The following is a 60,948-nucleotide window of genomic DNA, read 5'->3' on the forward strand; positions in this document are numbered from 1 at the left end:
ATTCATTCCTCCTTGTAGCATACTTTCCATCAGCAACATCTGAGAATTCCTATTTTGCTGCACCTTCTACTACACCAGAAATCATCATTGTTGAAAATGTTGCCAGTTTCTTAAGTAAAATCTGTTATTTTAGCATTTCTTCAATTTCCATTCATTTTATTAATGAGATTGAATATATTTTTATCAGTTTATTTGACTTTTTCTTATCAGTTTCTTAGTCATTTCCTCTGATAATAACTCAAATAATTAGGCATATTTTCCTTCCAACTCTCCCAGTTTTCCTTTCTTTCTTCCCTCTTTCTCCTTTGTCATTTTATTCCTCACTTATATTTCCTTTAAACATTGGCTTTATAAAAAAGCGTAAGTGCAGAACAAGTAGTCATGGAGAGAAAATCTACACCAGGAATAAGAAAAGGGAACCTTTCTTCCCCTAAGCTTTCCCTTCAGAAGACACTCATAGTTTTGCCAAGTCCCAAGAATGGATCACTCACCCCTATTAAGAAGGACTTTTCAAGAATCATTCTGGGAGACTTCAGAAAACAATGAGGAATGACTATAATTCTATCTGGGCAGATGATTCACTTGACTTGTTGAAATGTTCTTCCTGAATTCTAGAGCTGAGTGCTTTAGAATCTCAGACTGCACTAGTATATATGCAGAAAAGAACAAAGGGAACAGTTATTCAATTTTTCAATAAAAATTCACAGAAAGAGGCATGACAGCAATGGTTCTCAAAGTATGGATGCCTGGACCAGCAGCAGCAGCATGACCTGAGAAATTAGAACTGCAAATCCTCTGGCCGTGCCGCAGAGCTAGGGAATCAGAAGCTCTGTAGTAGGGCCTGAAATCTGTAGTTAACTAGTCCTCCAGGTGATTCTGAAGCACACTCCACTTTCAGGACTATTCATCTTGGGAACCATGTGCCCACCTACATAAACAAATAAATGACATCTCATTTCCAGGTTGTTCCGATTTGTCTTGTTCTTCCATGTTCGCCATCATTATATGACACTTAATGTAAAGCTTCCCAGAATGTGAGTAATCTGAAGTTACCATTTAAAAGAGAAATACTTATACTCCTGCTTGGAAGCTCAATTAATTTTTAAGATTCTTACTGGGCTTCCTAAGCCTGCCCAGAGATTGGAACTTTAAAAGAAGGGCAATCTTTTTTTTTTTAACTTACAGATCATTATCTGAGGTCTCTCACAGGGAGATTCTCAAAGACTATTCATTCATTCATTCATTCATTCATTCATTCACTCATTCATTTTTTTCATGCTTGTACTATGTGCCAAGGCATGAGTCTGCTATTGGGATATGGAAAGTAGCCAACAGATATGGAGCATTCCCTCACAGCAATTAGTCTAGACAGGATGATTGGTGTGCATTATAAAGTCATACATTCTAAACTATGATAAGTGTCATTACGAAGAGTATGAGAAGCTGTGCAAGGGAATAAAATTCAGGGAAACTTTCCACAAGCGAGTAACAAGCATAGGGGAACACCCAGACTGTCCTCTGGATGTTTGTCCATCTCCTCAAAGAATAACAGAACACTCTTATTGGGTGAGGGGTGGTGAGGCAAAAAAATATATTTTCTATCTTTTACTGTGGGATAAAGTAAACATACAAAAAAAAAAAAGTGCCTATCACAATATGTATTTCTTTTACCTATCCTGATTATTTTCAGGATTATTATTATGTAAAAGGTGTCACCCTATATGTTTTGAATTAAAAGGTGAGTATGTGTGATATCAACCTCCATTTGATGGGAATGTAAATTGGTGCAGCCACTATGGAAAACAGTATGGAGTCTCCTCAAAAAATTAAAAGTAGAACCCCCTTGGGACCCAGCAATTCCACTCCTGGATACTCATCCAAAGAAATCCAAAACACTAATTTGAAAAGATATACGCACCCCTATGTTTACTGCAGTATTATTCACAATAGCCAAGATATAGAAACAACTAAAAATGCCCATCAATAGACAATTGGATAAAGAAATAGTGGTACACATATATACAATGCAGTATTACTCGGCCATAAAAAAGAATGCAATCTTAACATTTTCAATGATATGGATGGACCTAGAGGGTCAGCAGAAAGGTGTTCTGGAGCTCGACAGCAGCAGAGGCTCAAGGGGCAGCTCTCTGTCTTTTGGCTGCATGGGACGTGCTTAGGAGCTCTGAGGGTGCCCACTATGCCCACTGCCCAAAATCTTAGAGAAGGAGGGTTGAGGGTCGGGAACATATGCAGACATGGGTTTATTTTTCACACACACAAAAAAAGATGAAAGTGTAAACTGGGTTTTTAACTAAGTAGAGGTGGGGTACCTCTTATCTAAAAAGATGATATGCACCTTTGTTTTCACCTAGTAAAACTGGGTCTTCCCATCAAAGCTAAGTTCAAATGATTGAGCACATTCCAGAAACCAAGTAGTCAAGACCAAACTTTGTCACTACATCCATGGAACTGGAAAAAAAAAGAAGGAACCCTGGGTTAAGAGCCAGAGACAGCAGCAAGCAGCAAAGGCGGTTGGCACTGATGAAGTCCAACATGGCAGTTAAAAGAAAAGGAGCCCCAAAATATCCGATAGCAAGAAAATAGAACAAAATCACATTTGGTACTCAGTTCCCATAGTCATTTGTGGTGGAAAAACGAGGCATGCCTAGAGTGGTTAGAAATATCAAAATGTCCATACAGAAAGCTCAGCATGAAAACAAAAAGTCTTCTCATCAAAATAACAGCATTATTATGTCTACAAAGGAAAGGCTCTTCTGTGACCAGAGCTACAAGAGTGGCCTCCCTCTTCTGCAAAAAATGTAGACATAAAGTAAGGATAATCGGAAGAGCAGGCAAAATAGAGTGCAACCTCTGCAGGAGATATGTTTTTATCTATTCTATGACCACAATTTTATTACATTTTCTTACTTCTTATGTTTGCATTTAATCTTTAAATATCTAGTGCATTTTATATGGCCCCCCAAAATATAAAAAATTTATGGTAGGGAAATGTCTCCCTCTCACCGCTGTCCTCGGTTTGGCTAGCACTCCTTCCCCTACCGTCCTCGCCAGGTATCAAAATTATTACTTTGTTGTTCATCCTTCCAAAATTTCTTCAAGCATATAAAATTTAAAAACATATATATTTTTCTACCATTTTTACTTCAGGTCAACATGCTATAGCACACTCTGTGTCTGGGACTTTTCACTCAACAATGTATCTAAATAATCTTTCCATGATACTAAAGACAGCTTCTTATATTTTGCAGGTGCACGTCATTGTATTATATTGCAAACTATAATTTATATCTAGTATCCTATTATTGCACATTTAGGTTGCTTCTAATCTTTTCCAACTACAAATAATTATCCAATTAATAGCCTTGTCTATGAATCATATTTTAGGTGTACAAGTATATCAGAGCAATATATTCCCAGAAGTCAAATGGGTGAGTCAAATTTTATTTGTCTTTGTAATTTTGGTAGGTATTAGCATATTGCCACCCATAGCAATTATACCAATTTATACTCCCACCGAGAGATGTATAAAAGAGCCTGTGCCCAATTTTCAGTTTTTGCTTATTTGACAAGTGAAAAATAGACATTCAACAAGCTTCTATGATGAGTGAGGCTAAGAATCTTCTCATATGTTAAAAAGCCAATTGCATTATTTTGTGAACTGTTTATATTATTTGTCCTTTTCTCTGTCAAGGTATTAGAAAGTTTGATGTTAAAAACTTTAACAATCAATATGGCATGGTCACCAGACAATAGTAAATGGTGCCAGCCAACTTGAATGGATGCCAGCTATAAATACCTGCAATGCCTGTGGCATCACATTCCAGTGAAAATTAGCTCTGACCCTTGGTCTTTTTCTAGGTGCTTTCAGTATAGAAGAAGAGTTGAAAATAACTTTTTCTATATCATTTATCTTCTGCATTTTTTATGTTATTTTTTGGAGGGTAATCCAAATGTTTTTCATTTTAGATCATTCAATATCCAAACCCTTGTTCTATGCCATCTACTTTTTCAATTAGTTTTGTAATCCCAAAACTTGAGAAAATTATTTTATTTTTGGAGTACATGTGACTTCAAATTTTCACACTTAAACTTTTAAAAGATTTGGTTGATATCCTAGTACATATTGTGAGATGTAAACATAAATCTTTCCTTATTTTTTCTGGATACTTACTTGTTGTCTAACTCGACTTATTGATTAGTCCATCTTTTATCCCCATTGACATAAAAGCAGCCTTACCCATATACTAAATTACCATATGAATCTGGGCTTATTTGTATACTTTCTATTCTACTTCATTGATCTGTATAAATCTTCACATGCTACCTCATTTCCTCGAAAATAAGACCTAACCAAAAAATAAGCCCTAGCATGATTTTTCAGGATAACATCCACTGAACATAAGCCCTAACGCGTCATTTGGAGCAAAAATTAATATAAGACCTGGTCTTATTTTTGGGAAAACACGGTAGTACCACATTGTTTTAATTAGTAAATCTTTATAATATACTTTAAACCATTTTAAGTCTTTTCTACCCACATTGTTCTTCTTTTTCAAATTTATTTTGTTTATTTCTGTTTATTTTCCCACATTAGATATAAATTTGGTTCCCCTCTGCTTCAAAAAAGATGTTGATGCCACATGTATACACCGCTGGTGGGGACAAAAATACACTAAAATCTCATGTGCATTTTCCCTTTGAAAAGCAATCCTAATTCTAGTGATCTAGCCCAAAGAATCATTAGCAAAAAAAGGAAAAAAAGATATAGGCACAAAAGAATTCATCAATGCATTATTTGTAATAGCAAAAAACAAACAAACAAAGAAAAAAACATTCGGGAATCCTAAATTATTAACAAGAAGAAGCTAGTTGAATAAAATATGTATATGTATACAATGGAGTAATGTGCAGCTATAACAAGGAATAAGGACCATCAATATCTACTACTATAGAGTGAGCTGAGTAAAGTAATGTCTAATGAGTGTTTTAAACTTCCTTTCTTTGCTGGGTTTTTACCTCTTATCATTACTTTATGGTGCATTTCCTCTTTCTTCAGTAGGATAGATAGTAATTTATCTAATTATTGTTTTTCAAAGAGCTAGCTTTGGTATTTATAAATGCCATACTTTTTGTGTTTTCTAACACATTTTGTTGTTCCTTTTATAACCTCTAGGTTCAGATACTCGATTACTTATTTTCAATTTTCTCTTTTGTTTATACCACTGATTTTTGCATTCAGAAAATTCCTTTCTGTGTTGTGAAATACTTCCATATGTGAACATGTTTTACCACATGTAAATTGAAATTATCTTAGGGAAATGAAATGTCCTTAAAAATCCTGCAGGCACATAGTTGTCCACACTGTTCAAAGAGGGTAGACCTCATTAAAAGTTTGTTTATGGTTATTAGCTCCTAAGTATAAATTGCCTTTTCAGTTAACTGGTTTTAGTACCTTGAGGAAACGAACAAGAGCTAGAGGAAGAACAATTTTGAAAGAAACCTTAATGGAGAGATTTAGGGTGAGCAGAAAGCTCATGAGTACCTATAAGCAGAGAGGAGGCAGAAAGATAAAGAGGAGCAAAAATTTAATTAAGAAATTTCATAGATAAAAAAAGAATGGTAGAAGAGGGATGACGATTTACTTTGTTTAATTCACATTTTTACTGAGGTAATCCCCTTCTCCAAAGTCTAAGCTATAGCATGCCTGATCAATCTGTGAACTTAAGACATTTTTTCCCTAACATCTTATGAAAATCTTCAAATATGCAGCGAAGTTGAAAGAATTTTAATATAAAACTAGTATATTCACTCGCTAGATTCTTCCATTAACATTTACTTATGTTTGTCAACCACATATCTACTCATTTACTTGTCCATCAATGTCTCAGTTTTTGATGCATTTTAAAGTAAATTGCGGAATCTGTACACTTCCACGTAAGTGCTCCAGAATGCATATTTTACATTAGAGTTCGATATTTTTATAGTTTGTTTTCTTTAAATGCAAAATTTATGGTGTAAGATACCATTAACTGACAGCTAACGGGGCAACTCTGATCTTATTTCCAGAAATGCCTAGAGGTCTGGTACCAAGAAAACACAAAGGAGATTAACTAAAGACTCATAATGTGTTGTTTAAATCTCAAACTTTAAACTTTATACCCAGGACCAACTTGTTTAGTAATCCCTTATACCTGGTGAACCACCCTAACTTGGCTATGTGACTAGTGGGGCATAAATGACTCTGTGGGAAGTTTGTCTTCATCATCTCCTGAAACTAAGATTCCTTACTCACATATCCCTGGCTCCTAATGCACAAACTCAGGGCTTTCTAGAAAACTGAAACAGACCCCCGGAAGCAGAGCCTCGGAATCTCTCTGGCTCCCATGCTTGCCTACATTCGAAATATGCTATGCCATTATTTTTGCTTTGATAAAACCTTAGATGAGCATGTTCTGTGAAATACTGAAAGTCTTGTCATTTATCTAATCCTGTGAAATTGTTTCATTAATATAAAATGAAATACATATAATTTAAGTGATATTTACTGGGTTTTAAGAAATGGATACAGCTGTGTAACCCAAACCCCTGTCATGATACAGAATATTATTATTTATCCCGGAATGTTTCCTCATGCCCTTACGCAGTCAGTCCCTAGCCCACCCACAGGGATACCTGTTGTTCTGTTTGCTTTTTCCCACTATAGACTAGATTTGCCTGTTGCAAAACTTCATGTATATATGGAACCATACAATATGTGCTTTTATGTTTGCCTTCTTTACTTAGCATTATTAGCTGAGTTAATATTCCATTGTATGAATGAATATACCACAGATTGTTTATCTAGTCTTATATTGATGTGCACCTAGTTTTTGTTCGTTTGTTTGTTTTTCTAGTTTGGAGAAATTTGGAATAGAGTAGCATGAGTACAATTGTAAGAGTCTTTTTTTTTTTTTTTCATAACTTTTGGGTAAATACCAAAGGGGTCACAGGATAAGTGTATATTTTGTTTTATAGGAAAGTGCCAGTACTTTCCCAAAGTGGCTGTTGCATTTTACATTCCCATCTGTAATGTATGGGAGTTTTACTTACTCCACATCCTTGCCAACATTTGATATTATTGGTCTTTTTAATTTTAGTCACTTGAGTGGAGGTATAATACTATCTAATTATAGTTTTAATATGTATGTTCCTGGTGACTAATGATATTGAGTAGTTTTACATATACTTAATGAACATTTGTATGTTTTCGTTTGTGAACTGTCTGTAAAATATTTTGCCCATTTTTTAATTGGATTGTTCGTCTTTTCATTGTTGAATTGTGGGATTTTTTATTATATATTCTAGGTACTAGTCTTTTTGCAGTTTTGTATCCTGGAAATATCATCAAGGCTGTGATTTGCTTATTCATTTCTCTTCTTAATGATGTCTTTTGATGAACAGAGGTGTTCATCTGACGAACAGAGGAGAGCACTTAACTATGTATGTCTTGTGCACCCCCTAAAAAATACTGGACAGGTATAAAACTGAACATATTTACTAGAACAAATATGGATCGAGACTTTCTGATATATTCCCCCATCCATGCACTAATACTAAAGAACAGAAATCCTTCATGCATTATGCAAAGATTACACGGAAGCTCTTAAAATCTTCCAAGAAGGGAGCTCCATTTTAAAATGTTGATTAGTACTTTTTTCAAGTTCTGGCTCTTAGTAATTTGCTTGACATAACCAACAACACCTTTTCAATGTGAAACATCAGTTGACTAAAATTATGTGGGCCAAAAAAAAAATTGAGACTCGAGTTATATAATTATGGTTGTACTAGCTATAATATAAAACAATCGATTATAAATATTATAAGAGTGTCTTTTCTCATACACACCAGGGGATAATACTTAATGATATGATAGACTCTTATGGAAGGTACTAACTAATGTCAATGAGGACTGTGATTTTTTTTCCTAAAAAGACAGTTACAAATTATAAAGCTGTCTTTGACTCATTTTTATTTTAATACGAAGAGATTAACATAAAAACCATTCTGTACATGAATGATATTCTTTTTTAAGTTCCATGCCTTCTAGAAAAAAAGAAATAAAAAATCTTAAGAACAGAACGACAATATGAATTTTGGGGACAAAATGAAAAGGTTTAATAATGTCTTTGCAAAATTCAAAATCACAAAAAACTATAGTCTAATTGTGAAATGATCGTATTATCATGAAGATAAGTTTTTAAACAGTATTCCCTTATTTAGGCTCTATTGGGTCATTTGAGACTTGCCTTTTTCTCTTGAAAAAGTAAGCTAAGATCCACGTCTATCCATTCATTCCACAAGTATTCAGTAGATACCAACTATATGCCATGTATTGTTGTAAGCTCTGAAAATACAACAATAACCATAATGAAACATTCACTACCCCCAAGGAGCACACTTTACAATAGGAATGAATAATGAGTAAATAAATAAATGATATATCTAGAGGTGATAGGGATCAAGAGAAAAATAAAACAGGGTAAGGGGTTAGTAAGTGCTTAGAGAAAGGAGCCCTATTTTCCGTAGGATGGCCTGGGAAAGATCTATGTAACCGATGATGCTTAAGGAGATAAAGGGTGTGAGAAAGCAACTCATTTAGCTTGCCTGAGGGATCATGGTCTAAGAAAAGGAAAAGAAAGGGCAAAGATCTTGGCCGTACATTGCATCCATCTTCCAGGAATTCAATGAGGCTGGAGCAGAGTGACAATAGGGAGCTATAGCTGGGGTCAAATCAGCTAATGTCGTTTAGGCTACAGTAGACGTGTGCTTTTCCTCTGACTGAAGAGAAATGCCTTTAGATGATTTTGAGCAGATGAATCTGCCTTGGACCAGGAGGGGTAACATCAGAAATGACCCATAGGTGGTTGGATAAGCAAGTCAGGAATTCCGCGGGGACTCCTGGGGAAGACTGGATTGGAGACATACATATGAAGGACTGTACCGTAGAAATGATATTTCAAGCCTCAAAATGGATGAGATCATTTTGATGAAATAGAGTGAAGTATAATCATAATAGATTTTTTTAACTAGCTCATCAATACTCGCAGCAATACATTTGAACGATTCATTTCTTTCTCCTGATACATCAGAATTTATTTATTATGCATTACATTATAGGAGCTGGTTCCATGATAGTATTCTACTCCATTGACCTGTCAGTCTAGCTTTCACCCACTAATCATATAGTTTAATTATTTAAGTTACATATTTAATTATTGTTGTCTTATAGTAAGTTTTATTATCTTGTAAAACTAGTTCCTACATTCTTTCTGTTCAAAAGTTTTGACATGTCTCACATTTGCTTGTTTTTTAAGATAAGAATGAAGTACCTGTTTTTGCTGCAGTTTTGTACAGTGCCTTAAGAGCACTGATTCTAAATCCAGTTTGCATAGGTTCAAAATCCCAGCCCAATCACATATTAGCTCTATAACCGTGAATATGAACATTCTGTGAACATTCTATGCCTCAATTTTACATCTGTAACATGGGTGTAATTGAAGACCTCATAGAATTGTTATGATGATAGAGTGAATGATTAAGTTATATGTAAAATGCTGAGAATAATATGTGGCAACATAATATAGAATATTATACAGAAGTATTTCCTATTATTATTTAGTGACAACCTCTTTGCTAAGCTTTATGTGCATTTTATCATTGAATCCCTGCTTGGGCCTACCTCTCAGGAGTCTCTGTCTGACTTAATGACCTTGTGAAAACTAACCAAGTTAAAATAATTCCACGTTTGATTGTGAGCAAACAGTCTCACAGGGGAAAAAAGAAAACCCAAGACTTATATTTCCATTTCTTTTGAAATTATTTTCATAGGTATTATCTCACTTGAGGTTACTGATTTTCTTGACTTTCCAATCCACACGATGGGAAAAAATAAGACAAATGCTAGTGTACATATGTTTGTTTAAAATAATTCTTAATTCATTTTTATTGAAACATTGCATTATTGTGTGCTTTCTGTTATGATTTTATTCAATCTATATAGCTTATAGTTTGTCCTAACTACATACATGTACATAATATGATCTTAGTTGGTTCTTTATGATGCAGGCCCAATAGCTTGGGCTTTCAGTTGGAGAGAGAGAGAGACAAAGAGAGACAGAGAGAGAGAGATTTACCAATAGCACATATTAAAATCGAAGATTCCAGAGATTCTGACTTAATAAATTTTCACATTTAGCAAGCCCACCACCCCCACCACCCCCACCCCACACCACCCAGTGATTCCAAAGAGCAGATTTTGAGAAGTATTAACCAGAAGAGGGACACAAGAAGAAGCATCTGGCAATATAATATTGCCTATAATTGTGGCTGGTTCCTTATGAAAAAGAAGACAAACTTCTCAGATTAAAAGAGATGTTATCAGTTTACAGTGAAGTGGAATGAGTTCAGAGTGAAAAAAAAAAAAAAAAAAAGATATAGACACACCTAGATATGCTGCTGGTGTTGCAACAACAGCTGCTGAAAATCAACAGCTACATTGATTGTCAAGCAGGGTCTGGAGATCAGTTTTCTTTCCCCCAAATGTAGAAAGAATCCCTTCCTCAGTGCAACTTCTCTGGTTTAAAAGAAAAGAGAACAAAAAAAAAAAATACCAAGACAGTAGCCTGGCAAGAAAAGTTAAGAAAGGGTCTCAACACATCCCCTGTTTGAATTGCGTCTTTCCATAATGACTTCAAAATTCAGGATGTAGCTTCTCTTGTTCCCACCTCTGATGGCTGACTCCTCATTTAAGTATGGTCAGTTAGAAGAAGGAGGGGAAATTGCTAAACCTTTCTATGTTTTAACATAAATATGTGGCATAAGAATGTCTCTTTCAAAATGCCTCCAACGCATATCTAGGATCGCATTCAATGATTCTATACTAATTGAGATTTTAACTCTATAATGATCCTCACCGATATGTTATCAACGTAAATTAAACTGTCCACTTTTCCAGCAGAGATGTCTTCTCTTACATATGTTACCTCCCTCTCTCCGGTCACTTCTCCTACCATCAGCACTTTATTGTAATGAATTCCACATGTCAGTGAGATCCATGGTATTTTGAGAACCATTCTAGGGATTAATGTTTCAGAAAGTTCATAAAAAGTGCAAAATTTCATAAGAACTATGAGAGAAATGGGTTCCCAGAGAAGTATTAGTCATGTATAACTTGCAACAAGCTAATATTTCCATGGTCTAACATGCTTCAAGTGTATGATAAACTTTTATAGACAGAAAATTAGGCCAGGTTTCTTTTTCCAAAAATTGGTTATTAGTCACTGAGTTTCTTTTATGGTTTAATATTTGCTTAGATTTTTACAGACCATTCATTGGGTTCTGTTAGAAATATTCATCTTTAAATGATGCTTAAGGATGGTAGTTTGTAATGCAGTCAGTTATCTGGGCAGTGATAAAATAGTCTTAGGTAATAACATCCATCATCTTCAACTCACTGCAGGCAGGTGGTTTTAGTGAATAAGTTGTACATTTCACTGACCAATTTTCTTCACTTAGGAAACCACGTCGGTAGTAACATAAAAGCCATGAAGCAAAACTTCAAAGAAATACTGAATGGGCAAAAAGAATGACATGAAAAGACAATGAATCAATATCTAAGAACCAAAAAAAAAGTGGGACTCAATGAACATTAACAATCTGAGGTGTGAAAATAATTGACTCCCAATAAGAATGAAACAGAAACAGACTGTCTTTTTCTTAGGCAATTTTTAAGACATTAAGATATTAACTATACCTGAGAATAACTTCCACCATATCAAGTAAGCAATTAGGAACCAACAATAGAGAACATTTTAAGGTTACTGGAGTACCACCATGGGAGTATAATGTGACATTTGATTTCCCTGAAGACTGTTTTTATAAGCAGGAGCCTTCCTTCTGACAGTTGTAGCTGAATCAGTCAGATGTATAATAATCTTTTGGTCTCTGTGATGATGATGTTCCTCACCCCATCCTCATGTCACAGACTGGTTTAATGCCAATGGGATACCATGAAACTGCAGGGCCAATCTTAGAATTCCAGTGGAACTTTAGAGCTGAAACAGAAAGCCGTTAGCCCAGGGACACCACTTTGTGACAAGGCCACCTTCCAGGTGGCTAAGGCACAGTGAGAATGACTCCAGACTTGCGGTCAGAAGGCCCAGGTTCAAACTCAGGTTCCTCTGCTTCCTATCTGTGTAATCTTCAGCAAATCACACCACCCTCTCAGGCTGTTTCCTCACTGTGAAGCAGTTACACCTAAATCATAGGATTAAATGTGGCAACGTATGCAAAATGGTCTTGCCCAGCCCTTGACTATAAGCAAGTATTCAGAATTACAGTTGAACCTAAATCTAAGTGTTGAGGTGATTCCAGAACCCCTCAATTTAATTTCTACTCTCTCAAACCTGAGAGTTTCTGTCACACCAACTTGGAGAGCACTTCTCCAGTGCACACAAAGTGTCAGTAATTGTCCTCTTTGTTACACATCGGGGGTCTGCAGGACCCTGGCACATATTTCATGTATAGTCCACTTAGTGGCAGGAGAAGTAATTTAATAAATGTTACTGACTTGAATAAAAATAATAGCAAACATAATGTGTCAGGCTCTATCCTAAGTGCATTACCTGTATTAACTTATTTAACCTATACAATAAGCTAACGAAGATAAGAGTTCATTTATTTTTGTGAACCTAAAGAGAACAGAATCCCTTGTGTCTTAGAAATGCTGCTACATAATGAGAAGCCTGATTTTGTGCAGCTGTTCTCCTTTGCATCCCCTTAGCTCCAGTGTGTTTTAAAAATACAGGGAGTCACTCCAAATCCAAGATGCAGGATTCCATAGAAACGGTCCAGGTGGCTGGCTGGTTAAGAGAGGTGCATAAAAGCTAGGACTATAAGCTGTTGGAGCTAAAGACAAGGAAAGGTCAACCTAATTCAATCACAATACCATTAATCAAAACAAATTTTTCATAAATCACTGAGGATTATAAAGGATAAAGGGAAATTTTCTTCCTTTCACTTTTTACTCTTTCTTGATTTTTTTTTGTATGCTCCAAATCAAGAACGTTTTATTTTTTCACATTGATGGCTGGTATAGTCTTTTCTCAGATGCTATCAGATGGTTGGAAGTATTAAAAAGATCCCATTTTAAGATGTCAAAGAAAGAGACACAATAAAGACAAGCTCATGTTGACAGCATATAGTGGCATTTGGTCACATTGTCACCTTTTATATAGTTATGTTTCTTATTGTTCTTTTTCCCCACTAAACTTGCAGCTATTCTGTAAATGTTTGCTGGGATTCAAAAAATTTTGCTTTAAAGTACATATTTTAGAAATTATTGAATCATCTTCTAGCAATAATCAAGATTGTGTTTGTACATTTTGAAACATAATGAAGCAAGTGCTTTAAAACAGACATAAGAAATTCAAAGACATTCACCAGAATGTACAATGATTTTAGAAATCAACAAATTTTGAGAGGCTGTATATGTTAAATTTTCCAATATAATAAGGAGACAATGTTTCTTTCTCCCTTATAACAGCTCTTTCTCTCCATATCAAATTCTTCCATATATGATTATTCTATTTTCAAAAAGTACAGTGCTCATTTTTAATGTTTTCTTTTTCATTGCAGTGCCTTAATGCAATGTCAAAAACTATGTTACTATGTTGCCAAGGCTGTGTTTCCACATAAATTGGATTCTCTTTCATTATATAATTAATTTTTTAAAAGGGAAATCATGTTCATGCAACTCTAACTTTATCTATTATTACTAAGGGTACTTGGAAGCCATATAGTTTTAAAACTTTTTTTTAGTGAGATATTATTTTGATGTTAAGAATAAAGTGATTTTCAATTGCCTAAATTATTCTATATCGACATGATATATAAGGCTATAGTTACAATTTGAAATATACAATTAAGAATTTCAGGATTGTGCTAAATGAAAAAAAACGGTGGTCATATTCCACCTTACTACATTTGGACATGCAATTGTCTTCAAAATCCTGAATTATAAAAATCATTAAGCATTTCTCTGACGGTGAAATGGGGAACATTGAAGGTTGAAAGAAAAATGTTCAAATAGGAAAAGACAAAGCAGAGGGAGAAAAACCCAACCACTGACACCTGCAAAGGACCAATTACTAAAGAGAGCTTGATGGAAGAAAACGACTCCAAATAGAGGAACTCCGAGTATTTTTATATTGCTGAAGCAAAGGATTCAAGTTGCAGAGAGACGAAAGAAAGGTCAGGGGAGAGGTAAGTCAGAACAGGCTTTTAGAGACTCTATAACCGTTCAAGGACTTTGAATGTCATCCTAAGTCAGCAGTTCCAGGGTGAACTGGAAACATCTGGAGACCGTGTTCAAACAGAGCCTGGATCCCAAATCCAGAGTTTCTGTTATAGTAGGTCTGGGATGGAGCCTGAGAATTTGCATTTTTAGCAAGTTCCCTGGAATTTTTGATGCCTGTGATCTACAATCACAGTTTGAGAACCTCTGTTTTGAGTAAAACCTCTGAAGGACTTTCAATAGGGGAGAGACCTGCTCTTTAGAAAATTCACTTTTACTATGGAGTGAAAATGGATTCGAGAGAAGGAAGTGTGGAGGATATCAAGAAGCAGTTACTATGGTACAGGCAAGGCAGCAGAGAAGGAAAATAGTAATCAAGAAATATGCAGAGGTAGATGTCACACAATTTTTCTCAAGGTTCTCGCTTGAACACCTGGGTGAATGGCTGTGATATTATCTTTAATAATGCTAATAAAAGGATCACTTTTAGGGAGAGGGCAGTGCTGGGCATGTGAAGGATGAGGGACTGTGTTGTTCTGGTAATTGTTTAACATCTGTTCTTCTGGGATGTGTGTCAGGGGGAAGCCTGGTTTTCAGGGCTCCCTAGTTCACACTGGGTAAATACTCCCATCATGATGTCACAGAATAAGGAAGAGATATACTGTAGCACCCATTATGTATCATTTCCACTTATAGGTACAAAGCCAAATTCTGGACCCAGGGGTGCTGCATAGGAATTGTGGACAACACTTGGGGGCATATTAAGTTGCAACTACAACCGTAAGTTTCCATGAGACTAACAAAACACAGGCAAGGATCTATCTGTGACACTGGATCACGGTCTGGCTGAGCCCATGGGTGACCAAGGCAGTAAAGGCATGGGTCCCAAGAGATGTGGGAGGAGAGATTTGGAAGGGAGGAGGGTAGTCCTGGAAGAACAGGCAGAGTCACAATGGGGATGGATACAATGGGGGTTAACCAGCAGACAGCAGGCCAGTTGCAATAACCCAGTTGTGGCTCAAGACTGGGGTTCTCATCTCCCCAGAAGAGCAGTAGGTAAAGTAAGGCAGTGACTTAGTATTAAGGAGCAGGGATATTAGATTACCTAAACAAGGGCTGTGGTATGATTCAGTCCAAGTTATACATGAGGGGCACTCAATGGGAGTAGATTTCATAGAATGTTAAAAACAAACAAACAAACAAAAACCTGATTATCCAGACTGCTGGCCAAAGTCAGAGGCAAACGACGAATCAGGTACAAAAATGCTGAGCTGTACAATGGTGGGGTCAATCCTGTCCTTGGATCATGATAAACTATAAAATCTAAGACATTTAGGGGAGGTTTAGCCCATGTGAGGTTAAAGGAGGGTTTTAGAGACTGGGAATCAATCAGAGTGTAAAAGTTATACAACTTATTTGCACTAATTCCTCTTGATTATCTTGTAGAGCATATATTCCTTATGAAGTATCACTGTCCATGGGTAACAGGTGACAATTGTTAGGATTGCCGTGATTGATATGATACAATCACACTATTTACTCCCAAGATAGAGAAGAAAGACACTTTCTTAAAATGTAGCTTTTATATGTTTTGCTTATGGTCACTTGTTAATAGATTCCATGTGAAATGAAAATGTAATAAAACATGAGCCCCATCAAAACTTAAATATAAAGAGACAGCTTGAGTGCTCCAATGTTGAATGTGTTAATTGGAGTAGTCAGAAACTATCATTGCACCTTGTAGATCATATAGTAAATAAATGCAATAAAAGCAATTGCAAAATTATCTGAGCTAATAACATCTTGAGGAGGAGGAAAATTTTGTTTTCTAAAACAGGAAAATTTTGTTTTCTAAAGCTAGCACTGTATTTCTGTATTGAGGTTCCCTATACTCAATTGAAAAGCATGACAAGTACACTGATCTATTTCTTGCAGTGAAATGAATCATTTCAGCTTCCTACCCCTATATTTATTGCACTTATAACAACAGAAATTAAGTTAATTTTTTCACAGCAGTAGACGATGTCAAAAGCCAACTTGAACATATTCCTATTAAAAAAAAGAAGAAGAAAATATGTCTCCAAAAGAACTTTTAAGGGCCTATGGATTTTCGTAATGCTATAAGGGGAAATATTTAAGTGTTTTTTTCTTTCCTAACACTTTTTTTTTCTAGTGCTATACTCTGTTATTTTCACCAGATTTTTGAGATTGTTTCTTTAAAAAATTGGTCATTCCACTTGGTTTCTATAGTAACAAAAACTAATTTCTGGGTTTCTTCATGAGCTATGATCGTGTTGAAACCAAAGAGGACTCATGGGTCTTACAAACTTCGTAAAGCTCTGAACAAATAGAACTGCCATCTTCTGTCATTTGTCTGAAATGACAGTTAATTGTATCAGTTCAGCATCCTAACCATAAGCCCCTTCCGCCCATATATCCTCCTGTTATTTCTAACACAGTATAATGATGGGACACATGATCAGACAGTTCTTGGGCGACCACGTCCAGTTGCAGATAAGCCTTTTGTCCTAAAGTGAACATGAAGTGAGGATATCTTAATGCAAACATTTGTTCCAGAAACTTAAAAGATGAATATACTGGGAACTAAAAGAACCAGAATCTTCCCACTTTTTTCAAGAGATTATTTAATTGTTTCAGATTGAAAAAATCTTCAAGCATAAGCCATGCAGTTCAAAGGGAATTTCTACCAGTGATTACTATGACAGATTTTTTTCTCTCCAAGGAAAGAGTGGAAGGAGGATGAATGAGAGGGCACTTCCTCCCGCCCTTTATAGCTGACAGCAGTGAGTTATGAGGTGTTACAGAGTAAAACAGAGTTACCGTAAGAGCTGTCCAAATAACTTATGGCAATGAATCACAACACCATCTTTGGAAGATAATTCATGTCACCAGTGAACACTCAGTAATATGGATTTTCTCCAAAACACCATATTTAACAGGCAACACCACGGAGAGGTGAATTTAATGGCAAAGTGAATTATTTAATAGAATTGAACTATACTCCAACATGGAACAAGAGCTGATTAAAATGTATGCATAGTTGATAAAATCATTTAAACTAAATACTGGTTGTTGGTATCAAATAATAATCAGTCCAAAATGTTGAGATGCCAGCCAAATCAAAGATTAAAGAGAGTAAAGAGTAATCTGATTAGGATTTATATGTATTTCAACACAGACTTTTTGTTATTACAGATATAACAGTAAATAAATTTTAAATGCATATTCTGCCAGAATAGTTTATTGTTGCAATAGCTGTTCTTTACAATATTAGGCACAACAAGTAACTACTTGAATAAATGATTTATTTATTCTAATATTGATATTACCATTACTAAAAGAAAATATTCCTCCATCATTAAGTCCAGTGCAGTTGTGGAATTTCATATTTACAATGTAAAAATTGTTCCATGAAACCTTTCATTTATGAATTGAAAAATTATATGTAAGCTGTCCCAAATGTGAGCTAGAGTCTGCTCATCAATAATAGATTAATTGAGATAACTATGGAATATTATAATATGCAATGGAAGTAATAAAATGGTATTGATTCCATTTGAACAATATCACTACTACTTGCCTCAAGTAAAACTGGCTCAAACAGACTGAAATGGAACTTTAAAGAATTTCCCACTAAAGATCACGCCACTATGAAAAGAGTTGAAATATTATAGTTAGTCATTGGTTTTGTCTCCATGATCAGTGTGACATTCTGTTCCAGTATGAATTCCCAACTCTGATCCACTTCTAATTGTATCTGGTTAGTTTACCCAGCATGGCTACAGACATTTCTCTGCACTGTGTAGACTTTAAAATGGAATCTCAGAGGGCCCTTGCTCTCTTTCCAGATCAAGAAATTTTCCACTTCACAGGTTCCCTCAATAATAGAGATAGTTGGGGAGATCCAAGATCGTAAAGTAGATAAATACTGGGCTTGCATCCTTCTGTGAACACATTAAAATTACAACTAAATTATAGAACAATCAAACTAGAGAACCATCTGAAGTCTAGCTGAACAGAAGTCCTGTAACTGAAAATATAAAGTAGAAGCCACATTGAAAATGATAGGAAGGGATGGGACGCAAAACAGGTCCCAAATCTCTGTGACAGTTGAGAATCAGGAGAGATATCTCAGCCACAAAGGTTCCCCCCAGAGGAGTGAGGGACCCCAGCCCCACATCAAGCTCCTGAGCCCAGAATACTAGTCCTGGGAAGAGGAGCCCCACAATATCTGGCTGTGAAAATCAGGAGGGATTCTGACCCTCCAGGTGGGATGAAAAGCTCTGGGAAACCCAGGCGTCCATCCTCTTAAACGGCACACACACAGACTGACTCACTGAAAGGCACTCACCCTGGGCTCTGGTGAAGAGATGGTGACTCGAGATGTCGAAGGCACATGAGGGGCAGACTGAGGTGTGTGGCTACAAAGCAAGAGCTGGAGGACAGTTGCCATTGTCTCTGTGAGAGGTTTATTTTGCCCCATGCAACCGGCAGGCAGACGCCATCTTTCCTGTGTTGAGCCCTCCCCCACAGGCCAAATCTGAATCTGATTGGTCTGGTGAGCTCCGCTGGGACCCTGCCCCATTTAACACCAGAAGCACTTTCTCCAGGAGCAGCCAGCCCCACTCACACTGCATTCTTTCTTGGAAGCTATCAGAGTTCGGCTAGCCCCAGACATGGACAGCAACTGGCTTCATTGTGCTTTGAGACTTTATTGAGTCCCCCCAGGCTCAGCACTGACACCAAACCAGAATTTACATTAACCTAGTGACCACAACTCTTCCCACTCTCGTGACCCCCCTGAGACCCTGTCTCATCCAACTTGTGTATGGTGGTAGGCTCTATCAGTGGCTGAACTTTAAGGGATCCCATAGGTGGCAGCATTCCTCAGGGTGTCCTGGCTTTTGTGCAGCTACCCCAGGCTGTACAGGCGGTGGACGTCCTCAGTTCACAGCATGGCCTCTCCCATGCACCTGCAGTTTTAGCACAGGCAGCAAACAACTGTGGATTTCTTTGTAGCTCCTACCAAGTAGCCCTTGGATAGTCACAAGCATTGGGTGACCTGGGCCTGCACTGGAGATCCCCTCAGGAAGTTTCAGAACCAACATAGTTGAAGGTTGTATTCAGACCACAGCAGAGTACTGCCCATTTAGCCCCACAAGCTACAAAGGGCAGTCTCAACAGGCACCAGAGCCCACTGGGGAAAATCCCACTCACGTATAAAACAAATAAGGCATGGGGATGTAAGGTACAGCTTAGGGAATATAGTCAAAACCATTGTGATAATGTGGTACAGTGTCAGATGGTTGCTGGACTTACCATGGTGATCACTTCATTAGGTATGTAAATGTTGAGTAACTATAAATGTTGAGTAACACCTGAAACTAATATAATATTGTATGTTAGCTCTATATTTGATAAAGGACTTAAAAAATAAAAAAAAAATAGAGTTAGTTGTACCAGTCAGAAGTCTTATAAACAGGCAATTATTAAAGTAAAGAATATGTACCTACCACAACTCTATATACCCTATTGAATACCCTGTGGGCTCAATTTATCTTTAAATTATCTTTGGCACTCACCATCTTCTTTCTATTCTCACTTCCAACACCTTAGTTCAGGTCATCACAGTTTGTTTTATGTGCACTACTCTGAGCAATAATCTCCACTTGTTTCCTAACAGTCTCTACCCACTGCAAACCATTCATTCTACTTTCATATTAGTCACCTGAAGGCACAATTTTGATTAAGACATCCCTTTGCTCAAAATCAGCTATTGCCCTTAACTTGCAACACAGAATCCTGTTGTGGCATGTCTTTCAAACCGTTCACAGCCTGACACCAATTTACCTTCTTAACTCTTGCTTCTACAGTTCCATCTGTGAAGTTTATTCTCACAAGTACTTAGCAGGATTTTAGTTTTAACTATAAAATTATATAATTACCTTAATCTAAAATTATACTTACAGTGATGTTTAGATTTTAAATGATTTAAGGAAATGCTAGGAAAGGAAAGAGTATAATTATGAGATAATTTAAGTAGAAATTTCTCTGCTTCACACCAAAATAGTGTTCTAAGAAAACTGTAGAACTTGACTCTAGAGCTTTGTGATTTTTGTCACATATGTAACTTTTCTACTCTGATTTTATTAATTAAAAAGAAGCCAATGTGGTGTTCTAAAACTGTGGTCAATATAAAATAAAGGACTAAAAAGCATTAAAAGTGTTCAAACATTTATCTTTATTTTCTATTTTTTTTTTAAATTTCATTCACTAATAATAAATACTCCTAGAGAAATGTATCCTCCTGCCCTTTACAGTGAGATATGCCAGATCATTTTATTCAAACAATGATATACTTCACTAATATGTTCCTTGGCAAAATGCCTAAAGAGGAGAAACAAGTTCTAATTTTTAAATACTCAGCTTATTGTAGCTTAGGCTGAAATGCAAAATTAATGCAGGCATCAAGCACACCTGAAATTCAACATGCACTTTTATATGGTCCACGTGGATTCCAAGAGATTGATTTGATTAAACACATAAGCAGAAATAACAGTACTCTTGTTAATTTGCTATTTGGATAAATTTGTGTTTTTAAAATAACTTAGGAGTGTACACTAAACTCAATTGCCCATTGAGTTTTATTATTTGCAAGATACCATATAGTCATTTGATCAAAATCTTCCTGCTTTTCCATGAAAAAACTTTATTCATTGGAAACCAGAAACTTAGGATTAGCAAGTCCAACGGAAACAACAGGGTCATATTAAAATAATTTGTGGATTTTTCTTTTCTCCTACTTCTGTGCTCTCATAGGACAATCTTTACATACTCTTTCTTTTAGACATGCACATAAATAAACATACAAAATGGTAAAAGATGGATCATACTACTGAGGGCTTACACTTTTTGGTTTGAAGAATGCAGCAGAATACCACATATTAAAAGTAAATGGACACATTTCTAACATTCAGCAGAAAATTATAAGTTTTAATTAATATACTCATGCTTCCCAAATAAATTTTTGCAACATATGCAACAATTTCAACATTCAAGTATTTGATTTTCAGATTTAATTAACTACAATGCTAAAATACCTCAAATGATTACAGGTTTCCATTTCAAATAGTTCTGTTAAGTACCATAAAATATCTTAAAAATAAATTTTAGGTCCCTGAGTGGATTAAATTTATATTATTCTTCTGCTATGAGGAATAATTATTATCTGTTTATTGCCCAAGAGGAGAGTTAGTTCCTAGAAATAACATGTTAGTTAAATTTTGTTCTATGCTATTTCAAACAAAAATTACCCACCATACATTAAGACTTGGGTCTGTATGTAAGAAAATTTCTTGTTTGAGATTTTGGTAAGACACAACACGTGGAAAAAATAGAGCTCTTGGAATAACTTTGTAAAGTAACTTAGAAAATAAAATGGTGTAAAATGCTGTAACCACAATACACAAGTAACGTTTCCTCCAATAATCATTAAAGATGCAGTTATACCAGACTTTCTTTAGCCCTCTTTTTTTCATTCTTTCATAACTTGGAAAAATGGCTTCCTCACCAAAACTGACCATATTTACTCACACATTGCCCCCTTGTTATGAAAAAATCTAAAGAAAATATGCACACATGTTAATTTATTTGAAGTTGAAATACATATGCTTGCTCTATTTTAAGAGAAGCATGATGGTTGAAACATTTCATTTCTCAGAAACTTAATGGAAATATTTCCTAAATGTACAGTGAAGCCAGTAATAAAATATTAGTAAATGGAAAAATTATACTTGTTCAAAATCCATTAACTATTTTACAGCTCTATAGAATCGTATAAAAATTTAAGTCATCTTCTAACAAGCAAATAGTCAAATAAAATATGTGTTTTGGTATCAAAAATGTTCCATTAACTTTTATTATTCTCTTTAACCTTTTTTTATATAATATGCACAAAATGGAGGAACAAACTCAGGGGCAGAAATTATGGTTATAAAGGTATTCACCTGGGTGACTCAGAATTTAAGCTAGTATTCTTACCCTAAGAATGATAAAAGTAAACTCAGAGAAACATTCTTTTTTGTCCTCCATCATCAGATAACTTCTACCTTTCAGGGAGGAAAATGTTGACATGTTTATTTCCATCTTCCAATGAATTATATGAATTCCAGATTCCTGGAAATATTGACTATAGATAGAATATACGAATTTAAATTCAGATAGACAAGAGTTCAACAATAAGTTCTTCCATCCTTACACTGTCTGCTTATTACCTCCAGTTTCCTCATTCATAGAATGTGAATCAGAATAATGCTGGTCTTGTAAACTGACATGAAGCATTCCTGTAAAGGATATAATACAGCATCTGACAAATCTTATAGTGCGTGTTTAATAAACTCCATTACTATTTTACTACATGTAGAAAGATAACTTTAAAACACAATGATAAAATCTACTTTTACTGGAAGCTTACTAACATGCCAGGCACCACATGAGTATTTTACATGCATTATCTAATTTAACCCTTATGATGTTTTTAACCCATTTTACAGACAAGATAACTAAAGGGGAGCATTCTCTTCTCCAAGCATTCCAACGACACTAACATTTTGTAGTTCTTTTGAACTGCTGGTTTAAAGAGAAGACTGACATGAAAGGACATGTCTTATACTTACCCTAAAAATAATAATTTGGTGATATTTCCCTCCACTTAGGCAGATGTTACCATATTAGAATAGTTTTCTCCTAACATTTCTTGAATTAAGATATCATTAGATGAAATTATATAAATCAGGAAATTGATACCTTTTTAAAGGTCTGTTTCACTCTATGTTTATTTTACCAGATTTGGAGTTTGGCATTTTGTTCTACTCTGCCTAATATGAATAATCGGTTTGATTTGCTTTTGTGTAGGTTGACGTTATAGATAAATTTGGGGTTTATTTCTTTTAACTTTATTCTTTAATGATAAGAACAATAAAATCTTCAAATGAAATGCCCAGAAATAAATATAATTATTTCAAAAATAAATACATAAAACATGTATAAGTAAACATAAAATTCAATCAATGCCAAAGTTTCAGCTCTAATTGTGATATGAACCCATTCTCATACGCGAGTGAGTGTATGTTTATATGTGTATGGTATGAAGTTTTGTTTGACTTGGAAGTATGCGATAAAGGCAAATATTAAATATTTGCCTTCATCGTACTAAATATAGAATATGTGCTAATATATTACCTCTCAGGACGCTATTTCTAATAAAGGGAATAGTTGAGAAAATGGTGCAATTCACAGGACTTTTGAAAAGGAGAAATCATAACAGTGAGTGAATTGGGATTATATCCCAGCAGTGAAGTGCAACAGCCAGATTCAAAAATGTTTACACAATCCTCAACCTGCTTAATTTATGAACAGAGCTATAAGTATTGACTGAGTCTCCCAAACCAGGGCTCAGCCTCAAGAGAAAATCTGACTTTCAATATTAATATTGACCACAAAGAAAAATTTTAAATGCAGCCAAAAGTTTGACAATATCGGTAATATTATATAATCATATATGTGGCTATTGTTAAATTATTTTTTTAAAAGAAAAACTGAAAGTTTTGGTGTCATTTTTAATGCATTAGTGCCATTTGAAAAAAAGATTTTTAACAAGACATTTGTAAACAAAATGTTTCTAAAATATTTAATCAATAAATGTTTTTTATTCCTGAAAAATACATCCAATAACAGGTTATATAACAGTATTTTTCTCTTAAACTTTACATTATCAAGACATTATACTTAACATGTACATGTATATGCCCCTCAGCTTCATATATATACATATATTTAAAAATTTATATGGATATAAAGCAATATGTCTGTATATATATGAAATTAAAAGGAGCTTTCGAAATGTATATATCTTGCAATCCTCTCATGTGTACTTCTACCATCATCTTACAACCAGCAAGGATAAATTTTGCATTGACCAAGGATTACCCTTGGTTCCTTAGATTTTAATGAATGAGTCTTAAAAGATTTATAAAATACCCAGTGTCAGTATAAAATCTGTGTGAAATATTTTGCACCTTTCTAATGAATGGAACTAAACTTTCCCAAAGGTTGAAAACAACTATCCAAGACAAAAGGAAAAAAAAAAAAAAGAAAAGCCACAACTGAGTGGTGGTAGAATAGTGAGGGCAACACCGTGGTGTGGTATCTATCCAGCTTTAAATCCCACCCTTCCCATGGTTGTGTAATCCTCTTTAGGTTTCTTCATATCTCTGAGACTCAGTTTCCCAATTTGTAAAATAAAGATAATAACGAGACATGTTTCAGAGGTAGAATTACCATGAAGTGAACAAAGCTTAAGTTCAGGGCCCTGGCAATGTGTTCACATAATCAGGTATTTTTGTAAAATTTGCAGCATTGTGTATTTTTTTAATAGAGACAACCCCCATTGTAACTTCATACATATTCTACTTTTCTTTTTCACTTCATGGTTTATATATTGAGGATTAAGTTAGATAGTACATGTAATGCTTTAGGTTTATACCTAGAACATGGAAAATATTTGATTAATGTTCATTATCATTATTATTATCAACTATCATAGGCAATTTTCTTGTGTTTATTCTTCCCACTGCTACATACAATTGATAGTTTCATATCTTCAGTAGTATAGGTTAGGGATATTTAAGAAAGAGCTCAGTATACTAACAGAGTTTTCTTTCCACTCAGCAAATATGGAAAGAGAAAATAGTATGAAATATATTAATCCAAATGTTAGATTTATAGATACATACTTAAGAAGGGGTAGCTTTTAGAATTTAATCAATACCATCTTTATATATTGGTGAAAAAACCCAAGACATTTATTCAGAGAGAATTGTGATAGCACGCAGAGTAAACTTACCTTGTCAGCTGGCTGTTGCAAGAAATGATGATTTCATGGTTGAACTCACCAGAATTACACAAATCTTATCAGAGCTATAACAGAATCATCCAAATATTCAGGGATTTAGGAAAGTACAGAAAGGTGACCATGCCAATTTCTGAGTCACAGTTTCATCATTTGGAACACATGATATCTATTTTATATTCATCATGGAAATCATATTCAGTTGATATATTTTACCATTTATAGTAGTAATGCCCTCAGACCTTCTAATCACATACCTAGAAGTTACAGGTATATTTGTACAAATTATGATTAATCACACAAAGAATTACAATAAGTGTTATTGACTTGTTATTAAGTTTCACGTTTTGAATTTTTAATTATTTTATTCAAACAAAGGAGATATATACATGCCCTAGGAAGGAGTAAAATTCACTCAGAAAATATGACTTGTATTTCAATTAGGAGTTTCAGTATTACCCTCATTGAATCATTGAGTCAATACAGGAACTTATTTCCTGCTTCAAGATAAAACAAATTTAAGATAAATACGCTAAAGTTGACTCTAGCAACAGTTTAAATCCTGAAGCATTATTGATCTATACACATAGAATTGCTTTTTGAATCACTTTTAATGTAATACATATTTTTAAATGTAACTTGCCTTGCCTTTTCTAAGTCAATCATGAAATTATCTAATGAATTAGCTGAGAACTAGCAAGAAAGAGAAAATTGCTTCCTTTTGCTCTACTCAATAGAAACAGAAAAGTAAGTTCTTTCCAGGTAGTGAGTTGAATGGTGAAACTCACAGTGCCATTTCCTGCTTCATGCTATGCCCATTTAGTAAAACAGAATTGGTCACTGCCTTCTTAGCGTTGTTTTTCAGAGATGTCATACGCACTGCAGAAGAGCTGACTAAGTAGCTGGTTGATCTCTCCGCATAGGACTTCCTCCCACAAAAGAGTTGGCTATTGAAATGCCTCCTGAAGCTTTCGCTGAGTAGGTAAAGAGCAAATGGATTGACACAAGAATTGCAAAAGCTCAGAACCCGAGCAACTAAAGTGACAATCATATGGCCTAGAGATGGGTCAATCTGGTTGTAGTTGAAAGACCTATACATGTAGAGGATGTGATTTGGAAACCAACAGAAGACAAAGCAGCCCACAAAAACCAGCACAATTTTTGCCAGGCGTTTCCGTGTTTCCATCTGCAAATACAAAGAAATATTCTCATTGGTTAAAATGCATGTTAAAAAAAAAAAAAAAAAAGCCTTCCAAGACGTTCTAATGGTCCCAGGCCCAAATGGCAGAGAAGCTGGACCTCAGTGAGCCATAACAGAGCTAGGATATGGCCACACATTAGAGACCCCCCAGTGCTCCTTCTAGTTCAGGCCAGTACATGGCCCTCTGACTTTTACAATCCTTCCTAGTAGTGACAGCCCATGAAATAGAACACAAAATAGCAGTTACTGCAGCTGACCCCGCATCCCCAACACGCGCACGCACACACGCATGCACAGGCTTACCTGCTTTTTGGTATGTTCATTGTATTCTCCAGGAAGATTATGTACACTTTTAATTAATGTCTTTGCAATATGATAATAATAAACACTAATAATAGCAAGGGGTATGAGGAAATAGACCAAGAAGACGAGCACTGAATGAATCTTTGGATGTAATTCATCAGTCTGAGGGTAGGGTACGCACGCTGTGAAGCTGCCATTATCCAAGTTATCAATGCGCACCACCTCTGAAAACACTGCTTCAGGAACAGCCAGCAGCACAGAAACTACCCAGATGCCGAGGGCCTTCACACAGGTCCACAGCACCGCCCCTGACATCTGGATGTCCATGGGATTTACAATGGCTCTGTACCTGGGAAGACAATACATCACAAATTACTCTTAAGAACGAAGAAAAGAAAGGGGAGGGGAGAGGAGGGGACAGGAGGAGAGAAGGGGGGAGGAGAGTGGAGGGGAGGGGAGGGGAGGGGAGGGGAAGGAAAGGGAGGGGGAGGGGAGGGGAGAGGAAAGACAGGAAAGAGAAATCTTTCTAAGAGAGAGGTGCCAGCACTCCATTATTCCCTAGCTGTTCTGTAGTGTATGGAATATCTAAGATCCCTGATGCCTCCGTCTGAAAGTCATTCCACTGCTTATTAGCACAGAAGACAGGAAGACAGAGGAAAATATCTGAAGTTGTCATTTCCCAAATTGTAGTAATTTGTTTAGTACTTACACAGTTTTGTGGTGCTTTTTTTTCCCAAAATCCACACATACTACAAGTATCCTCATTTATTAAATGTTATTCTTTAAATACTTGTATTTTTAAAAAATCTCTCACTACTGTAATTGCTATAATATGCATTAACCACAAAATATAAAACGTCCACAAAATAATATCATCAAATTCTACCTTGATACTCTTCTTGAGTTTCTGAGCCTGAGTTCCACACTTTTTTTCTAAGGACATGAGTAAATCTGACAGACTAATCCAAACTGGGTGTTTCTCCATAATTCAATCATAAGAACTGAAAGCAATGGAATAATATTCTATCTTTATACTTCAAATTTATTTAATGTCAGGACCTCATGACATCCTCTCTTCTCCCACCTGACACCATCATAGAGGTAAAGAAACCACACTTCAGAACCCAATGGCCTAAACTATCCAAACCTACAATTAACTCAATCAATAATAATGCAAACAAAGCAAAAAATTGTATGTAAACCTCAAATTATTTATATTTGCCTTTGAAAATATTTCAGGTTAAGGTATACCTAGGAGGTTAACAATATACAGTAAAACGTGACTTTAGTCAAACAAATCTGAGGTGTTTTCTCTGATATCTGTTGAAAATTCACTGAAGGTCTTTTTCTTCCTCTGTAAATTGGGGATAAAAACACTTCCCTCAAACTTTCGTGATTAGAAAAAAAATGTATAGAGCACCTGCTACAGTGAGGTGCCTGGCAATGAGCAGATACACACTATACCATAACCCTGTATTTACACTTGATTTAGCCTAATGTTCTAAAATTTCAAAATATCTCAAGCTACATAACAAGCGGTTAAGGTCTCTTTCTGAGGTTCTGTAAAGATGCTACCCATTCCCCACAGGACATAAGAGCTCCCAGCCTCAAACCAGCTCTCTGGATCCTGTCTCTGTCCTGACTTTCATCAAAGTGTCATCCCCAGACCTTCAGTAAGAGAAAAGCCATTTGCATTTTGATCTGAAGGACCTTCCCACGTGAAACAGGAAATGTATAGAAATTAAAGTGGAGGAATAGCAAGGGGCTTCAACACCAAATTAAATAGCGTGCCATCATGCATTTTACCCAGATTTTACACATGGCAGAACTCACTCAGCTTGTGTTCCCTTCTCCTATTGTTTCATTTCACATTCTTAAGAAATTTAAGGGAGAGTTACAATCAGTAACTAGAAGGAGCTATTTTTGCTGCTTTATTTTTTAATCAGATTAATACATTCACAGAGGTTTGTTTGTTTGTTTTATGAATCAGAGAGCATTAAAAGTCCTATAAAGAAAATATAGACGTCCCTTGTTATATCTCAAGTCCCACTCCTGAGTTAAAACAAATTTCACATCATTTCCTCCATATATCTAAAAAGTGCTTCTGTCACTAACTCTTGAATCAAATATTATAACCCTTAGTTCTTGACATCCTGTTATGGTAGTTGAAGATTTTCTCTCTACTACATCTATTTCCCTCATTCCCAATTTCCTGATTTAGTAAGATATATTATGTGTTTATAATATAGTCAATACATAACTATTATGACTAAAAAATAGCACTCACTGCAGAATTAAGTAGTATATTATGAGGACGTTCTCTTACTTACACATGGCTCTGATTTTCCTAGAGTTACTATGTGGTAATTTTTTTTCATTTACATAATTTTCCATTTACTTGAATTTAATCCTTTTCTAAAGGATTAAACCACCTCTCTGAATAATTGAAGCCCCAGTGCTTGAATCTCAGTTCTTCTTTCTTAATTTCTGACTTTATCAAACTGATTTCTACCTTCTTTTTGGTTTTATTTTCTAAGATAATTTATTAACTTTAGTTTACATCCTTTCTTCTGAATTATCATTATTTTTAAATTCTAGAAGATCTTTCTAGTTTTCAAGTTAGCATATATCTATGGATCTAATAGAGAAAATGCTTAGTTTTTTTCTCCTTCTAGAATAGTGCCCAGTTTTGTTTGTTTGTTTGGTCTGTTTATGCTGGGACCATATTCCCCTTAAATATCCACAAATAACAAAAGAAAGAAGAAGATCTACATTGGAAGTTGAAAAAATATTCTTATTGAAAAGCTGATTATGAAAGAAATTAAAATTAATAACAAATAGATGAATCAAGGGAGGTGTTAGGAAGAAGTGAAGGTTTAGCATTTATTCTTGCTCCCCATGAAGACCTTTGAAAAACAGGAAATAGAAGATATTGCCAAGAACCTCAATTAATTAGCAGTGTTCACGAAGGATGGGCTGTGGACCTAATAATATTTAATATTTTGCATCAATAATTAAAACAATAAGTTAAGCGATAGCTCATTAAGTTTGAAGCTAGCAAAATCAGGCTGGATCATCACTTTGGAACATGAAAATGAAAATAACCTTGGTCATGTGGAAACAAATGAGACTAAAAGAACAAAAACAGAAAATACAGGATAAAAAATAAATGGAAGTTTGATGAAGACATGTGTTCTATATAGAAAAACCAATGAACATTCAAAATACCAGGTTGTCAGTACATTTAGGGTGTGTCTGAGGTTCTCCAACGAGCTGAAGAAAATCTATGAACAATAATAAATAATCTAATAAACAATAACAAAATATTGTCCAAAACCTATATAAGACCTAGGAAATTGTCAACCCTCCTGGGAGATCTGCAATTGCAAGGACCAAGGTAAATCGTTATTTTGGGGGTTGAAACACACAAATAGGAACTGTACTACTGGTGACAACTACCAATAAGTAAGTGTTGAAATTTACTGTCTGATCTTATGGCTCAGCCAGAATGGATGGCTCCCTATTTATTGTATCACTAGGGGCAAAAGTCTGACCAGTACATCTTAGAAGGTCTTTATTTCCACCTAGAAGTGGACAAAGAGAAGCAGCATAAATAATTAAGTAAGAGACTTGTCTGAGATGTCGTAACATGGTATAGCGCAATAGGCAGCGTGCTGGAACACCGAACCAAGCATCTAGTTGCCTCCCTAATTACCAAGAGTACCTTCTCTTTGAGTCACTCTTTGCTCAATACTCAGAGAGGGAGGTAGTAGTATACCATTTTAGGACCCTCAACTGTACAGTTGAAAATAGCACTCTTATTTTAAAAATGAGGAAAATAGTGCCTTATGGGCATGCTGTTTGTGCTATTTTATCATTTTGTCCAACTTGAACATTTGACCGTAACAGGTGCAGGACTAGTAGCTAGATTCCAGAAGCCCCAGCCTGGTTTATTCTCTTCTAATTTATAGTGTGTCCCAAAGGTTCCAGGTCAAGGTGGATGAATAATCTTCAAAGCCTATAAAGTAACACATAAATTATGGCAATAGTGTGAATATTGTAAGGGTTGTATAGCACCTAATTCAATGTGAGAATTAGAAGGGGAAAGGAAGTAAGCTAGAATTATTTGAGACTAATGAATAAAAGCTATCTGATTTATTGGAGTCAAATATAACAACCTTTATTTATATATGGAAGAGCCATATAAATTCAAATTAAAAAGTAATAAATTAAGTGCAGATTGCAATTCATCTTGTGTCTACAGCTATGTAAAAATAACAACTGAACACTTGTTATGCAAAACAAATTGTCCTTTTGAATTAGCAGGTAGAAAGCTCTCAAACAAATACAAGACTCACATTTCCTGAAAGTATGGGTCACTTTTATTTTCCCTATACCCGGTTTTCCTCCCTTTTTTATTCCCTGTATGTTATATGTATCTTTATCTTTAAGCTGCCTCAAATTCTTTTGGAAGAAGGTGAAAATGAATGCCATCACTTGGAAACATGGGTTATCTGTAGGGTGAGTGTGGATTCTTTTCTTAGGTATCTATAGCCAGCCTGAACTCTTCAGAAGAGCTTAGAAAAGCACGCTGAGTGCTGATCTCAGCACCTACTGAGAGAAGTAGGAGCTTCTCAGCGTACTGCCCAGGGCTGTGGACCAAAGAAGAAAGCATTTCCAGTCAGGTCTAGCTGGTTAATCAGTACCAAGCTTCTGTCAAGAATTTTGGTAAGAAACCACCAAACAGATAACGGCCCTCCCGCTCAGCACTGGACAAAGACTAATGAAAAAGCTTCCTAAAACCTTGGGAGTGTTAGACCTAAGGGCCACAGTTGATCTGTTTCAATATTTTAACAAATAGTTATGCTGAAGAAATTATCTGTTTGCTTTGGTATGATATGAATGATTCAAGGTTCATACCTAAGAGAACTAGCTCAGTTACGGCACAAAATCTGTTTATCCTAAGTAGCAAACAAAAGCTTGAGATTATTAATACATAGGCACTTTAGTCAGATTAGGTGCAATATTATTTTTCCCTTCAATCCAACATTGGCTATTTTGTATCAGAAAAAAAAACAACATAACCTGGTACATTCCATTGATATTAATTTCATTTTTATTGTTTTATAGATTTTTAAATTTTAATTTGTAAATGCATTTTAGTTAACATTTAAATAAAAAAAACAGAGTATGGAAATGATATCTAGTTTTACACTTGTAAGTACATAAAAGGATAACATTTATAGTTTAGCACTAGGAATCTGTGGGAATTTTTGCTATAAAGGAAAAAGGAGAACCCATTCTTAAAAGTTACTTTGCATTTTAATTATGGGTTTTTAGAGGCCAAAAGATTTTCAAGAATGAAAGAAATAGTATTCTAAGTTTGGAACCACAGCTACCATAGTAGATAATGAAGAAGATATCTATAATACAAACCACAATCAAAATGTGATCGATGGAATTCCGCCTACCCAGTATCACAGTACACATGTCCCAACACTGGGGGTGGGAAAGTGTTTGTGTAAAACTGGTAGTAAATAGAAAGAATACAACACAGAATATGCAAATACTTTTTACCAGCTATTTAATGTGAGCAAGCAAAAGAAGTACATTTTTAAAACAGTAATCAAAAAATCCAGCAAGATAAAAGTAAAAAAATAAACTGAGAGCACTACGGTCACCACTGCAGATCATGTACTGTCTCTCCTCCCATTGTGGTTATGAAATGCTTTTGAAGCACAGCCACAGTGGACACAAATGAACGTAATCTTAAGGATGGATCAGCTGAAGCTACTCATAAGAATTTGGAAAGTCAAGGGTTAATAATCACAAGTAACAAAAGTATCACCCATACCACCCATGTGAAACTAGGTGATTTACACATGATGGAAGGTAGATTCATAAATATTGTATTTCTTATTTCAGTTTCTGCTATCTAGTGATGCTGTCATCAATGACATATAACATCAACTTTCCATTTTACATTGCTACATGCTTTCCAAAATCTAATTATCTTCCTGTTTCTTTTTCTGTACTACTGTGATCTCTATTTCTAAACTCTCTACCTTTATTTTCTTAGGGAGACAGTTCAGCCATTTCATGAAGGTAGAATATTTGGTTTGGTTTAGCAAACTATTGAATTTGTTGTTTAAAAACTATCATAAAAACTCTTTTATTTTTCAATTATCCTCTTGTTACGATCATTACTTCATTTTGAACTCAAGGTGTTTCTTTTATTTTGCAATTACGTTTATGACATTCTTTCATTCTATTGAATCTAATGAATCAACTTTTGCCATCTTTTTTTATTATTCTTGGGTGCTTTGTTTTAATGTTTTAGTCTTCCATTAAACAGGAAAAAAATAGTAATTTCTTTTTACTAAGTAATAATGTGGCTTAATGGTAAAGACTGCAAGCTTGGAACTGGTTTCAAATGCTGGCTCCTTCACTGTGAGATCATGAAAATGTTGCTTAATTTCAAGCCTTAATTTTCTTCAGTTTAAAATGGTAATTTAGTACCTACCTCATAGCATTTAAGGATAATAAACTCACGCAAAAAAAACTTAGCACAGTACTAAGTGAAATTAGTCTTACACTTGTTTCCAAATCCACAAGAATAAAAATATTTGGTGAGATAAAGTATGAGGAGATCAAGTACAAATAGACACTTAGATTACTATGTTCTGGAAGAACAACAGAAGTATAGACAAATATAACAAAATATTTTCAAACCATTTCAGTTAATGTTTGGGATGTATTGTGTTATTTCATCACCAGTTATTTCAGTTCCTTAATTTATATTTCCAAAATACATATTGATAGGCCAGAGTAGTTTCTGCACCACGTAGAAAAGGCAACCCACCTTTCTTTATCATTATTATTAAAGTATCCATGCTTTAATTTACAAAGTACATAATACACATAAGAAACTGGAAAAGTCAGTAAATATGTGAGGAATAGCATTTTCTCTAACCTTTGTCAGAGCCAATTTACCTGTCTCCATGACAATAGAGAAAAGAAGTGTGAAATATACTTGAGTCCTAGGTCTTGCTAATAACATTGCCTTTAAAAATGAAAGCATAATGATAGTAGTTTTAAATGTTATAGTGCTAGCTATTCGTTAAGTTTTATTTAATAACTAAGTAGAATTTTTAAAAACTTTGCATTTAAAATAGGTCCTCTAAGGAAGGGCAGTTAAATTACAAAGTCACATTTTAATTATGAATTTAAAGAAAACTTGTTTAAAAGATAATAGAAATTGTGTCATAAAGTAAGGTGTGTAATTTATCCAACGGCACCCATTTTTATAGGAATGTGGTTTTAGAAAAAATATTACACAGACAAGAAACAATCAATAGTATTGGGTTTAAAAAGACAGTGGCTGTTCACTGCATATTGTCTTCTTTCAATGAAGATGAACTTTTCAATGCCAAAGTGATGTAAGGGTATTATTGTATGTGTCAGGAAATTTAGATGGACTCATTTTTCATTACTAACAATATGTAAAATTAAAGAGGAGAGTGAACACCACCTTAATCATCCGACTTCAATTATTTATACCCCTGAGGGAATTAGAGTACAGCTCCATGCAATGATGCCCAACTGGACATTTTGCTCCCACCTCCATCCAGACATCCCTCCTGCTTAAATGTGTGAAACCGTTTGGAATGTAGAGAGCCTGCAGCAGTGGCACTGGATTCTCTCAGCTCTGCCAGGGGAACTTACATTCCCTGGGCCTCAATAGCCTCACTTGGAAAATGACGCAGTTAAACTAGTTGATTTACAAGGTAGAATACTGGACACTTCCCACCTTTAAAAATATGTGAAAAGTAGGTTTGACATCAAAGATGTATTTTTACAACACTGTTTTAAGATACAAAATTTTGGTACCTACCTATTTGTGGGAGAAAAAATATATATATGTAATATATTTATAAATTTATATATATATATTTATAAATATATATATAACACTTGACTTGAGTAATTAAAACAAAAAGTATGTGTAAAGTCATCTGTCATTTACCATTCTAGTTGTTTTTGCTTCAAATAGATAGCAGAAATTAGTTAATAAGTATAGGTGATGTTTCCTCTTATTTGGAAAAAAATCAGAATCAAGCATTTCCCTAATATTAAGGCAGACACTCTTACCTATCAGGTTGTTAAACTACCGAATAAGGAAAGTGAACGTCTCAGATTTAAGGCACACACAGAAAGCTTACACAAGATAGAAGCTCTGTTGCTCATTTATTCTATAGCCTTTTAATGATATAGGTAATAAGATTCCCAAGGTATGTGGAGGGGAGGAGGAAGACTATTACATGCAATTTTAAAACTAATTTCAAAATAATGCAATTTTAGTTATCTAAAAAGTAATAATTTTTGTATGCTTTTCAAGCTTCATATCTCAGTCCATTTTAACTTTTTTTTTTTACTAATTCTCAGACACTCCCTCTCCCATCTCCTCTTCCTCCTCCCAGCTATTCCTTTCTCCTCCTCTCCCAGGTGCACTTCCTAGCACTTTCCTAGGCCATCCCACCAGTACCTGTGCCCTTACCTGTCGGCGCTGAGGGCAGTGAGAGTAAATACAGACACCCCCACGGAGGTGAGCTGGATGACAGGAATCAGTTTGCAGCCCACCTTCCCGAACATCCACTCGTCGAAGAAGTAGCGCGAGGCATCCACTGGGACACAGGTGAGCAGCAGCAGCATGTCCCCAGCCGCCAAGTTGGAGATGAAGATGTTGGGGACGCTCCTCATGGCGCTGTTGGTGATGAAGATCTTCACCAGCATGATATTGCCCAGCAAGCCCACCGTGATGATGAGCAGGTAGAGGGACGGGATCACACAGCGGATCACAAACTCGGCGGTGGTCCCGTCGGGGGCGGGCAGGAAATCCCTGTCCGACACCCCGGGAGAGACACCGCTCTGATTCGCGCCGGCGGTCTGGGAGAGGTTGCAAAGAGACTGGGGGGGCATGGTCTCCTCTCCAGCAGAGTCCGCCGGAGTTTCCGTGCGCCCAGGTACCCTGAAAAGTGGAACGCGCACGACTCAGGCTTAATGGATTTCCCTCTCGCCAGGACAAGTGTACTGCCTGCGGGGAATGCGTCACACCGCGCGTCCCAGGGACCACAGGGCCGGTGAGAGGGATGTCCGCACGCTTCAGTGCTTCACTTCTGGAAGGCGCACGTTGGCTCCTTCTGGCTCCGAATTTTAAAAAATAAATACCAATTTAAAAGGCAAAGCAGTTGCTTCTTCGTTCCAATCTTCACGGATTTATTCTCGCTTATAGCTGGCAGAGAATAGCCCTTTTGTGAACAAAGATTTATCCCTCTGGGATTAATAATAGTACCTGCCCGACTGTTCTTTGGGAAGGGAGGAAGTCGTCCTGTCGCTGTCCAGAGAACCGGAGCTGAAACGCTGGGAACTAGCATGAGGCAGCTGGCACTTGGCTGCTCCTACAGCTTGGCTCTTGTTTCTGTTATATTGTGTGGGACTGGAGGGGATCTGAGACCTCTCTCTCACACTGAGTCCCTCCATCCCTACCCGCCTCCGAGCGGGAGGAGCCCCAGACAAGAAGTTTGTGAACCTCTGAGGATTTGGAGGCTGAACTGACAAGTCGCTGATGTAACACTAAATTTAGGAAAGAGAATGAGTGACAAAGGCTGAAGTAAATGAGTGCAATTCCCTCCCCAGTATTCTTCCATGATCCACTTTTCTCACCCCATATGGAAACTCTTTCCTACAGCTGGTATATTATGTTAAAATTTATGAGTTATTGAAGTACAACATGCAGAACAGACACAATTCTTTAACGTACAGTTCAATCTAACCACCATTCAGAACCTACAATCTAACCATGATCCTTTAAGGTAACCACATTCATTCTGCCTTTTATCATCTAAGAGTAGTTGGCCTGCTCTTGAGCATAATATAAATGGGATTATAAAGCATGTAATCTTGCGTCCAGCTTCTTTCACTCAACAATACATTTGTGAGATCCACCCATGCTGTTATGTATAGAATTTGTCATTGCTCTAAAGTATTCCAGTATAAATCACATGCATGTGTAGGTTGATTGGTATTTGGATTCTTTATAGTTTTAGCTAATTTGAATAGTGTTTGTGTCCTGTCTTCTGATGCACGTTTGAATCCCAGATGTAGATTTGCGAGGTCACAATGATTATGTTCAATGTTAGCTGAAACTGACAATTTTTCAAAGTGAATTCCGACTTTTTATTTTCTTTTGATGACTTGCTGGACAATATCTTTTAAGGCTACATATGTACATGCCTATGACTGAGAAATGCCAGCCCTAAATATATACTCAATATATATCTGATGCAGTATTTCATCTTTTTCTGATACACTATTTTAAATATGATATCCCTCAGAACAAAATAACTTCCTAAATTAACTACCTGAGTCTAATATAATATAAACTGCCCAGAAATGGCACAGTTTTGAAGTTAGCCAAATAACATTCTATTCATTAGGGGCAAAAAACATTTGATTGGTTCTTGGTTGTTAAAGAATAAAACTGGAACGACAAGGAAATTAGTCAAGGACTACCTGCAATGATCTAGCCATAAGCTGATGAAATATGTTAATTTGTAATATCTAAGCAAATTTTTCAGGTATTGTTGACCAAGAACAACACTTAATTATCATAGTTGAGTTAGACAAGGTAAATAATTGCATATTAATCAATTTTATGTTTTCTAACTCAATCTACTTTTCTTGGATACTCTTCTCAATATACTCTTCTTGGACTCCATCACTTACAATAATCTGTTAAGTTAAAGTTGGCTACATAAAATGTTTGTATACATATATTTGAGTATATATGAACATACTACATATATTTATATATCATGTATATATAAAGCTGAGAATATATCCAGGTATTTTATTTTCAAAGTTATTTAAGTTATTTTCTTTTAACTTCCAATCTTATCGTGCAAAGTAAATTACCAAAGCAATTTTCTAAATTATGAAATCTCTCAAACTTTCAAACTGCAATTATCTCCTTTTAATGTTTTATATGAAAACATATTGCAGTCTAAATTGCTGCATAGCTATCTATGCTATATCTATGTCTGTATGATGCTAATTGTTTAGCTTAGATGAGAAAAAATGTTTACTATAAAAACTAGATTTAAAAACATCCAGTTGCCTGGCATTGTAGAAAAAAGGCATCTGAATTACATTGAATTTTTCCCATTTCAAGTGAATCCACATGTATTTACTTAAAGCCTTTGATTAATGGGAGTGGAGAATATAATGAATGTTTTAATAATGATGGCTTTACTAATACCATATTAAAATATGTTATAAAGTCATTATAATTTGCACTGTTTAGATGTATCACTAAATTATGTATAAGTACATGGGTATCATCTCAACTGTATAGAATCAATTCACATCATAAACATCTAGTGAAGACACAAACTTTCTTTTATTATAATCAATGTTCCATGGACCATGTTATGTTCATATAAAAGTATAACACATACAATTATGTACCGTGCAGAATACTTGATAATGATAATAAATGAGTATGTCACTGGTTTATGTATTTACTATACTCTAATTTTTATTATTATTTTAGAGTGTACTCTTTTCACTTATAAAAAAATGTTTTCTGTAAAACATTTTGCCATGAGATGCTGGATCAGCAGCAGCTTCATCTATCTCCTGTTTACCTCGTTTCTTGGTTGCATAATTCTCTTGTGCTTGATTTAATCTTATGTTGTTTTGTTCATCATTGCATACAAAATCCATTCCTAATGTTGCCAGTAAGAGGTCATATTGAGTGATAGACCTGGAAATGCAACTCAAAGTGATTAAGGACAAGGAAAGTGGAAAACCAGTGTTGGTTATTGCTCACCAGTCAGACAAGTCTCATTCCACCATAGCTACAATCTTGAAGAGCAAGAACAAAATAATGGAAGTTGTTCAAGGATCTGCTTCACTGAAGGCAATGAGACTAACAAAAATTTTATAAGGTCCTCTATCACACTTTGAGAAACTTCTAATGAACTGTGCTGGATTGAAGACCAGACACAGAAGCATATCCATAGCACCATAACAATCATGGCTGAAGCAAAAAGTCTGTTTGCAATGTTGAAAGAAAAAGCTGGATCTGACTATAATGTTGATTTTACTGCTAGCTGTGGGTGGTTTAAATGACTCAAGAATCATTATCATTACATAACATGAAAGCGAGTGGTGAGTCTGACAATGCTGATGTGAAGGCAACTGAAGAATTTTTGGAAACTCTAGATAAGCTGATTGCAGAGAAAAATTACTTGCCATAGCAAATATGCAGTATGGATGAAACCTCCCTATTCTGGAAATGGATGTCTAAATAGACTTTCGTCAATAAGGAGGCAACATTAAAGCCAGGTTTCAAGGCTTTTGAGGACACAATAATGGTCTTGCTTAAGGACAATGTTACATGCTACAATTTGAAACCCTTTGTGATCTGGCACAGTGAGAACCCCAGGTCCTTCAAGCATATCAATAAGCACATATTGCCAAGGTATCGCAGGTGCAATAAGAAGGCATGGATGACCAGCTCTTTTTCCAAAATGCCTTCCTGAATTACTATGCCAGTGTAATAGAGAACTACTCTTTGGAGAATAACATACATTTCAAGATTTTGCTTATTGTTGATAATGCTCCCAGAGATCATCTTTTTATTGGTGATTTCCATCCAATATCAAAGTGGTATTATTCCCTTGAAACACCACCTCTTTGATCCAACAAATGGGTTAAGGAATTATAACAACTTTTAAGGCCTACTGCTTGGGGAGAACCTTTGCCCAGGCTATTGCTGCAACTAAGGAAGACAAGGAGAAGGTCCTGATGCCTTCCTCAAAGGATTAAAATATCTATGACTGCATCAAGAACTTTGCTTGGGCTTGGGATGTTGTCGTCAAGGAATGTATAAATGGCACCTGGAAGAAGATATGCAAGAAGTTAGTTCATGACTTCAAAGGATTTGCCAAGAATGACAAAGCTGCAAAAGTCAACATGGCTGTTATTGAGAAGGCAAATAACTTTAACCTGGGTGTGAATGAGGATGACATTAGGGAGCTCCTAGAGGTGGTTTCTGAGGAAATGACTAATGAGCAGTTGTTGGAACTGGAACAGGAGCACAGAGCTGAAGAAGAGGCAAGGGAAAAGGAAACTGCAGAAGAAGAAAAAGAATTCCCAAGAAAACTCACAGTGAAGGGTATAGCAGAAGCTTGTTCAGACCTCTATGAGGTCCTTAAAAAGTTTGAAAGCATGGACGTCAACACTGAAGGATTTTTATTACTAAAGAGGAACATTCATGGTGCATTATCTGCTTACAAGCAAATCTATGATGAAAAAAGAAACAAACCAAACAAACCACCATGGACATATTTCTGAAAAGAGTGACACATCCTCAAGAAAAGCCTCAGGTGGGTCCTTCAGGAGGTGTTCCAGAAGAAGGCATTGTTGTCATGAGAGATGATAGCCCCACACCTGTTCCTGACCTTAAGATTTTCCAGTGGGACAAGATGTGGAGGTGGAGACAGTGGTGGAGATAATTCTGACCCTGTGTAGGCCTAGACCAGCTAATGTGGGTGTTTCTGTCTTAGTTTTTAACAACAAACTTTAAAAAATTAAAACTTAAAAGTGGAAAACAGCTTATAGAATAAAGATATAAAGAAAGAAAATATTTTTGTGCAGCTATACAATGGGTTTGTGCTTTAAGCTAAGTCTTATTATAGTAGTCTAAAAGTTAAAAATATATATATGGTTATAAATTTTAAAAGTTACAGTAAGCTAAGGTTAATTTATTGACAAAGAAAGAAAAAATGTAAATACATTTAGTGTAGCCTAAGTGTACAGTGTTTACAACATCTACAGTAGTATATGTAATGTCTTAGGTCTTCACATTTACTCACCACTCACTCACTGACTCACCCACAGCAACTGCCAGTCCTGCAAGCTCCATTCATGGTAAGTGCCCTGTGCACCATTTTTATTTTACTGCTGTATTTTTACTATACCTTTTCTATGTTTAGCTATAAATACTTATATGTTTATACATAAATACTTATCATGATGTTACAATTACCTACAGTATTCAGTAGAGTAACATGCTGAACAGGTTTTTAGTTTAGGAGCAATAGTCTATACCACATAGCCTAGGTGTGTAGTAGACTACATCACCACCTAGGTTTGTGTAAGTGCACTCTATGATATTCACACAATGACAAAATCCTTAATGACGCATATCTCGGAACGTATCCCTTTCAGTAAGTGTTGCATGACTGCACAATACCAAAGGCACAGTCCATGAAGGAAAGAATGAGCTCATTGAGCTAATCAAAATTAAATACTTCGGTTCTGCAAGGGATCTTGTCAAGAGAATGAGAAGACAAGTCACAGACGGGGAGAAAAAAATATACCAAAAACAGTCAAAACTCAACAATATGAGAACAAACAAACTAATTTAAAAATAGGCAGAAGATCTGAACAGACACCTTACCAAAGAACATGGACAGATGGCAAGTAAGCATACACAAAGCTGCTCAACGTCATGTGTGATTAGGAATTTGCAAATTAAAACAACAATGAGATACAACCACACACCTATTAGAATGACCAAAATCCAAAACACTGATGATAACAAATGCTGTTGAGGATGTGAAACAAAAGAAACTCTAGTGTATTGCTGGTATTGATGCAAAATGTTACAGATGTTTTGGAAGACAGTTTGGGAGTTTCTTACAAAACTAAACATACTATTACCATACAATCCGGCAATTGTGCTCCTTGATATTTACCCAAATGAGTTGGAAACTAATGTCCACACATAGTCCTGCAGATGCATGTTTATAAGAGTTTAATTCATAATTGCCAAAATGCTAAAGTAACCAAAATGTCCTTCAGCGGGTAAATGAATGAACTATGGTGTATACAGACAATGGAATATTATTCATCTTTAAAAAATGATATAACAAACCCTGAAAAGACGTGGAGGAAATGTAAATGTATTTCACTAAGTGAAAGAAGCCAATCTGAAAAGGTTACTTACTGTACAATTCCAACTATATGACATTCTTGAAAAAAACAAAACTATGGAGAGAGTAAAGGGAACAGTAGTGGCCAGGGCTTACCCTAGGGAGGATGGAGAAAGGAAGAGGAATGCACAGAAGATTTTTAGGGTAGTGAAAGTACTCTGTATGATATCATAATGGTGGATGCACGTTATTATACATTTGTCAAAACCCATAGAATGTACAATACCAAAACCCATAGAATGAACCCTAATGGTAATTCTGGGTAATAATGATAGGTCCATTAATTATAACAACTTACCACTCTGTGCAGGATGTTGATAATGAGGGACACTGTACATGTGTGAGAAAAGAAGGTATATGGGAAATCTCTGTACTTTCACTCAGTTTTATTTTTTCTGTGACACTATTGTAAAATTGCCTTTAAAATTGCTCTAAAAAATAAACTCTAGTTTTTAAAAAAGATAAATATGATAAAAGTCATATTTATCTAATAAGATGCTGCATTTTACATATATATATAAAATGTAGCATCTATATATATATATATATCTTATATATATAATATATATATGCAGCATCATATATATATATATATATATATATATATATATATATGTCTATGAAAACTACTTGATAGGATTATCTGCTTTATATTTTAATGTTAAAAAAAGTCTTATTTGTTTTTTTAAGTAACTCCACCCATGCCTAAAAAAAAATTGTACCAAAGTACATCATAAGCAAATCACAATGACAAAGAGAAAATTATTAATATCAGCCAGTAATATAAGTAAAATAATAAACAAACAGACATGTATAGGGACACAAATAAAACAACAAGAGACATTTTACTGGAAACATTGCAAGCCCAAAGACAGTGGAGCAGTAAGTTTAAAATCCTAAAAGAAAAGAAAATATCACTTAAAAATTTATACTCAAGAAAATAACTTTCAAAAACAAAGGTTAGATACATAATTTTTCAGACATACAAAAGATCAAAGACTTATCACTAGCAGACCCTGCACTACAGGGGTAAAAGTAGTTCTTTACACAGATGTAAAATGATTCTATCTACCTGTAAAAATGAATAAAAGCATGTAAATCTTAAATATATAAATTAATTCCTTATTATTTAAATCTTTTAAAAAGATAATTGAGAAGGCAAATATATATTGTGTGAATTATAACATACATGGAAGTAAAATATGATAATAATGGCACAAAGAAATGGAGAGGAGAAATGCAAATACACTCCTGTAAGTTTCTTATCTATATGTGAAGTGGTATAATATTACTTGAACACTGACTGGAACAAGTTGACTCAGATAATTAGGTTAGGTAGGTTGATAGTAATACCCACTTGTTCTAATTAGCATTTATAAAATACTTCACCAAACAACAGCAGTATATACATTCTTTTCTACTGCATACAGAACATTTACAATGATAAAATGTATTCTGGGTCATTTAAAAAAAAAAGTCTCAATAAATATAAAAGGATTCAAAACATAAAAACATATTGACTGACCGTAGAAGAATTAAATCAGAACTCAATAATGGGAGGTAACTTGGAAAATCCCCAAATCTATGTAAATAGCACACTTCTAAATGACTTATTTTTAAGAATAAATCAAAAGGCAAATTAGAAAGTAATTTGAAGTAAATAAAAACAAAATCACAATCTATGTAAATTTGTGCTATACAGATAAAGCAATGATTGGAGGGAAATTTATAGCACTAAGTGCCTGTAATAAAGAAGCATCAATGACTTCAGCTTATATCTTAAAACTCAAGAACAAGAATAGCAAATTAAACCCAAAGTAGGCAGAAGAAAGGATATAAATTAAAAGATAATTCAATAAAACATAAAACAAATGAAATAAAATAGAAAACATAAGAACGTAGAAAAATCAATTAAATCAAAAGCTAATTATTTGAGAGCAATAAAATTGATATGCCTCTGCTGAGCTAGACTTATCAGAAAACAGAAAGAAGATACAAATGATGATACCAGTAATGAAGATAAGAATGAAGTGAATACATTCTATAGATATTTTTAGTATATATGCAACATAATGAAGAATTTTATGACAATAAATTCAACAACTGACATGAAATGGGCACATTTCTTTTGGAAAAAGCAAGCTACTAAAGCTACCATAAGAAGAAATCAATAACCTAAACTGTCTTATATTAAATAGTTTATTAAATTTGAAAACCTCCCCACAAAGAAAATCCTAGGTCCAGATGGCTTCATGGATTAATTCTAACAAATATTTATGACAGAAATAATGCTTAAACAATTTTAAACAAAGATAATACAAGCAAGTAAAGAAACAAAATACTGCTATAAGAAAATAAATCAGGACAAGGGAATCTGATGAAGTAGTTCTATTTTAAACAAAATCTTTTATTAAATGGAAGAAGAGGGAATATTTCCTAACTCACTCAATCAGGCTGGCATTACTTTGATACTAAAATCAGACAGACATTACTAGGGGGAAAAATAAACTATAGACCAGAATCTCTCATGAACATAGATATGAAATTCTTAAGAAAATTTTAGCAAATCAAATCCAAACACATGTCTTTAAGAAAAGCATCCTATGTTATGACCAAGTAGAGTTTATCACTGGATTGCAACATTGGTGTATCACTTACAAATCAGTGTAATTCACTATACTGAAAGACTGAAAAAGAAAAACCATATTAACATCTCAATAGATGCAGAAAAAAACATTGGAAAAAATCCAAAATCCATTCACAAAAAAAGTTCTCAGCAAACAAGAAATAGAAGAAACTTTGTTGACATGATTTTTAAAATCCACAAAAAATCTGCGGTGGGAACTACACATAATGGTGAAAGATTGAATGCCTTTCTCCTGAGATAAGGAGCAAGATAAGATGTCTGCTCTGACAACATCTACTCAATATTGTTACAGAAGTTCTAGCCAGTACATTAAGGCAAGAAAATCAATGAAAATACATACAGATTTGTTACCCCATTTGTTTGGAAATGTATAGGGCTTGGATGCATAGCAAGAATGGTAATTTAGTTGCCAAATTAAACTTACCCGTTAAACTGGACCTATGTTGGGATGAAATGTTTGGGTAAGAAATGATAAAAATTAATGAAAGAAAATGAAATAATATTTGAAGAAGAAAGGAGCTAACAGATGAATTATTCAAAAGGGAAAAGAAATAGAACATTGGTGCCTTGCACAATACTTTGAGGAAGATAAGAATTTTGTCTCTTGACTTCATATTCCTATAATGGCGAATCACTTTGTTGGTTGAAACCTCTGCCATTATTTCAACAATATTCTATGGCCTGAAGGACAGCAAACCTGTGAACTATTGTTACTAGAGTGACTTGTTTCATATGTATTTGATGAAAGCACAGAAACTCTTATGCTGGCTAAGTGGAAGGATACTAATGTGGTTACCTGTTGGCTCTCATTTCACAGGTTACACCAGTGACTCTTTTGGGGCATCTGTGAGAATCTCTTCTCCCTGATCAACCTTTAAGGACCCTTTTTAATAGAACTGAAGATCATTATGTAACTCTAAATTTGATGATGAACTATTAAGGAATATACCAAGTTATAGTGGCAGGAAGTTGTCTGCCACTTACTCAGCATGTAATAAATGTTATGTGTCAAAACAGTTTTTACATTGCTTTAAAAAAAAAAGAATATAACATGAACATTGTTGAAACAGACAGATCCATGGAGAACATCAGTGGGTTCACATACTGGAGACCACAGAACCTGTAATCCAGGTGACTTATGGGAGATTCTCAGGCACACACAGATCAAGGTATACTTAGGAATAACCACTCCCACATGAGTTTGTCTTAGGAAACACAAAAATTTTACATGTAAATATCATTTCCTGATTTCACTCAGGCAGTTAGCATACAATTAGGATACAATATTGTAGGGAAGATGTTAAAGAAAATTTGTCTTCAATGGTTGATGTGAACTTTTGTCTATTAGCTTTTGTCTGTTCCTGTATGTGAGGTGATTTCTGTGCTGTGATCAGGGGTTGAGTAAGTTCCCGCTTTGGTCTCATTCTCCCGAGCAGGGGAGACATGAGATGAGGTTTTCTGTTTGGTCTCATTCTCTCCAGTAAGGGGAGATATGAGATGATGTTTGTTGTTCTGTCCATGTTGTGAGGTGATGGTTAGTTCAAGGTTAAAGAAATTCTTGATCAGGGATTGAGAGAATTCCCTTTTTGTTCTGTATGTTTTGCCCACATCAACAGATGAAGTGAAGAAGTAACTGAGTTATATCAGGATGACGTGACAGACACGTTGCCAGGCTTTGGAAGAACTTGGGCAGATGGTTCCAAGCAAGAACAGTAGACCTTGCTTATCTGGATAAATTGGCACTTTGGCCGGATGGGCAACATTCATATCAGTAACTGCTGGACCCTCCCAGAACTGGCCATTCCCGGAGGGGGAGGCAGAAACAAGAAACTTGGCCCTAAGGTACATCTGAGAAAATATATAAGACAGACCTCAGTTGCCAGTATTAATAAATTATTGTTTCATCATTTGATCATTTGTCATTGGTGCTTCCTCCTCATTCTAACATTTTGAAGACTTCCAGCAACATGCAGCTTATAACACCAGGTGAAGTCTGCAAACCTGGTGAAGTCTGGCTGGTTCCCAGCCTACTCAGTGTGGTTCCCCACGGTTAGCCTTCTTGAGAACTTGTTAGCATCTAGAAAACTTATATGCAACTTGCAGCTTACAACATAAGAAGACGCCATGACTTCTAAGAACAACAACAATGTCAACAACAACAGCATTCTTGGGAACTAGCAAGCAGCGGTGTGGGAGATGCCTGAGGTTCTCTAAGCTACAGACCTGGCAAGGGTTTGATTTATGACTTTTTCAGTAGTGTTCTCCCCCAGTTTGGTGAGCTTTTGACATCTACTGTAATAGTTACTATCCTGTAGAGCTTATTACTGCTTTTGGATACTCCTTACTGATGTTATTTGTGTATTTAGCCAAGTGATTTTTGATCAATAGTCAACATATGTTGGGATCATTTAAAGTTATGTGTATTCCTTTGATGTGACATTGGTATCAATGTATATACTTTAGTCTTAACCACCTTTACTTTCTGTCATTAGCACATTCTATTAATTGCCTTTGTCTTTTACTATTGCATATTGCTAAATAAATTGATTAGATATTGCTAAATAAATTCATTAGCCCCATTCTAGCCTGTGTCCCTCCTCCTTCTTTTCCCCCACTTGTCATTACAAATATATATGGTAGGATATAACATATATGGTAGATAAAAGTTGACCACCAGATCAAAGAGAGTTTTAGGGAAAACAGGACTAGGCATAGGAAAATCAGCACTAATGGAATTTGCCATTAACGTGAAGAGACATTCAAAGGATGTCTCTTACAAGAATATGATGTCCCATGGTTATCCTATTCCAGGGAGCAGGTAAATGGGAACATGTGTCTTAGTCTGGTAAAGAAGCTGTAACTAAATTACTTCCAAATGGAGGAAATGTTAAGAAAGCATGACTGAACAAAATAGTGGGAGAAGCTTATACTTTGAATCAAGCAAGGATTTAGCTATACCCTTACAAATAGAAGCAGAAGCAGCCCAGAATGGGAGGACAATTTCTGAAATGGCAGCATAAAGAGTTCCACAGATACTCTTCCCAAGGAAAAATCCAGAACTGGTTAAAATTATAAATAAACATAAACAACCATGTACTGTCTCTAGAAACTGTCTAATGTGCATAAAACAAATAAAAAATATATATATATATATATATATATATATATATATATATATATATATATATATATATATTATTCAATGATATCTACTAAATCTCAGTAAAAACCTTCCAAAGTCTGGCATTTGAGACATTTATCCCCCCACATTGCCAACTCGGCATGACAGAAATTCCTTTTCATGTGGGTGTAGCCAAGAACACAGGACTCCCTCCCCACCCAGCTCCCAACCAGGTGCTATGGTATCCCTCCAAAAGGGGCCGACTACTACCAATTCCATCTTCCTCAGTTTCATGCTCTGTCCTAGGCAAAAGCAGCTGAATGGTCTGAACCTATCTTACCACTCAGCCCTTACCTGTAGGGCAGAAATTCTATCCCAGGTGCAGCAGGTTATGAGTACTGGTGCCCAAGTTGCCCTCATCTCACAGAGATTGCAGTGGGGAGGTTCTGTGCTGGAAGAAGCATGCCAAGGAGAGCAGAGGCAAGCACTCTCACCCATTGCCCTGCTAATAAATCAGAGGTATAACTCAGAGGAAAAAAGTCACTGTCCCTGACTTCAGACCTGGAACAACAGCAGATGTTTTGCACAATGGGGAGACAGCCCCTAAGGGGGCTGATTTTATTGGGAACAGACTGTGGGTAAATTCAAGGTGAGGGACACTCCTGTATGGAAATTATAGTGTCAAGAAATTAAGAGGAGGCTGGTAGCCCTATGAGAGCAACATACTAAATTGTAACCCAGGTACAAGTTTACAAGAAAGAACTGGAGAAAGATGACTGAGAAGAACTCTTTTGGGGTTGTGTCATGCAGGGTCTCTAGTCCGCTCCCCACACAAGAACACAGGATATGATGAGGCCAAAAAGGAACACCAACGAGCCACAGATAGGGGAGTCATACCACCATATTCTCGATGGTGGCTGGTCGAGACACAAAAGCAAACATCTGCCAGTACCCCAACGAGGGGTCTTCCTGCACCGCAGTCTCGCTGGCAGCCGGGTGAGACACAGGAAGCAGGATCAATACGATCCACAATCTGCTGTCCGCTTCTGTGCCAACCAACCAATCCCCTTGCTAGTATAGCCACTGCTGGTATATTAGTGGCTAATGGCTAACCAGTAACAACTGATAGCCCCCCAGCCACAGCAGATGGCCATCTAATTGCAGCTGATGGCCATCTAATAACCAAGCCAACACCTTTCCACGTTGGGCCCAGAACCCGGAAACTGCTCTCTGGGACTCTGTCCCCACAGGTTGGAACAAACATAAAAGACTGGTCTTAAAGAGTACTCTTGCAAAGGGGCCTAAATTTAATTGGTGCGTACTATGAAGCAATTTATGCCTCCAAGGCATTATTAAACACAATACAGCAATCAGCCAGCAATTTGTGGAAGCTAATAGCTGAATGTTATACCTAGAGGCAGAGAGCTTAACAGAAGGATCAGGGAAAGAGAAAGTCAGAGAGCACCACAGCTAGAACCACTTCATCCCAGAGTGAATGTATACGAGGTCAGACAATTAAGTTCGTGAACTCATCTGTGGGGACAGAGCCAGGAGTGCAGTTTCCAGGCTCTCGCCCTCACGTGGAAAGGTGCTCACTTGGGTAGTAAATAGCCATCAACTGTGATTGGATGACTATCAGCTGTGGCTAGTTGTCCATTGAGCCATTGGCCACTAATATAACTGCTGTGGCTACGCTAGCAGAAAGTGGGGGGCTAGCAAGAAAATGGTGGCTGAGCTAGCAAGAGCGGTTTGCAGTTATCACGGCGGATTGCAGCTAGCGAGTGAGGTTGGTTGGCAGAGAGAAGTGGATGGCAGGTTGCAGATAGTGTGGGTCCTGCTTCCTGTGTCTCCAACCCAGCCACCAGCGAGAATATAGTTGTATGACTCCCATATCTATGGCTCCGTGGGTGTTCCTTTTTGGACTCACCATGTCCTGCGTTCTTATGTGGGGAGCAAGACCAGAGACCCCACATGACACACTGCATAACATCATCCTAGAAAAAGTGCTACATACCTCATTGCTGAATATCGCTATGGTTGCCTTCAAAGGACTCCCCTTGGGAAGCTATGCACTGATGCCAGCACCTAGTCCACCCTTCAAAGCAATTTTGGAACTCTTTCTGGAATGGCCATCAGAGCCTTCATCGTACTACCCTTGATGATCTGAATGCCATCAAAATGTCTTCCTTTCAATATTTCCTTTATCTTCAGGTAAATAAAGAAGTCATTGGGGGCCAGATCATATGAGTAGAGAGGGTGTTCCAATACAGTAATTTTTTACTGGCTAAAAACTCTCTCACAGACAGTGCCATGTAAGCTGGTACATTGTCGTGATGCAAGAGCCATGAATTGTTGGCTAAAAGTTCAGGTCATCTAACTTTTTCACACAGCCTTTTCAGCACTTCCAAGCAGTAAACTTGCTTAACTGTGCAGTTGGTACAAATTCATAATGAATAATCCCTCTGATATCAAAAAAAGTTAGCAACAGCTTTACAAGTTCGCAAACCTCGTACACACCCAAGGCTGTGCCTTCTGAGCTGTTACATCAGATGCTGCACAATATAGGGTAAATAGACAGCACTGAAGTAATCCAAACTAGACACTAAACAAATAAATAAGCAAACAGTAACAATAAGTGTGGCGAAGGGTCAGTACAAAGTTGCTACAATATATTATCTAAAATGTCCAATTTTCAACAAAAAATTATGACATGTAAAAAACAAAAGGAAAGTGTGGCTCATGCAAGGAAAAAGCAGACAACAAAACTACCTTTGAGAATTGTTCAGACTTAGCAGACAGAGACTTCAAAGCAACTATTATAAATATGTTTAAAGAATCAAAGAACACCATAGTTTAGGAAGTGAAGGAAGGTATAATGATAAGTTCTTATTCAAATAGAGAATATCAATAAAGAAACAAAAAATACATATTTTTAAAAGAACCAGATGGAAAATCTGGAGTTGAGAAGTACAATAATTGGAATGATAGTCACTAGAGGGTTCAAAAAGAAATTTGAACCAGCCAAAGAGTCATTGAAATTGAAAATCAATTGACAGAGATTATGCAATCTGAAGAACAAAGAGTGAAAAAAGAAAAATGAACAGACTCAGAGAAATATGGAACATCATTAAATATACTATAATATGCATAATAAGAGTACCACAAGTACAAGACAGAATATGGATCATAAAAATACTCAAAGAAATAATTGTTAAAGACTTTCCAAAGTTGATGAAAAACAGTATGATGAAAAACACATCCAAAAAACTCAGTGCATTCCAAAAAAACACAAAGAGACCTACACCTAGACATATTAAAGTAAAAATGTTTAAAGACAAAGATCAAATCTTGAACGTACCAAAGATAAAACAGTCAACCAAGAATCTTACATGCAGTCAGACTTACATTTAAAAATGAAGACAAAAAACATACCCGGATAAACAAAAACTGGGAGAATTTGTGTTAATAGAACCATCTTATAGGAAATACTAAAGCAAATTCTTCATGCAGAAAGCTAATGACCTGGACAGTAGTTCAAATTCACATAAAAAAACAAATAATGTAGACAAGTATAATTACAAAGGCAATATATACATATTTCTTTCCTTTTCTTTAATTATTTACAAAAGAAATTGTATAAAAATATGTGTATAATTGTATTGCTGGGCCTATAATATGTAGAAATATAATAATATCTAACAACAAATGCATAAAATTAATGAATGAGAACAGAGCTATATATATGTAAGGAAAAGACACCAGATAAATCCATGAAGGGAACCCACAAGAACAAATGGAAAGAATCATATATGTTAAATAAGAAGTTTAATATCACAAACTATAAATATAAACTTGCTCTCCTTTTTTCTCTCAGCTTCTTTAGAAGTTATAAATAATATGAGAAAAATTATAACAATGTTATATTGGGTTGGTAATAATACTACATAGAAGTAGTATGCATAATAATATTAGCACAAAAAAAGAAACAGAGAATAAAGCTATATGGGAGTAATATTTTTACATACCACTAGTATAAAGTTAATAAAAATCTGAAGTAGATTCTGATAAATTAAGATATATATGGTAAACCATATAGCTACTACTGAGGAAATATCATAAAACACATAGTAAAAAAATATTAAAAAACTAAAATGTTGAACTGGAAAATATTTAGTTAATATAAAAGGAAGCAATAAAGGAGCAACAGATCAACATCAACAACAAAAACGATGTGAGACACATGAAAAAAACACAAAAATCTACTACATTGATAATACTATAAAAATGTGAATGAAATAAACAATGCAATTTAAAAGACAAGTTTTAAAACAAAAAGGTTACTAAAGATAATGACGGGCATCTTATAATGATAAAAGTGTCAATCCATCAAGAATATAGAACAATTATAGACACATATGCATTTAACAATCAAGTACCAAAATACATGAAGCAAATATTGACAGAACTTAAGGGAGAAATAGACAATTCAACAATAATACTTGGAGACTTTAAAGCCTCACTTTCAATAATGACTAGAAAAAAACAGACAAAAAAGCAACAAGGAAATAGAAGACATAACACTATAACCCAACCAGCCCTAAGACACATCTATAGAACAGTTTATTTAATAATTGCAAAGTATATAGGTATTCTTCTCAAGTACACATGAAACATTCTCTAGGATAGACCATAGACTAGGCCATAAAACAACCTTCAATAAATTTAAAATTATTGAACTCATACAAAGTATGTTCTTGACCACAATGGAATAAAATTCAAAACCAGTAACAAAGAAACTTGAGAAATTCTTAAATATGTGGACATTCAACATACTCCTTAATAACCAATGTGTCAAAGAAGAAATTACAGGAGACATTAGAAAATATTTTAAATGAAAATGATGAAATACAGCAAACTTACAGAAATATATATAAATCAGTGCTCAGAGGGAAATTTATAGCTTTAAATGCCCATATTTAAAAAGAAGAAAAATCTCAATTCCATATCCTACCCTTTAACCTTAAAGCAATGAAAAGAAAAAACTAAAACTAATCAAGCAAATGAAAGGAAATAATAAAAATTAGATTTAGAATTAAAAAATGATGGCAAAAAAAAATCAACACAATCAAAAGATTGTTATTTGAAAAGATCAACAAAATTGCAAAAAAATTTAGCTAGACTGATCGAGATTAAAAAGAAGACTCAAGTTATTAAAATCAGGTATGAAAGAGGGGCATCACTCTTGTGCTTTCCAGAATACCATCAAGAAAGTGGAAAGGCAATCCACAGAATGGAATTTATAAATCGTACCTGAAAAAGGACTTGTATCTAGACTATACAAAGAGCTCTTACAGCTCAATTATAAAAAGACAAATAACTCAGTTTAGAAATGCATGAAGAATCTGAATAGGTCCAATGAAGATATATAAATCCAAAGAGCTCTCCAAAGAAGATAATAAATGGCCAATCAGCACATAAAAGGATGCTCAACATCATTAGCCACAGGAAAATGCAAATCAAAACAACTTTACACCCACTAGGATGGCTATAATTAAAAAGACGGACAAAGTAAGTGTTGGCAAGGATGTGGTGGAATTCAAACCCTTATACAGTGCTGGTAGAAATAAAAATGACATAGCCACTGTGGAAAATGATCTGGCTATTTCTCAAAAGATTACATAAAGAAGTACCGTAATACCCAGCATATCTACTCCTAAGTATATATCTATGAGAATTGAAAACATATTACACAAACCTATATGCAAATAATTGCAGCTTTATTCATAATAATCTAAAAGTAGTAACAACTCAGATGTCCATTAACTGATGAATGGATAAATAAAATGTGATCTATACATACAGTGGAATATAATTAGAAATAAAAACAAATCAAGTACTGATAACATGGACAATATGAAAATAGTATGCTAAATACAGAAGTCAGTCACAAAAGACCACATATTATATGATTCCATTTACATGAAATGTAATGTATGAAATTTATATGAAATGTCCATAATGGGCAAATCTATAGAGACAGAAAGTACTTTAGTGACATCCTAGGACTGGGGAGTTGGGGGAAAAGGGAAAGAAATGGGGGGATTGATAATGGGCATGAGTTTTGTTTTGGGGGTATTGAAATATTTTTTAATTGCTTGTAGTGATGGTTACACAACTATGAATATGTATGTTAAAAAACATTTAATTATGCATTTTTAAATGGGTTCATGGTATAGAATGCGAATAAATATCAATAAAGGTGTTAAGAGGAAGAAGAAAAGAGGAAGAGAAAAAGGAGGTAGAGAGGGTTGTTAGCTTATCGTATTTACTGCTTAATCCATTTATAGAAAATGAACCCTCTATAAGGGGGGTGCGGGGTGGGGGGTGGGAGATGAAGGTAAGGGGGATCAAATATATGGTGATGGAAGGAGAACTGACTCTGGGTGATGAACACACAATGGGATTTATAGATGATGTAATACAGAATTGTACACCTGAAATCTATGTAATTTTACTAACAATTGTCACCCCAATAAATTTAATTAAAAAAAATAAATAAAAAGAAAATGAACCCTCTAAATTATGGAAGTTTCTAGATAGGGGATGTAATTCATATAAATTTCCTTGTCAGCTTTGGTTCCATGAATTGATACAATAAGTCACACCCAATTATTGACTGTGAGGACAGAAAATGCAGCAAAAAAATTCTCAGATAATTCCACTGAGAACTTGGTTGGCTCTTTTTGAAGACCTCTCCCATTGGGAAACCATTTCAACTCAATCCCATAAGATGATAAAAGATCTGTTGTGATACACACAAAAGACCTGTGCCCTGTATGCACTAATACATGGCCTTCAATTTACACCACTATACACAACAAAATCTGGTACCTGGGAAGAGATCATTTCTGTTGGGAAGGGACAATAAATTAAACAGTAATAATTCTTGGTTTGTTGATAAAAACAAAAAGTAAATACTTTTCTTAATTTAAAAAGTTGCTTCAGTTATATTATGAGATTTCTATGAGTTTTCCAACTATTAATGTCACTTGTAAAAAAAAATTAACTAGACCATCACTTCCGTAGAAGTCTCTTAACCATAGTCATTTAGAGGGAAATTCCTTAAACCAGTTTTATTCACCCATTGGTTTTAAGTAAGATTCACAGAAATGTGAATTAGATCATTTTATGCAAATTAAACATAGAATTGGAATGACATTGGGTTTTATTATAAATAAAAGTGAACATTGAAAAACATAGGATACCAAAAATATCAATGACAATACATGTAGTATGTGACTTCAGAGAACATGCATTAATATGTTCTTAGTAAATTCCCCTGAATCCCCATGAATCTCTTAGTGGGATATCTCTCAAATAACTTGCTCAGAAGCCACCAAGGCACTTCCTAAATCATGAGCAATGTTATTTGTGTAGCTCAATCGTTCGATTAATAAAGTAAGCAAATATTTCAATTCTTTCTAGTTAAATAGTATTTTTCTTATTCTAAAAAATCCATTTAATTGCCACAGTAATTTGGTTTTCATTTTGAACGCTTAGTAGAACCAAAAAAAAGAACAGAAATTTTCCAACTTGAAATCCTTGGCCTGAATGTAAAATGGCAAATAATCTGTTAGGCATCCCTCAAAGTTAAACAGGATTATAATTTCTTGGGAATTTGTAGCTCCCAAGAATCTCTTTTGAATTCCGTATTATGTGTTTAATGGAATCACCACAATGTGATCGATTACCTCCTCCTCTTGCAGCATATGATTGTAAGGTAGTTCATGTAGGCAAATGACTAGACTGTTTTCAGTGGAAGAAGGTGCTTTATTTTTTCAAAAATATGAAGTAAATAAGAAAGAATGTTTATTATGAAGTAACCAAGAACAAATAATGATTATCTTCAAATCCAGGATAAATCAGGAATTGAATAAATCTCTAAAAACATTTGATATGACATCAGCACTCCTCAAATGGGAGACAGTACGATCAGCCTGTCTTTACTCCAACATCCTTATTACTAAACTATAATAAATCTTTGGCAATAGGTGACAATTCAGTATTTTATGTCTCATTAGCGCCACCTACTGAAGATGCTGGTCACATTTCATAAGCCTCAGTTAAAAATCAACTGCTATAAAACCCAAAGGAACCAAATCAATGTAACAAAAGGATGATACTAGACTGATTATATCTCCAGCATTTTCTTCTTATCTAAGCTATTTGAGTATAGGTGTAATAATCAGAGCAATGAACGTCAGGTCATAAAAGGAATTAGCTTTAATTTTTATTTATATAAATATGATACTCAATTTGATTAAAAGAGGCTTTACCTTGATAAAAACAAATATTATTAAGCCATACCTGCTTTACATATATCACAGATTGATAATAAAAATTATATAAAATAATGCATCTGAAAATCTTTAAAAATCATAAAACATTTAATAGTGCAAAACATTCTATATAATTTAACCCACAATGGAAAGGTATTTTCTATTACCCTCCCCCCAATATTTTAAAATGCTACAACTGAATGTATGATCCAGGCTAGGCTGCTACTTTAGTTTCAATTGATCAAAGCATTTGGAAAAGGTGAAATATTTCATTTTACAGGAAAGAGATTTCCTACATTTGATGGTTTGGAATCCCTTTCTTAGTATCTTTTCATTTCCAAAAAAAGAAATAGGGATTATTTGTATAACCTAAAGTCATATTTATTTTTCAGTTCTGAAGCGTCATTGAATCAAACACCTATGAAGACTTTGTAATTCAAATTTCTGATTTCGCTGAAATTATTGAAGAGTCATGAAGCACACAAAGAATTTAATGTGGTTAAGTATCAAGTTCATTGATATTTGACTGTCAGTGAGTTTTATAAAATGGAATGATTCTATATAAGAAAAAGTCCTCTTACAAACTTTAGCTCTTTCACCATCTCTATGTAGATCTTGTCAGAAGTAATAAAATAATAATAAATAGTAAAATACATAAAATAATACTAATAAAATAAAAATGAAACAATTCCAAATATCTGATTAAATATATTCATTACACTCATTTTTTTCTACCATATACATAATTCAGGTAGAACAGCCAGATTGAGGAATGAAACAGTGTGCATATTGTATATTTTCTTATCTGTCCTCTCCAATTGCATAAAAACAGTTTATCAGTTTGGAAACATCTAAATATCTGTAAACATTTAAATATTTGTCATCTTTGCCTGAATTGTCAATTTTGCCTAAATGTTTCCTTTTCACATAAAGACTTTGATACATTGTAAGTATAAATCTAGCCAAAATATCAAAGTCAATTGTACTTGCACATGCAAATATGTTAACATTACATTTAACATGTAGCAGAAATCATGTGGCCCAATTCCCTCCTGCATTCACATTTCCTGGCTATCCCTCCTAATCCCCCAAAGGTTAGTCAGCATGAAGAGCCCAACTATAAAATAGGAAAAGCCCCACTCAAAGTCGATATACGACGTTACAAAGTGCTCTGGAGAGGTTAAAAGACTGATATGAATTTGGTCCACTGAATATAACCTGCAGCAATATTGCCAGACAAAACAAGAATTTGAATGCATCTAGGTTGAAAAAATAAATTACCTTGTTGCCTTGTAGGCAATCTCCATGGGTCAAGGCTAAGGCCTTTTTCTTTGGTGTTGTGTGGAGAATCATCTACATAGCTTTTTTTTTTTTTTTTTTTTTTTTTTTTAACCAGATAAGTAGGGGATTTTGACATTTTTGTGCTCGGTAATCTGATATTTTTCACAAATTGTCTTTCAGAAAATGGCAAGTGTTCTCATTAGTTGAGTGGGAATGACTGACCATGTAACAAATGTCTTTCTCAAACTCCATCATAATTTTAAATCAAGGTCAGAGTATTAATAAGACTACTACCTTCTTCATATTTATTTTCTCTCTCTGGGTTTGTATGTCAGTATATGTCTAGCTAATGTCAACAGCAAAAGAAAACAAATTATAGTTCAAGAAACGTAGTCTTGTTAATATTTATTTAAGAGGTACTAGCCTGCTAATGATCATCAGTAAATATTTTAGTCAAAAATGCATTTGTGTCTACAAATATATTGAATTTCCATACCAGAAACTTCAATTCAGTGAGAAAAATAGACTAGCCCTGAGACTAAGCGTGGTATCATAAAACATAATAATTGTGAATGTCAGTACAATTCACTGATTAGGGTTTATATGCCAAATATCCAACTAGACAATTTACATTCATTATCTCATGTCATATTCTTACCAACACTATGAACTCCATGTTACTATTCCCATTTTACAGGGGAGAAAACTAAATCTAGAGAAATAAACTGATATATCCAAGGTCACCCAGCTAGACAGTGACAGAAAAGAGAACTGAAGTCTAGTGAATCTCCATTTGCTCAGCCATGCATCCTGGCAAGGAGCTACATTTGCAAGGATTAAGAGTGACTTTTTCCTAATTCACTTACAGTCAGTCTGCTCACCAAGCTGTGTGCCTATGGAACTGTCTGCCCAAATGCAGTGAGTTTTTCTAATTTATACAAAGATGTCAAGTGGCCTAGTATTAAGTAAACCCTGTCTGTTGCCATATGTTCTTAAAATTCAAAATAAAAAGTTTGCTGTCAGCTCAGTTGATCAGGGATAGGATCAGAGACATAAGAAATTTAAATATAGCCTGAAAACAAATCAGATTTTAATGGGGAAGATGAAGAGTATAGTGGGAGGGTAAAGTAGGGCGTTTTGGGAAATGCAAATGATCCACACATGGAAAAACTTAAGGCACGTTTAAGGTGTAGGAGATAGTCTGAAGTGGCTCACGCACAGATTTTTCTAGAAGGATTAGAGACCAGACTATAAAAGATCAATTTGTGGAATACTCAAAATGCTAAACTAAGGTGTATGGTCTATGATCATTAAAATTTTGGAGAGCAATAGAAGATTTTGAAGGGAAATAAAGCCATACATAAGATAACCATTTTTGGGTGTAGAAGTTTTTGAGCAGATAATATGGCAATAAGAAAACAATTGAGAAACTATCATACCAGACCTGAACTACACTAGGGTAGAAATAGTGAAAGTGAAGAGGAGGGGAAATCTATCACCAGAAATACATTATTGTTCTTTCTTCCTATGTGGTTTTTTCTTTTTTTTTAATTCTTAGCTCTAATATTTGTCCATATGGACATCAAATTAAAACACTAACATCTTTTGGAATTTAATATAGGGATAATGGTCATGAAAAATTACCTAAAGACCTTGAATTGTGATTTAATGGAATTATTACATGAAAGCAAGAACAGCAATATCCATTGTTCTCCATATCCTCTAATCTCCCAAAAAGATATACCTACCCAAATACATATACCCTGTTTCCCCAAAAATGAGGCCTAGCCGGACCATCAGCTCTAGCGTCTTTTGGAGCAAAAAAAATATAAGACCCAGTATTATATTATATTATACCCAGTCTTATATTAATTTTTGCTCCAAAAGATGCATTAAAGCAGATGGTCTGGCTAGGTCTTATTTTCAGGAAAACACCGTACCTACATTTACACACAAAAAATATCTTCAGGCCACAATTACTACAGGAAGCTGTACATAGAATATTTGGCTCTAAAAAGATGTGTAGAATTATTAAAATCTTGTTTGAACAGAGCTAAAGGTCTTAAAGGAGTTCCCTTTTTAGTTTAATGAAGGACTGATCCTCAAACCATACTTCCACTAACAGTCTTGAAACCCTAGTATGTTGTTAATGCTTTTGAATTCTGACATATCAGAAATCAGTGGGAGGTGTCTATATCATATCTGTGATACCATTTCATTCCAAGTTGCTCTGTCTACCAACTGGAGGGAATTAATTCCAGCAGGGTCTCACTTTTTCACAAGATCTCCTGTGTCATCTGACAATTGACAAGCAATTTTCAGCCAGGTATTATTTAGACAGCCTTTTATTTTTCTTATCCATTCAAGTTTCCATACATAATTCAGTGTTACATATTTTTAACAGAACTATTAGCATCAAATCATCTTTCAGATTATTATTACTGTAAATTTTAGCCAAACAGCTTCATAATTATCACCTTTGCTGTTAACATAATTGTTTTTAACAAATTATTAAATTCTAACATCATGATTAGTAGTATAATATTAGAAACCTGCCACCTCACCCAAAGTAGGATAGGAAGTCCTATGTACATTTTATAGATAAAAAGTGTTATTAGAAACTTGCAGCACTTAAATTCACCTTAAATCATTTGTATTTCAATAACAGAGACGCTGGGATTGGTTTCCATTAATTGTAGTGTACAAGAATGACTGTGACGATAAGATTATTTAAGGTCACTAGACATTCATAAAACCTTTTCACTATACCTTGAAAAGTATATACCCCTAACATATGAAGCTGGAAAAATTATTTTTTCAGAAATTATCAGAGAATATTTGACAGTTTTAGTTCATATGACTCATAAAATTCAAATAATTATAGTCAGTAACATATTAATATAATCATCTCACATATGGTATATTTTACCAGCTCTAGTACATTTGCATTTTGAGATCTACATTAGCATTTTAAAGATAAATTAGTACATCTTAATGCTTAATAAGTAGAAATTCATAGAAAAATGGACATTGCATTTTTCTTGTTCAAGGGAGCAAAGGTGGTTTATACATTAGGTGTTCATAACAGGGAAGGCATTAATCAGCTTTCAAAAGCTAAATTTGTCTCAGGCTCATTATTATTCAAAGCAATGAATTTTCCCTGGTAACGTGTCACAAAGGGAATAAGGAACGGAAGTGCTAATGATAGCCCAGAGATTTAGCACAGAGTTTTATCTCAGTGATGTGGAGTTTATGCATATAAGATTGATTATATATAAACACACTAAAATTTGATTCTATGAGCATTTCATAAGTTAAAAGAGTGCTGTGTATTTTTGATAATACAAAGTATAATTCAATGTATACTGAAATTAATCAGAGTATACTGCTTTGCCAAACATAAAACAGTCATTAATTTCCCCCACATTAAAGCATGCAACAAAAGTATTTACACTTTGTCATTATATCCTACATTTAAAAATTACAACCAATTGATGATTTATAGAACTTATATTGAGGAAAATTGGGGTAAAGTCAGGGATCAACACTGACAAAGGAGTAGTATTAAGTTTGACTCTATAACAAATAATTTAACAGAAACCATTGACAGTCAGATATTTACCTCTCTGCAGATACTTGGGTCACAGAAAATAAATAAATAAAACTGGGTCATCAAGAATTTTAAAAAATTTTTCAGCAAGCAATAAA

General features: G+C 35.0%; 1 protein-coding gene across 1 annotated transcript; it reads right to left on the reverse strand.

Moving 5' to 3' along the window:
• Positions 1–20,629: 20,629 nt before the first annotated feature.
• NMBR (neuromedin B receptor) lies at positions 20,630–36,345 on the reverse strand. Its single transcript, XM_019756629.2, has 3 exons — positions 35,348–36,345; positions 26,791–27,139; positions 20,630–26,472 (listed from the first exon to the last, which is right to left on the reverse strand). Exons 1-3 carry the CDS (start codon positions 35,767–35,769, stop codon positions 26,071–26,073), a joined length of 1,173 nt encoding a protein of 390 aa, XP_019612188.2. The 5' UTR covers positions 35,770–36,345; the 3' UTR covers positions 20,630–26,070.
• Positions 36,346–60,948: the final 24,603 nt, after the last annotated feature.

This window comes from Rhinolophus sinicus, linkage group LG05, assembly GCF_036562045.2.
Source record: "Rhinolophus sinicus isolate RSC01 linkage group LG05, ASM3656204v1, whole genome shotgun sequence".
Classification (NCBI taxonomy): Eukaryota; Metazoa; Chordata; class Mammalia; order Chiroptera; family Rhinolophidae; genus Rhinolophus; species Rhinolophus sinicus.

What these genes read in the sequence shown, in the direction of transcription:
- NMBR (XM_019756629.2), bottom strand. Translation starts at nt 35,769, where the DNA reads ATGCCCCCCCAGTCTCTTTGCAACCTCTCCCAGACCGCCGGCGCGAAT. An exon ending in ACTGCCCTCAGCGCCGACAG is followed by an intron (nt 27,140 to 35,347) that starts GTAAGGGCACAG and finishes TTGTCTTCCCAG; the next exon opens with GTACAGAGCCATTGTAAATC. An exon ending in ATGAACATACCAAAAAGCAG is followed by an intron (nt 26,473 to 26,790) that starts GTAAGCCTGTGC and finishes TTGTATTTGCAG; the next exon opens with ATGGAAACACGGAAACGCCT.